The following is a 71,435-nucleotide window of genomic DNA, read 5'->3' as shown; positions in this document are numbered from 1 at the left end:
ATTTGGTTAAGTATTTTTTTTCATTTATGTGTTAAATAACTTAGATTTCTAATTTCTTAATTTCTTAAATAGTTCTCAATTCCCAAAGTTCAAAGGGAAGTTAAATATTTTAGTTTTACAATTTTACTTAGAAAAGAAATCAAAATTTTCAAAAAAAAAAAACAGTGCAGCCCGGTTCGTCCTAGGCCCACGGCCCATCCTGTGGCCCAGCTCTGCACGACCCAAGCCCACGACATGACCTATAGCCCGGCCCCACCCAGGCCTGCATAGGCTTGGGCCATGGGTCGTGCCGAGCCGACCCCAAAATTTCCACTGGGGAGGGCAACATAGCCCGTAACGGCCTGCCTTTTGCTCGAGCCGCCCATGGGCCGTGTCGTGCCAGCTCGGCACGACCCACTTTACACCTTTAGTGGTTCGTGAAGCAAAATGGCTAGTTATTAGCTCTACGGGTGCTTTCCTCTTTCCTAATGATACATTTGGTTTTTTTCCCTTGACTACTCTTTTAAATTCTCTTTATTATATTAGATGGATGCACTTCTTTAATATTAACATCATCACTTGATTTAGTTCCATCAAATCCAAATTAAGAGCTAGATTTTTTTTTTCTTTTCAATAATTCCACCTAACAACTGCTCCACTTTATACTTGACATGAAATAGTACTTTTAGACAATCTGTAACGTCACATTTCCTTTGGGCAAGATGTTGTTTCATCATAACAATACAAGCATGTCATTGACTTTGCTCCATTAAGAGGATCTATTTTAAGGGAGACATGATCCCATGTAGGATCAGTTTTGGCCCTAACATTTGAAGAGGTAGATTCTGTTGATGGATGTGGATTAGATTGATCATTACTTGTGCTTGTTTCCATCTCTATAATCACAAACACTCATCAAATATCTTCAAATATTCACAATACATAAAATAATGAACTTAGAATAGTTTAAAAGAATTATTAGGCTATAAATTCTTGATTCGTTCTCAAATTCTCATTGACTAAAAAGCAAATTGAAACTCTAGAATGATACATTTATTTCTCCCCAAAAGAAATAATATATCATAAAAAAATTAATTCATTCTTATTGATTAAAAAACAAATTGGAAATTGAAATCATGCATTTATTTTACTATTGATTAAGAAAGCAAATTAAAATTCTGTAATCATATAATTATTTTTCCCAAACAAAATATTGAAATATAGAAAATATTCATCAATATATAGATTGAATAATTAAATTAAAATAAGATAAACAACCTAAAATTAAGCTGAAATATATGGTTACACGATTAAAATCATATATATATATATATTATTAATAAAATAAATTGAAGTGAAGATGAAAGACTTTAGCTTGATTTCATATCTGAGAAATAGAGTGATTATTTGAAAATTTAAACTGAAATATATTTTGTACCTAAAAATAAATGAGAATGAATCAATGATTCATATAATTTTGTTTCTGTAGCCAACTAATCTAACCATATAATTATTTAAGATATTGAATTTTAACCAATAAGTTGAATAACAACTTAAGTTTTTTAAAAAACAAAATTAGAAAATCTAATAAACTAAAATTCTGAAACCACAACCACCTATTTCGTTTCTATTGCAGAGATTAAGAGAAGTAAAACAAATCTCAAATACAGGGTATAGATTAGAACATTCCCATTTAAGCTTCAAAGAGAACAAAGGATGAGATTCTGCAATGGTTCTCGACTTCAATGGTTGTTGGTGGGTTTCTCTTGCTTAATACTTGCTGGCTGGCGTAAGTGGTGGATTTTGATGCAGAAAAGCCCCAATATTGCAAACAAAAAAGGAAATGAGAACTTTGAATGAAGTACAAATACAAATATGTAGAGGGTAAAATCTTATATTTTGTATGTATTTATATTGTACATATTTATATTTATAATCTTTCCATACTAAGCCTAAATGTCTAGAGATTTGAGAAAAAATCGAAAAAAAAAACAAAAAAAAGCGAGTTTTTTACTTGATAATCGCCACAATCCTTCCATCGTGGTCATCGACTGTTGCTACAAACCTTGGTCGCACGGTGGTTAGTTGTTCGGAAACACAAGTTTTGATGTGCCGTTGTTCTCTTCTTCAGGCGACAAAGATACTATACCGTGGAATTTTATCCCAAACCAGTCGCTCCATCGTGGTTGTCGGCTGCCGCTGCTGCAAATCTTGGTCACTAGTGGTTGGTTATTTGGAAACGCATGTGTCAGTGTGCTGCTGTTCTCTTCTTTGGTCGAAAGAGATATTACATTGTGGACTTTTACCCATAAGCAGTCGCTCTATTGTGGTCGCTGGCTACTGCTGCAAACTTGGTCGCCTATGGCTGGTTGTTCGGACTTCGGAAATGTAGGTGCTCGGTGTGTGTTCGTTCGTATAATTATACGGTGAAGGAGATGGTTGTGTATGTGTCTTTTGTTTTCAAAACTAAATTTAAGAATATATTCTTAAATATGTTTTTATCTGGTTAATCAACATCATGTTCCATAAATCAAATAATTTCTAAAATTTGTTTTTATTTTAAAAATAATATTTTATTGGTTTCAAGAACATACATTAATTTTTGAAACAAAGCCAATTTATTTTTCCTTTTAAAAACAAAATAAAGTTCGAAAACATGTTTTTATATATTTTTTTTGTGATATAACTATTCCAAAAACAAATCAAAACAAAAACATTTATATTGTAAAACACCCCCTCAGGCTATGTTTGATTTGAAGGAAAATGTAAGGAAAGGTAGGGAAACCTCTACAAACTTTGTATTGGTTTCTTCGTCATTCCCTTCTTTTTCCTACCTTTTCCTTCAAACCAAACATAGCCTAAATGTTTAGGGCCCAAACCCATTTCAAACCAAACAAATTTTGTTAAGTCATATGTCATTTGAGAGTGTGATTCATATGACCCGAAAATGCAACCGTTTTGGCCACCGATTTTGGATCGACAATTCAACCGTTCGGTTCGAACAGATGGCCCATTCTAACAACAAAAATTTAAAAAAATAAAAAATAGCCAAAAACCATTGAATGGGTTGACGATTTGGTCGCCTATGTCAATGGGTGATGATTGATTCAACAGTTTTTGGCCAAGAACTGGGATTGGGATAAAATGGAACCAGTTGCTTAGACGGTTCCCAATTAAAAAAAGTAAAATACGATCAATGGGTTGATAGTTCGACCGCCCAGCACAATGGGTCATTGATTGATTCAACGATTTTTGGCTAGGGATTGGGATTGGGGTAAAACGGAACCGGTTGCTTAGATGACTCCCGGGCCGAATTGTCTGTCCATTTGGGTCAACGGCGATTCGAAAACCATGGTTTTTTGTGTTTTTGGATTTTTACTATTCAAAGGTTTCTTCTACTATTGGCTTTATTCAAGCGTGTGTGGTATGTTCTTTTTTTTTCATTTTTTGCTTTTGTTTTTTTTGTTTTGTTTTGTTTTGTTTTGTTTTGTTTTTTTTTGTTTTGTGTTTGATCTTCTTCTTCAAGATCCTCTAAAACAGTTTAGGGTTTACCATCATTTTATTCTTCCCTTTTGTTTTTTTTGGGTTTTCTTGTGCAATGTTTTTTTTTTAATTTTCTTACAAGATGATAAACTTTGTCTCTTTCTTTGATTGCATGTATGTTTAGCTTTGTTTCAAAGCAGAACTTTGAACTTGATTTTTTGATTTTTTCCTTGGGTTTTCCAGTTTGGTTGATTTATCACCATTTTTTTGTGTGTTTAAGGTCACTTTGAATTTATCTTTCAAGGTTTTGGAATCTCTTGCAATGTCCACCCTTCCTATGACTATGACTACAAATTTATTTTGTCTAATTATTGACATCTAGAAAAAATGACCCGGAAACGGAACCGTTCTGGTCACTAGTTTCTGGGTTGACGGTTTGATTGTTCGACTCGAACGAATGGTCTGTTTTGACAACAAAAATTAAAAAATAAAAAAAGTTAAAAAATAAAGTATGGCCAAAAAGTGTTGAGTGGGTTGACCACCCGGGTCAATGGGTCGTTAACTGATTCAATGATTTTTGACCAGAGACTGGGTTTGGGGTAAAATAGAACCGGTTGCCTGGATGGTTCTCAGGCTGAACGGTCCTACTGTCCGAGTCAATTGTGAGTTCTCAATGTAAAACAAAGGATAACTATGGAGTAGAACTCAGAATTATCACTGTATGATTGTATTAATTCTTTTATATGAAATACTTTGCTGAAATAATATATAAAAAATGAATACATGATGATTTCTTTTAAGTTTTTATATAAGTTTCAAGACTTGAGTACTTATAATTATAACTTTTTTATTAAAAAATCATTATTTTTTTTAATGTGACAAATAGCAATGCCGGCCCCCTCCCTAGTAATTGAAATTAATGCAAATACCAAAAAATAAAAAAGGAATTAATATGCGGAAGTCTGAGATTCACCGGGGTCGCTTGAAAATGACTGAAATGACAGAACCGAGTGATTTATTTTATTTTATTTTCTTTTTTTTTCTACTAGAATCGAATGATTTATTAATTTGTAGTTTAGTGCTTAAAGCAAAGAAATACAAAGTATGCAAATGGTGGAGCTTGTAATAATCTCCCGAATTACTTAGGTTGCGTTCGGGTATGTATCAGAAATTGTGCTTTTAAAAGCCTCAAACCCCAATTTTAATGCCCATTTGAGTTTTTTTAAGGTGGTCTTTTGGTTTTGCAAGGTGAGCCTAAAATCTCAAAAGACAAAATTTTCTATCTTTCAAACACATGGTGTTGAAACTTCTATTGGTAGGTTCTTCAAAGCAGCTCAACCAAGACTTCGACACTCCCATATGGGCCCTTAAGCTTTGTACTTTGGACATTAAAAATATTTTGATTATAGATTTTTTAAAAATAATTCTTAGCAAACATCTCAAAATACTTTTGGGTCAGTTTTGTTTTTCACAGTCCAAAGCTCCAAAGCAAAACCTTATCTAAATGAATCCTTAATTACTAAAAACCAAAGTGACAAGTCATTTGGTTCTAGGGTGAGACCCATCTAATTGTAGGCCTTGAAAAACTGAACATAAACAATCAGAAAAATGGGCAGCTGAGTGTTTTATAAGTCTTGTAGTTAGGTGTGTCAATGGATTGGTTTTGGGCTTTTAGATGAATTAGATGGATCAATAAGAAATATTGAATTGAACCAGTCCAGACTTAATGGTACAAAGTATTTATTTGAGTGAATTGGACCTGGTTCATCCATAATAGATTTATATTGGATTGAACCGATATCCAGTTCATTGATAAAAGATAAGATTACAGGTGTCAATGGACCAGATTTGTATTGGAATCAATCTAAATTAAAACTAATTTGAATAAATTGGACAGCCCAAACATTGAACTGGATCGGTCCAAAGAGATCCAAAATGCGAACTGAATTGGATTGGACCTGATCCATCTGTAATAAACTCGTATTGGACTCGATCGGATTGGACCAAATCCAATCCAAAACCAAGAGAGTTGCGACTTTCTTACAGATGTTACAGATGTCAATGGATAAATTTTCAGTCCATGCATGCAAGTTGAAACAGAAAGGTACAAACCATATTCCATATTTACAGGCCCAACCGGTCCACTCAGTGAGGCCCAATATGACCATCTACAGTACGAATTTGTGCCACTGTGGTGACAAAAAGATATAGCAAAATTACGGTACCATGATTATTAACTAGGGGTCTCATTCTTGTTTATTAGCTCAACATCATTTTCGCAGCATTATTTTTCAAAGGGGCAGTTGGGTTGGTTAGTTAGGAATAAGTGCTTATTGAATGAGAGCCCTAACAGCTATTGCTACCAAAATAAGCACTTTTCGCCCTGGAATGAAAATAAGCACTTATTAGTTAGGGGCTCATTTATTAGATGTCTCATTCAATAAGCACTTTTATTTTGAAAATAAGTACTTATTTACTCCTTTTTCGTTAAATGCAAATAATTGCTATACCAAATATGGGCTTATTCCAACTATATGCCATTGGCTATATGGATTTTGCTTCACATTCTGTTATGTTTAATGTTATATCCATTATCATTAATTGTTAAATTATGAATGCTTAAATCATTTCTTATTAACTCAACTCATACTCATGTCATTTTCGGTCTATCTCCATCAGTAAAGTATGTTTTGAAAGCACAATACATCTAATGTTAATCTTCTGAAGATTATTTTATATCATTCCTTTTAAAAAGACAACAGACTTTCCCCTTTCATACAAACCAACTTGCTAATTGTATAGTGGCCTTAATTTGTGCATTCCAGCGTTCATTCTAATGGCCTGTGGCCTGATTCTATTCCGCGATTGACATAAGAAAAAGGCGAAGCTCCTTTTTATTTCTATGCAACACACATCTTCAGCTTCTTACCAAGTCCTTGACGGTTTTGTTTGCTTTTTACCTCTTAAATGATCTTGACTTTGTCTAAATGCATTTCCCTTTTCTATCTCCAAACAAGTCAACAACCCAAGACTTCAGCTCTTCAGATGATTTTATTAGATGATGTTCACCCAAGCTTATTCAGATTAAAGGTGTCGTTTGGCAAGTCTTTTTAGAAAGTTTTTTAGATAGTTTAGATAAGCTTTTGGGGGTTTTATTTTTAAACATTAGGTGGTTTGGTATGTATTCTAGTCTATTAGGATTTACATAACTGTTAAGCAAAAGATTTTAGATGCAGAAAGACAAAAAACTTCATTTGAAGCTTCTAGATTGTTGGCCATTTTGCTGGACTTTCATAAACTTCTTAGAGGATAAAAGTCTTTCTGTTTTCTTATCTTCCATTATCAAATGGAGAAATACCAAATTTTGGTCTTCCAAACCTTAAAAAGCCCGAAAGACCACGAGAAAAGACATGCTAAACACCTCCAGAATTAATTCGACTGTGTCTGCCCATTTAGAGACAGATTATATATACCAGGTTGCAAACATCATAAAAATTGATAAAAACTATTACATCTTCCACACAAATTCGATTAACCCAGTTCTGGGCTAGACAGTTTGCATTTAACAGTCTTTAGGGGATTCTTACTCTAGACCCGGGTTCAAACCTGACATCACCTTGTTACAATTGACCATCTAACAAGCTTTCTCAGGGGGCCTGCTGGGAATATATCTATCAAGAAAGAAAAGAAGAGTCTAACCCAACATGCTTTAATTTGAATAGCTTGTGAAAACAAGCCAAGTGATCCAGTCTAATCTGATTAAGGCCAGCAGCTAGTGGGTTTACTAGTTTCTCTGCGTGTTAAGTGTGGATTTAATATCAAAAGGAAAGACCCACCATTTTTGTTTTTATACATGTATACTCTTATTTAGATTGAAACCGAAAGTAATCAGATTGAGATTGATTAATTAAGTTGGAAAGCATATTAACAATGAACAATTAGACAAATAAACTATATGGTTGGTTGAAGCCAATAATACAGACTTCGTTGAAGAGTTGTGCTTCTTAGCATGGTTAAAGAGTGTGGATTTAATAACAATGAACCATTCTGGCCGTTTGACCCGAATGACCGGCTCATTCTGATAAAAAAATAAAAAATTTAAAAAAAATGAAAAACGGTCAAAACTGTTTGAATGATTCAAACGGTTAACTGGCCGGTTCAACGATTTACTGATTAAAATCAACGGTTTTGAAGAAAAATAAAACCGGTCAAATGATCAATTCCTGGTTTTTTTGATCCGACCTTCCGGTCTTACTCTGATTTTAAAAACCACGCTTCTTAGCGACATGGTGTTGAGAACGGAAGATAAGATGTTTGTTATCCTCCTTGCAAGAAATGATTCTCCAGCTGACGTACAGCCCCGCCTAGCTAGGGATGTCGTCAGTGGGTCGGATTAAGTGGTAAGTCCTCATTGACTTGATCCTGTCGGGTTAGAGTTAGGTCCATCTTAATCGAGTTTAGGTTGAGATAAATTTATACTAAATTTGATCCATTGACCATTGACATTGCAGCACTGAAACAATATTATTAAAGATGGCCATAATTGATAATTGAGTAGTTGAATTCAGTAGATTATGTACATATCAGTGTTTTCGAACCGTTATTTATCTGGATGGTTGAACCATTTGGTCTGGGAATCGTTTAGGCAAACGGTTTCATTTTGCCCCATTCTATTCCATCAGGTCCTAGCAAATATATATACAAACGACTATGAGCTATAGATGAAATTAGGCCTGTTCATGGCCGGGCAGGGCTGGGCTTTGATTCTTTATTAACAGAAAAATGTTAGGCCCGAGCTCAAGCCCGGCCCGACCAACGGGCTTACAATTTGGGCCTGAGCCCGGCCCTGATAAAAAGCCTGAAGCCCGACCTAATAAAAGAAATTCAAAATTTTCCCTATTCAAATAGACATTATTTATTTTAATTCAGATGTTTTTTCCCCTATTTAAATGAATAATGGGCCTACAAGTGAATCAACAATCTTCTCAAATCAAAAAATTTATTCAAATGGACATCACATAGGGTTTTTACTTAGGTTTAACTATAGGTCGGGTTGGGCCGGGCTCGGGTCGGGCTATTTTGGCAAAGCCCGAGCTCGGCTCGAATTTTATGCGGGCCGGGCTTTTTGGCCCGAGGTTAAGCCCATGGGCCAAAAAGCCTGTTCAAGCCCATCGAGGGGTCGGGCCAGGCCGGGCCGGCCCGTCAGGCCACCCGGCCCATGAACAGGTCTAGATGAAATGCATGGGGAATTGGACAATTGGGAAAGATCACATGAAGCTCTATCACAGGTCCCAATCCACTTTATTCTTCTCTTTCCTCCTCCTTTTATAATATTTTCTAGGACAAATTGTTGAAACTTCCTTGAAGTTTGGTAATTTCAACCGCCTACTCCAAACTTTTTAACACAGTTGCAAGTAGATTCTTTCTATTAGAAGCCTCTAATAAAAAGCAAGAAAATGTCCAAAACACTCATGTAATTACTATTGAAGTTATTAGTTTCAAAAGAAAGAAGAAGAAAAAAAAAACAATACAAACTTTATAAACATCAAAAGAAGGGGAATTTAAAGTTGCAGCTTTATCTTTGAGGAATTGATATTAAAAGTAAATTTGGAAAATAAATCTCTTTCAGAAAAGAGATTGGAAGGATTATAACAGAAAAGTTTGATAATTACCAAACTTCAGGGGAATTTTCAGCAACAACTAAAAACTTTAGGAGATGTTTCAGCAATTTACCCTTTTTTTTATTTTGCTTCAGCTAATCCAATCTCTGTTCCAACATCCTATTAACACAACATGAAGCCGCAGATCTCACCATGCGACTGGGATCCACCATGGATGAGATGCGTGGTGTCAAATCGGGTACCCAGTAACTTGCACCCTACGCCCCCTACCCATATTCCCAACCTGATGACAGTGGGATTTGAACCCAAGTCTCCCATACAACCAGCCAAAGGTAATATCAACTTAACCGGTTGTGATAACTGCCAATTGGTCCTAATCCTTAAGGATAGTCAATAAATGGCATGGTCAATAGCTATTGAGGTATGGTGGAGTGACCAAATATGCTACCTATAAGATGTTATGGATCACTTTATGGCACATCCATAATATGTTTCATACTTATATGTTGTCATTGATGGAGGTTTATTCTTAATGTGTAGTTGTAAAGTCTTGTGCATAGTGCTTTCAACCCGCCTTTGATATGGTTGATTGGATTGTTTAAATTATTACACAGTCATGATTCTTGGTCCAGTTCTAGTAAAATTTATCATTTGATAAAAACTGTTGACTTAGTAGATAACCTTTGACTTAGGTGGTTGAACCATTGATTTGTTCAACCTAGTGATCCGGGTCACAAGTTGTACACTAAATGTATATACAAACTTTCTGAGGCTATAACTTTATTTTACATATAATATGTATAATACATGTAGAACACAATTATACATTATTTATTGATAATATACATGTTTATACATACCTATATGTATGTATGTATGACTTTGAAAGATTAAGTTTTAGTAAGAAAGATCCCCTCATTCTCTTATGCTTTTAAATAGTGTGAGCAATTTCTGAGGCAATTATTCTATTATCATCGACTTGTCTTCCTAATGTAAAAGCACATTCAAAAGGTGTGATCAAGGAGCTGAGTATATGCTTCATCAGATAAGTAGTTATCTTTGTTACAACCTTGCAGGGGCACATTGGGTGTTTGTTTACTTTTATCTCTTATCTCTTAAAGAGGGAATCTTACAATCTTTTGTTTTCTAATGATACCCCTAAAATACAAACAAAAATTCTCATATATGGGGTTAAAATGGACATTTGACAATTTTTAGAATTTAGAATTCAGAACAACATTCTCTGTCAGACATGAGAGCAAAACGATTAGGCCCTTAGAATTTGTACCATTTACCTTTTTGATAAGATCAGGGTCTTGTAAGACTTGCTATACAATGGTCACCAATTCAGAGCCAATAGTCTCCAACTTGATTGAAAAACGAGTGCATGAGTACCGTATGGTCTTAGGGCCTTTAAAGGACCAATAGAGAATAGGGTATCAGTTGTGGGAATTCTACATAACATACTACTCAGATCTACAATAGCTTGGTTAAGGATAACAGAAGCATCAAAATGAGGATTTGAGGAAGTGAATAATTCAACAAAGAAATCCCTTACAATTTTGGAAATAACTATGACATTGAAGTTCACACTCCATTCTAATCTTTGAGCCAATGCATACCATTCATTCGATGCTTGTTGGAGGCAGTGATATAAAAAAATCCTGTAATTTTGTCACCCTTGATACTAATTTGTGGAGAAATTAGCTTCTTTAATTTTCATTCTCCTTTATTTTACTCCTGAAATTACCTTGCTCCTCCAATGGCTCATATATAGTTCTTGCAACTAACTGGTGTATTTATCTCTAAAAGCACCTGTAGTGGTAGTCCATAATTACTACACTTTCGATATGTAATTATCCCGTCTAGTCCAAATTGTTTCAAAACTAATGTGATTTTGATGTACCATTTTGCATTTGTAGGTACAAAGCAATCGGGCTGTGGTCACTTCTTCCTGCCACAAGTGCTTCACATGAGAATGGGGAAAGGAATCAATCCAAGATGAACAAAGGGCTCTACCTAAACGTTCCATTACTAGCCCATCTTGACGCTGATTTGACCAAGTGAAGGATGGGCCCATAAAGCCCAAATATTAGAGTCCACAATCCTCAGTCATTTCTTGGAATAATTGAATTTGTGTCAACTCTTCTCCCTCCCTGCTTCTCATCAAATAGAGTTGTTAATAGTATTCAATATGCCCCTGTGTATTGGTAAAGGCGTACGGTACTTAAAACCATGCGCCTTTGTGTGTGTGTTTTTTTTTTCAAAATCTGGTTTTTAGGCTTATTTTCAACTATATTTTTTATTAAAAAGAAAATAATTCTGAAATACCTGTAAATAGGTGTATCGGGGTCCTAATGATATGATACAATATGCCCGATACGGGGTTATCAAAAATTTGAACCTTGGTGCCCATGATTGAGCTGGTGAACTGTCGAGCGACTCCCCCCTCCTTGACAGTTCCATGCGATAAGACGGTAATGGCTGTTGTGCGGGTGCTACAAAGTTGCCATGCCACCTCAGCCTCTTCATTGGTCTTAGAATAATCCTGGATTGAAAAGTCTTGCCTAGGGGTGTAAACGGATCGAATTCGAATCGAATTAGGTAATATCCGAATTCGAGTCCGATTAGAAAATTCGATATCCGACGGATATTAAAAATTCATATCTGAATTCGAATCTGCTTAAATATTCGATTCAATTTGAATTCGATTAGTTAATTATTTTGTATAAATAATAAATATACAAAATAAACATTTTATTGATATAAAGTATATAAATATATAAATTATTTATATAACTTAATTATTATATATAAATTATATAAAATATTTTATATAAGAATTAAACAATTGATCGAATTCGGATATTTATCGAATCGAATAAGGTCATGTCTGAATTCCAATCCGATTAACTATTCAGTATAAATAGGATATCCGAATTCGACCGATTAGATATTCGAATTATTCGAATTCGATTCGATTATATCGAATATCGAATTCGAAATCGGATTTTTGAATACCATTGACACCCCTAGTCTTGCCATAGTTGAGCATGCTTTTTAAGAGACCGAATCCAGTAAACACAACATAGGAAACACATTCAATGAGCACTTTATAAATATTTTGACAACTGTTAAAAATTCTCTTTAATATTTTTCAAGGATAAATTAGGAGTACTTCAAGGGAAACGTGTAAAAACAATTTGAAAGTTCTCATTTAACATGCTTATAATGACGTGCCTATACGATCGGGACTGATTTTCAAGCCTCATTCCATCACCAACTCGAACAAGATTAGCCGCGTTAGTTGAAGTATTTGGAAAATTCTCAGTTAATTCCTTTTATCAATACTTAGGATCATCATCATTAGAATATAAAGAAGAGACTCACCAATATTTTATTTCATATATATTAAATCTTTTGTCAAACACCACTATTATATTCAAACTTAACAACCATATTACACCTTTCAATGCGGTTACCAAAAGTATAACTACTTAATTAATTAACTGGTTACCAAATTATATGTAAATTTAGGCCCCGATTGGATAAGTATCATGTTGTGTTGAGGTTTGGGCTGTGGGAAGTAAAATTGAGCTAAAAAGTGTTTTGAAAGTTGTTTCCACAAATCCTGAAGCTGGGGGGCTTACTGCTTTAAAATTATGTTGTATATTCCATGCTGCCATTTATGGGTGATGGGTGAACTTCACCTGCTCTTGAAAAAATAAGCAAAAGACTGAAGAGAAGGATACATGGTTGTTGATCACCCAATTAATAATTCCTCCTAATTAAACCCATTTGATAAGGACATGAATTCTGAAAGCCGTTAGGCATTGAGGCCGACGATTTGATATATTTCGCCCAAGGCTACCGATAGGAGATAGGATAGATGAGGAGAATAAAGAAAAGGAAGAAAATAAAAGGAATTGCCCTTCAAAGCAAATTCTGAGTATTATTTATGAATTGATTCATCATGTGTTATATTATATGATGTACGTTTGCTCTCAAGGACTTTTCATTAGGCCTTGTCCCTAGCAGATTGGAATCAATATCGTTGGCCAAATAGGTTGCCTATCAATGTCATATGTGGCTGTTTGTGGAAAAATCAAATGTCTTTATGTGGATTATATAAAACCCAATGGTCTATATTACATTATTACCGGCCTAAACAAACCATAGAAGCTAGGAATTAATTCAAGAACTACCATATATATATATATATTTAATAATACTAAACTATGATTCTCTCTTAACCTAACATCTTATCTGCATGGCCCAACAAGTACTTAAAACCCCCTCAGAGCCGAACTTTTGCCTATAAAAGGAGCTCAATTCTGCATTCTATAAGTATTGGAAGTTGAAGCATCAGGAAATTAGGGTAGTAAGTTAGAAAATGTGCAGGGTCTCCATGGATAAGCTTGTGTCGTTGGGTTTTGTTTGTATTTCTTTCGCTTTGGTCATTGGGGGAGTGAATAGTGATACGATATCTTCTTGTAGCCTAACCCCATATCCTGAAATATGTGAGTCTTTCATGGGCTCTAAACCTCTTGCCACTTTAGATGAAACCCAATTCAGTTTTCGTGATGCTGCCCTTGGTTCCACCCTGGACCAAGCCCAACGAGCCTATGGGCTCATTTCTGCCATGGACGTGAGCTCATTTGATGAGAAGGCCAGGATAGCATGGGATGATTGTGTGGAGCTTTACGCTGACACAGTCACCCAGCTTAACCGCGCATTGGGGTCTAAGAATCCATTGAGTTGGTCCGATGCTCAGACATGGCTGAGTGCCGCCATCACCAACCAGCAGACATGCCAAAACGGCTTCATTGAGTTAGGCAAATCTTCTTACTTATCTTCCTTTCCCTTCATGTTGAGCAACTTCTCCAAGATGGTCAGCAATTCGCTTGCCATAAACAAGGAAGCAGCTTCGTCAGCAGCGTCTCTGTTGGGTAAGCAAGGTGGTAATCGCCGGTTGCTTTCTGATGGCTTTCCGACATGGGTCTCTGCTGCAGACCGAAAGCTTCTTCAGTCACCCAGTGCAGCTTCACAAGCTGACGTTGTGGTGGCCGCAGATGGGTCTGGTAACTACAAGACCATCTCTCAGGCAGTGGCTGCTTCACCCAAGAGAAGTGGGAAGAGGTTTGTTATATATGTGAAAAGGGGTGTTTACAGAGAAAACGTTGAGATTACAGCTTCAAACATCATGTTGATCGGAGACGGGATCGATGCTACAACCGTTACGGGCAGCAAGAACGTTCAAGATGGTTCCACCACTTTCCGAACAGCTACAGTTGGTGAGTTCTACTCTTCATGCATGAATTATCAATTCAAATCCGGTGAAGCAAAGATATTTATTAGTTGTTTATTAATTGATTAACTTGCAACTAAAGAAAAAATATTTCTTAAAACATCACAGAACTTTTGAACTTCTTATGCCTTGATTTCTCTATTTGAGGCATTTTTTATTGTTCTTGCTTGTACTATCTATATGAAGTTTATACTCTTACTGGTCTATCTTTTATACAAAGGTTGCACTCTTCTTTTCCATTTTCCTTGGGCCAACTCAATGAGACATCTCTCACTCTCTCTCTCACGCACACACATACATATTTTTGATTATGCGAATGTGACTTACATTGCTTCATTTTTATCTCCTCCAGCGGTCACTGGCGATGGATTCATTGCTCGGGACATGACATTCGAAAACACAGCAGGACCCCAGAAGCACCAAGCAGTTTCCCTCCGCTCAGGTTCTGATCTCTCAGTGTTCTACCGTTGCAGCTTCAAGGGTTACCAGGACACCTTATACGTCTACTCTCAACGCCAATTCTACCGCGACTGTGACATCTACGGCACGGTTGATTTCATCTTCGGAGATGCTGTCGCTGTTCTCCAGAATTGCAACATTTACGTTAGAAAGCCCATGAGCGGTCAGCAGAATACGGTGACTGCTCAGGGACGGACAGACCCCAACGAGAATACAGGCATCTCCATCCACAACTCACGGGTCACGGCCGCTTCGGACTTAAGACCTGTGCAGGGTTCATTCAAGACCTACCTTGGCCGGCCATGGCAAAAGTACTCAAGGACAGTCTTCATGAAGACATCTCTTGATAGCTTGGTCGACCCGGCCGGATGGCTTGAATGGAGTGGCAACTTTGCGTTGAGTACTTTGTATTATGGGGAGTATATGAACATAGGTGGCGGTGCAAGCACCAGCCGGCGTGTAAAGTGGCCGGGGTTTCATGTCATGAGTGCTTCTGATGCCGGGAAGTTTACAGTGGAGAATTTCTTGGGAGGAGGCTCTTGGATCGCGGCCACCGGAGTCCCTTTCACTTCCGGGCTGTGACTTGTTGTCGATTTTTCTCTATCCGTAGACACAATCACACAAATGGGCTATTTCTACCAAGTTTCTATGAGATCTTTAGAGTACAGAAATAATTGAAATATGGGTTGTATCATTGTATTGAATTGAAAATGTATCAATTATTATGCTCTTGCCAATAAATATTAATGCATGGAGTTTTCAATTCACACATCTTATAGGGCGTGGCTGATCATAATTTATGGATTTTAATTAATTAAACTCTCTTGCAAACGTTCTTCAAAGACGTGTTGCTTTCTCTCTCTGGATGATCATTTTCGGGAAGTTAATTTTCCTCTTTTTTGCTGAGGGGAATCAACCTAAGAAGCTAGATAAGTCAGCAAATGAAGTTCATGAGGTTCAGAAGGTGGGTCCAATTACTTGCGATTTTTCTGAGTTCAGTTTTCTTAGATGCAATGAGACCGGTTACTAGGGGTGGCAATTTATCAACCCAACCCGGCCGCTAACCCATCGAACCCCAACCATTAATTGATGGATTAGGTTGTATCCATTTAATCTGGGTCATTAGCGGGTTGGGTAACCAAAAAAGAAAAATTTAATGGTTTGGGTGGATTGGATTACGAGTGACCAACAGGAAACCATTAACTGAAAACAACAAATTATTGATAATCAAATTTAATGCTTGGAAATTAAAAAGAATAAAACTTCTATTTGATTTGAATTATCTCTTTCCATCTCAAAAAAATTTATAATCTCACTTTTTGAAAATTTAATTGGATAGAATTTACCTCTTGATCTTGAACTATTATGGGAGCAAATTTATATTTTAATATAAAAGCTTTATTTGATACATTAAACCAAACTAACTTAAAGATTCCATTATCTAATCACTTGCTTTCCAATTATGAGTATATAAAATCAGCTTTGTTTGAAAGCAGCTTTGCAACGTCATTAATAATTTATTTACTCAAAACAATAATTCATTCAGTTCAGCAATTTTCAGCTGTTCTGTATATTTATATCTATAGTTATATTACTTATAAAAGTGCAAATGGGTCTTACTTTTTTGGGAATTTTGGTTGAACAGAATTTACCCCTTGAGCTATCATGGGAATAAATTTACATTTTAATATATATCTATATATATATATATATATAAACTTTAATTGATATACAGTAAACCAAACCAACAACAGTTATAAATAGAAAATTTAAGACTCCATTCATAGAAAATTAGAAAAAAAAATGACTCCATTCATAGAAATTTACATTTTAATATATATATATATTTGCGAAAAAGATAAATATGAGGTGGGATGTGGAACCTGGGCTTGGTTGAGGGAGGAGTGGGGAATGAAGAGGAAACGTCTTTGGTGAGGGTGCTCATGAAGAAAGCAATAGCTGCGCCTTGAATTGTTCTGGTAGCGGTGACAATGGCGGCCTCCACCGGCTATGACTACTTAGAAAGCCAAGACCAATCCATTTTCAAGTCTTTAAGCATATCTGCACCTGCTCTATTGGGTTTTGAAGAGACATTCCCTTTGAAAAATCGACCACCCCCATCTCCCCTCCATGGTGCTTCTCCATATTATAATTATGTTATATAATAGTGGTTGTCGTAATTGAATTAATTTTCTGCTGTTGCTGCTGCTCTTCTTCTTCTTCTTCTTCTTAAGTGAGTGAGAGGAGGAGAAAGGGATGATGACAATGGCAAGGATTTGCTACTATCATTTTTTTTGGATTATCATTTTGGTTTGGATTCACACAGAAGTCATTTGCATGCATGCGCTAAAAAGGAAAGAGGAAAATTTGAAAACCTTGAGACTAACTGTGCTGTGTGCACAATTTTTGATGATGATGGTAATGATTGTAGATAATATGATGAACATATGATATTAGAGAAGTGTCATAGATTTTTTCCATCTATGCATTAGGTCAATAATCCAAGTGTTTTGGTAAAATAGGTCAACCAATGATGTTATAATTAAATAATAAAGATTAAAAAATAGAAGCCCCTACACAAGGCTCCCATCAATGAGGGGTCTAGGAGTGATAGATCTATATAGACTTACCCCCCTATGTAAATACACAGAGAGGTTGTTACCCAGATTTTAATACTCATCACCTAGGTTATAATGGAACAACCCAGCCATTGTGCTAACGCCTACAGGAATTATTTTTGTTAACATAATAAAAATAAAAAATAGGGAGAATGACAGTTCAGCCCAGGGTCAGAATTTGTAAGTTCAAAGTACATTTGGAGTAGATGCCAGCTTGGAATTGATGCCAATTCATGGGTGTTGTAGGGGTGCATATATAGAGTGTGGGTTTTTGACCTTTTGAATGTTTATAACTCTGTAGTGGAAATCAGAAATCTACATTGGACTTGTCCGTACTTCTCTGTAAAAAATATATAAAAAATACAAAAAATATTAGAAAAAGCTTGACACTTCTCTAATATTATACACTTGTGACATTATACAAAGATAAATGTCATACACAAGAATTATTTTTGTTAAATATAGAAAGGAAACATGAAGTTTAAAACCACCAAAAAATGAAAGCAATCTTTCTTTTGAATCATGTGGGTCCTCACATTGTCATATTTAAATAATAAAAATTTAAAATTTGATAAAAATCAATAGATAGTACAAAAATTTTGTAAAAAATTATGCATAAATCGCTGATATTTTATATTTATCATATCACACAAAAATAAGTATGATAAATAAGAAATATTTTTGTTGATGATGGAATGCAAAATTTAAATCCACCAACACACACCATGCCTCCATTACTTATCTTTGTTCATGGACATTCTTATTTATTAAACATTCTCATGTGCAATGACATTGCACGTTCGCATTTACTAGTTAAAGCAAATAGCTCAATGCATGCCACCCCATTTTCTTTTTCTCCCTCTATTTTCCTTTCTTTTCTTTCTCTTCACCTCTCTCTTACACCTAGGGGTGATCATTCTTGTCCCGGTCTGGAAACCCAGCTCGCAAATTTCCAAGCCTGGGCCTGCATCAAGCCTGGGCTTGGACCTAATACTTCAAGCCCGACCTATAATATACTTATTTTATATTATATAAAAATAAATATATATGTTATATAATATATATTTTTGTTTTTGCAACCCGGATACAAAAAATAGTAATAACAACATCAAATGTCCACCATCCAAGCTTCAATGTTCTTATCTTCCAAAACCTCGATCTGCTATCCCCAAGCTCCTAACTCGGGACTTGGTGGAGGAATCGAAGTTGAACATGAGATCTGGATATACAAGCATAACAACCACCCAGCAGTTCAAACTAGCAAGGCAGACCACCTTTGTTTATCTTCAATTTTTTTTGTGTGTGTTTGTATATTTTTGTTATATTTTCCAGAAATTTCTGTTATTTTTCTATAATTTTAGGTTTTTCTATGTTTTTTAATATTTTTTTTTGTAATTTCTGTTTTTTTTTTGCATTTTCTATAATTTATGCATTATTTCTACAATTTTCATTATTTTTTGCAATTTTACATTTTTCTATAATTTTTGCTATATTTTCTGTAAATGTTCTTGCATTTTATTTATTTTTCCATATTTTTTAAATTTATTTTGTGTTTTAATGACTTAAAAAATTAATGGGTTAAACGGATTAGATTGGGTCAAGGCAGGTTTGGGTTCAAACTAACCCATTTATATTTTTTCCAAATGGATTACTAACGGATCAGTGGGTTGAAGTTCAACCCAAACCCACCTAATTGCCACCCCTCCATCTCCTACATCCCAAGATTCTCATATTTGTGTGTCTGATGGAGTTGGAGCGGGGCAGGTGACAAGTCTCATGATTCCATTGATCAGCGAGTGGAGTTGTAGTTGAGGATGGGAAAGTTTCTTGGAGTAACTCTACCTCTCGGGGTTTAGAAAAATGAGAAATTGGTTATAAGGTAGAGTAATGGACCAAGTTGAACATCCAAATTCCCTAGAATCCTAAGGGGAGCAGGAGGCAACTCTAGAGTACGGGTGCTATTGAGTTGAGCTGAGCCCAACTTCTATGTGTCTAGGATCGGTTCAACTTAAACATTGTTATGCTCGCGTTCAGTTTGAAAGCTAAAAAATAAATATATTTTTCTTGTGGTTGGGACTATATTGTCTATTTTTTTTTTTGTGTTTTGGATATGAGCTCCTTTTGTAGAGCTTTCTTTGTATTTTCTTTTTTCTTTCTTTTAATACAATTTTATACTTTACCTCTTTCAAAAAAAAACATGTGACACATAAAGTGTATGACCTAGGCACTGATGAGTTTCTAAAATTAAAAATTCACTGCTATAATGGTTCAATTTTTTAAGCTACATGTGGCCAATTTCATTAAAAAATCAGAATACAAGATATTACAATCAGCACCAGCCAAACTAGTCCAAGAAATTGACAAAAAATGGAGAAATAAATCTAGATTATTGACCAATCTGCTGAAGGAGAGAATTGCTTGTCAAACTCAAACCCATTCGGTTGCTATCAACAGTAAACCGTTAAATAAAAGATTCAAATCTGCATCTCGTCCAATACAAAAGACCTGACAAAATTAGGAGGAGATGACTAGGTCATTGATTTTTTATGCTTGAAGCATAGCTGGCTAGCTCGTGATGAGCTAACCTATTACAGGAGTGAGATGTGAAAAGGAAGCTTGGAGATGAAAAGAGAGAACTCAGGTGCTTGCATTCAAGAATAATAACATGTAGCCTCCAATTAAGGTGGTTCTGCGTTTGAAGAAAGGAGATCAATAACTGATTTTGCATCACATAATTCAATTTGAATTGATCTGAGACCAAGCAATTGAGCGCATTAGAGCCCTTCAAGAAATGCATAAGCTTCTGCCTGTTCAGGAGAGGAGCAACTGAGGCTTAGAGTCCTCCCAAGGATGAAAGATCCACTGTGGTCTCTGATGGCTAAACCAATCGCAGAGTGAGTATATTCCAGGTAGATGATGAGGAGGTAAGGGGATAGTGGACAACCCTGTTGAAGCCCCCGACTTGGTTTGAAAGATTCACTAGGGGCACCATTAATAAGAATTTTCATTGAAGGTGAAGCTAAGCAAGGGTAAATAAGATTGTAGACATCTTCAGAGTAGCCCAAACATTTCATACAAATTTTTTAGAGAGATCGATTTTCATCATGCAATAACTTAAATTATGCCTTGGGAATTTTAACTTTTTCATTGAATGTACCACTTCTCCAGCAAGAATAATGTTATTAAAAATTTTGTCTTCTAGGAGAGAAAGCATTTTGGTAAGGTGAGACAAATTTGTGCATGAACTCCTTCACTCTGCTCACAAGAATTTTTGCAACTAGTTTATAAGTAGTATTTGCAAGTCCGATAGGTCTAAAATCACAAGGTGATGACACATCTTCTTTCTTGGGAACTAGAACAATGTGAGTGCCATTAATATCAGAAATGAGAGATAAATTAACAAACAAAGATTGAATAAAATTGCAGAATTTTGCTGATCTTTTGGTCTAGAAAAGCTAGTTAAAGGGAAATGATTAATTGGATGGTCTTGATTAAGCCATGTAGACTGAAATGATTATATTGTGATTTCCCAATCAGCATCGGAAATAAAAATACTTCAATTTACTATAAGATATTGAATGAGCCACTTCATTTTTTTTGTTTGGTCTCTATTGCTTCAACACAAAAGGTTATGAAAATTTCTGTTACCACACATACGGTTAAGGTTATTAAAATTGCATTGCAAAATATTCAGCTATATTTCTCATCTTAAACTTGTAGGAACCATTGCTTGGTATAATGATATAGGTTGTATTTGGTATTATTGTTGTCTCTAGTAGAAACATTTAGAATTTATCTAAACAAATTTTTTGAGAAATTGTCTTGTCACATCAGATTAGATAACCACTTCCACTAAAAAATATATGCATTCGATTGGGTATTGACATAAAAATGGTATTAAATGTTGTGTTGATAACTTAAAAGCATTTGTGTTACCAATTGAGTGGTGGCTCGGTTGATATGTAAACTGGGTAGTCCCAGAAGAGGTGCGGTTTCGAGCCCCGCTATGGGCTTCCACCACCTTTCAGAGAAGAGTTATTAGTTTGTTGTACCATGCAAAGAAAAAATGATCTATGGCCCATATGGAGGCACACGACATGTGATTCAATACTAAAAAAAAAGAAATATTTGTGCTAAAAAAATATATATATTTTCATAAATATTGTTTTGACCAATTTAAAACATTGTAAATGGAAGTGGCAATGGTACAAAACACAACATACCATAGTACAAGAGTTGTAAAAATGAGTGCCAAAGGACATGTATATATCTATACTAGTCTATCCCCTTTCGAAAGGACCCATGTGGTTGAGACTAACATTGAGTAAAGATCTTTATTGTAGCTCCTTTTACAGAGAGGTAAGGTTTCTTGCCCGTTCTCTATCTCCTTTACATTGAAACAAATACAGCCTTAACAATTATTTGAAATACATCCATTGAACTTTTTATATTATGAGTATTCATAGGGGCGAGCATGGGTTGGTTGGGTTTGTTGGTTCCAAGGCAGAACCTAGAACCTATCTTATAGGGGTTGGTTATAGGTTTTTGGAATCAAAACCTCCCCCGTCAAGATTAGTTTCAAGGTTGGTTTTGGCCTTTGGCAGTTTCAAGGTTAATTCCAGAGTCTATCCATGAAACTTACTGTTCTTTCTTTACCTAAAAATGAATGTTTTTTTTAAACATAAATATTTCATAACATTAAGAATCAAATTAGATAGCTATAAATGTTGTAGAGTTTTTGAAATTATAACCTTCACCACCACCACCACCACCACCACCACCAATAACAACAACAACAACAACAACAATAATAATAATAATAATAATAATAATAATAATAATAATAATAATAATAATAATAATAATAATAATAATAATAATAATAATAATAATAATAATAATAATAATAATAATAATTAATAAAATATAGTTCAAAACTTATCAATATAATTTAAATTTTTTAAATATTACTTTTTTATATTACTTATTATACATATTCAAATATTAAAATGAAGAAAAATAAACAACTCACCTCAGTGGCTTGAGTTCAATCAAGGCCAGACCCACCAAGGTCAACTAAGACTGGTTCCACCAAGGCTAATCTAGGTTGGTTCCATCAAAGTCAACCAAAACCAGTTTCACCAAAGCCAACTAAAGTCAGTTTAGGTAGGGAAAACCTCTAAACCCTGGAACTGGACTGGGTGGGGGTTGGTTTGAAGAAGTTGAATCCAAACCTACTGATAACAGAATGGGTAGGGTCAATTCGAGGTTGGTTCCATTTGGTTTTGGATAGAACCAAACTATTTACTCACCCCTCCTATTATTTTAGTCTCAAGTGTCCCTTTTTGCCCAGGTCTCTTTTTGCTTGGCTGGTGGCATACATTGTACAGATTGTAATTCTCACTTTTTTCTTTTTTTTTTATTTACTATAAAAAATTTTTCTTATAAGGCTTTTTGAAAGCAAAAGTGTAAAAAAAATTCAATGAAAAAGTAAAGCAAGATGAATACATTATACATAGAAGGGGAACTGTTATATAGGTAAGGGTGTCAATAGACCGGTTTTGGATTGGACCCCATCCAGTCCAAAATCAATTTGGACAAATTGGATGGACCAACAAGACATATTTGATTGGACCAATCCGGTCCAAAATATTTATTAGATTAGATTGGACCTGGTCCGCCTTTAACAAATTTATATTGAATTGGGTTGGATTAAGCCAATATCTGATCCATTGATATAATATAAGAATATATGTGTCAATGGACCGGGTTTGGGTTGAAACTAGTCTAAATCAAAATAAATTTAAACAGATTGGACGGTCCAGACATTAAATTGGACCGGTCCAAATTAATCCAAAACATTCGTTGGATTGGATTGTACCTGATCCATTTATAATGGACTCACATTGGACTGGATCGGATTGGACCAAATCTAGTCCAATTGACACCCCTATATAATATATATAATATAGGGGTTTCTTTTTCTTTTTCTTGTTAGGTCCAATTCTGGGATGAGATAGATGGTTTTGACCATCAACAAATCAGTATTAACTGAATTTGGTTTTGGAGTTGTGTCTTATTTTGTGCCATTGAAGTAGCTTTTAGTAGTGCACCTAGCGTATACTTTCTGCGTTTTTTTTTTCCTTTTTTAATAAAATAAATAATACCTTTCTTTAAAAAATATGGGAAATAATTAAACCAACATCTGAAATTTATTGCATGAATGCAGTTTAAAACAAAAGGGTACGTAGTTTTAATTGATGATTTCCACATTAGGGGGCTGTTCGATAAATGCTAAATTGTGAACCGAATGTTTTGTTGGTTTCTTTTTGAGTGGATAGAATAGGGCATATAATAAAATATTTAGGGATATTGAAGATGGCATCTCAAACATTGCATTATTAACTAAGGAACTCAGATCCTATTCAATTATATATTTCATTAAGGCTGTGTTTGGTTGATAAATTTGCATTGGTGCAAAGTCATGGAAATGCAAATGCTATGAGTGTAAATTTTGACCTATTTTTGTGTCAAATTTTAACTTATTTTGTTTGGTTGCATTACAAATGAAGTATGTTAAAACATGAAGCAGAACAAAATAAAATCCAAAACAAAATTAAACGAGGATTTGCATTTTTTACATTTACACTCCCATGCATTTATACTAGTGCAAATAAAATTGCACTGCAACCAAACACAGCCTAAATGACAAACGCCTAAAAAGTTCAGTTCTTCCAATTGAGTCATTATCAAATGGCCCCTTACATCTGGTAGGGCTGTCAATACACCTCAAAAACTTCCGATTACTCGGATTTTGATGTTTAAACCTGCATTTGTTAGTAATTGGATCAGATGCAGATTTGACCGAACCCCCTCCAATTTGGTAATATAATAATATATTATATATAATAAATATATATTAAAAAAATATTATTTTGTTATTTTCTTTATTTTAATGATAATAGAGTGGAGTCAGATAAAATCCAAATTACTAGATTCAAATAAAAATTGGGTTTAAAATTTCAATAATTGGCCTGGATTGAGATTAAAATTTCATGCATATTAGAAATGATTTGTAAGTCTAAGGAATCATTTAACCTAAAAGCTTAAATTGTTAGATGAAGTACTTGAAATGAACTTTATTTTCTAACACACCCTTTCACATAAAAGTCCATTGGGCTAGAAATAAGCACAGGCGCATCCATACTTTCTGTTGAAATTTAATTAATTATAATAGAACTACTGGGATTGAACACCAAACCACTTATTCAAATAGGCTCTATACCATCTTAAGGAACTGTTCAACATAAAACCTTAAGCTGTTAGGTGATTCCTGAGTAGGTTTTTATTCCTTAACTGAATGATTATTTTTCTTGTATTTTGTAGTCCTATAGTCAATCCTATTAACACATTAATCACATAACTAAACATGTTGACGATAGTCGATATATACGCAGTTGTTCGATTGCCTGAAGATATATATATATATATATATATATATATATATATATATATTCCTAAAAAACCAAACTTCAACATTCAAAACCCAGTTCCAAAGGGCTAAGAGAGCTTCATATGATATGGTTGACGAATTCCAAGCCATGACTCAGATTACGTGCTCGCTCACACAAGATATATAGAAAACAAGAAAATAACATTTACGAATAGACTAATGGATGTATGAATCTTTGTTTTATTAATTTTATTTATACACTTGTACTCTCAGAGCCTTCTCATTGGGTTCTAATAGCTTGGAAACCACTTTCCTAGCAAGAGAGATTAGCAATCAATGTCATGGGTTTTTACCTGGGGGGCTGGGCTTTAACTAGTCAACTGGCTTATACTAGCGATTTCAACAAACCCCAGATGGAATTAATTAACAATTCCATATACCAGCAGACTTTATTAATTCCTTACGTAAACATGACCATGATGCATGATCTAACATATATATTTAAATTAAAAAAAAAGAAAAAAAAACTTAGAGTTGTTCAAATATCTATTGCTCATAGTTTCTCATCGGGTCAGAGTAGTTGCCTATATAATGATCAGGCCCTTCTCCCATTCTTGGTTCATTGAGAAGTAAATAAAGCATCAGATTTTCTGAATGTTTTTATTTCTTTTCTTACTTGGATGGTGGATCAAATTAAGACAACCTCATGGGAATTGAATTGGGTTTTGTCTAAAGTTACAGAAGGGATGATCTAATGGAAGCTTTACATATTTCAGGATATGGGGTTTGGCTGCAAGATAATAAATACTGTGTCATATCTGACCAGTCACCACATGCACTGACAAACCCCATAGCCTGAAATATGTTAGTTTTCATTACTTTAATCCTCTTGTCACTTTAGATGAAACCCAATTCAATTTTGGTGATGCTGCTCTTACTTTCACCATGGAAGCTCAATAAAACCTTTGGGCATCATCAGCTTGCCTATTGAGATGGCAAAGATGCACGGCATGGAGTGATTGCTTGGATCACTGCCAAGTTACTGTTCGTTGATATGAGTAAGTCCTCTTATCTCCATCTAATATATATTTTGTTAGTTACTAAAAATTAAACAACTCTATATTATTTTTTACCTAAAAAAGAGGAAAAAAAAACCCTTAATTACCATGCATTATTGGAGACAACATTATCTCTCTAGTACTATTTGTTAGCGGAGGATGAGGATGATGACTTAGTATCCATATATAAGAAACTTAAACGCTTTTTCTCTCTCAAAATTACCATATGTCGATCTATTCTCATTAAGAATCATATTTCTATTGGGGGGATTATCTATTGAACACATGGGCATCATGTTATGCGTGTAGTTTTGTTAATTTTTCTATTTTTAAATTTTGTTAAGATAATTATATTTTACAGAAGAAAAGTGTTGATATATCAACAACTCTATCTTCTACATAAGGGGCTTGAGTAATTTTCTGGCAATTTTTTTTGTTTTTGATTGAGTATTCATTTTGGGGAGTTTCGATCTATCTTGTAGAACACTTTCTATGGTCTTAGAGATGACCAAACCATCCATATATACTTCTCTGGCTCAAATTGAAAAGGATTTGCATCTGGTGGCTTGAGCATGCCCAAGACTGAAAAATTGGTTGATTCAGAAATGATTCCTTTTTTACTGGCACTCACCTTTCAGAAGGCACTCTATGTTCATGGTGGCTGTTTTCCTGGTTCCCTTTATTTTTCTTTTGCCTGTTAATACCTTTAACAAGTTTTGATCCCATTTTTCCTTTTATCTTCCTTTTTCTACTTCTTTTTCTTCTGATGAGGAATGAAAGATACGTAACTATTATATATTCTTATTATCTTCTTCTTACCTCCTCCTCGTCTGAGAGAGAGAGAGAGAGAGAATTCCCTGGATACGAGAATACGAGATACTATAAATGATCAGCATGTTTTCATAATATTCTCCTATAGAGAGAGAGAGAAGTTTTTCTATTTTTATTATAGAGAAGAGAAGCTTTTAATATAATTAGGAAGTTGATCTTAGTTAGAACTGTTTTAGTACGTGGTTGTAAATTAATATATAGTTATTCGGTTCCATGATTCAAGAACTGGTAGGACTATATGGCTTCTCTACATGCATGCATGGAAAAATTTTGGCACAAGTAATGGGAGCCAATCACTTCGGAGAATGTAACTAAATTGAACCAATCTTAATATTTTCTTTTACAAATAAATATGGAATAAACTACATAAATAAACAATAAATTCAACTTGGTCAAAATCTCATTCAAGAAAAAAAAGAAAAACCTCTAATTTTGATACAAATTAAAAACATTTTTAGCTGATTTCTTCCTGCAAGATATTTTTCCTGTATTAACGACCTCCTCCCTATAGAGAATTTCATGTTATGGCTTAATTTACTGGCATCTAAGTTGAACCTGCAGGGGGATACCCACAGCTAGAGCCCAACACACTAAGATAAAACGGTGGCAATGTCTCGTTATTGATCATGATATATAGGAAAGGATGGATGATGATTCATCGTGGCCAGATGGAGCTTTAAATTTGAAACCTACAGAAGCTTCATCAGTATTTTTGGAGGGACTAATATTTGCCAGAGATTTTGGATTCGTGTCGTGACTCGTATAATTGTGGAGGGAGGTGCTGTGGTTAGAATCCTGTTGGGTGATTAATATTCATTTACATTTCTTACTCGTTATGTGTAAGATGTTAGTCCATCTCATTGCAAAGAATGTCTGTATTCTTTCCAGACTAGCCACTTAGGAGGTTCAAATTATCGATATTCTTGATATGAATTGAATTTTTTTGAGTGTATCAAGAGTTTCAGTTGATCAAAACTTTTTTATTTTTTTATTTTTTTGCATGGATTTACATTTGACAGGGGTGTATGTTGTAATAAAAGTATATTAGTGACTCTACTGATACAATAAACTCTGTGTTGGATAGGGGTGTCAATTGGTCCAATCTGATCCAGTTCAATGTGAGTCCATTATAAATGGATCAGGTCCAATTCAATTCAATGAATATTTTGGACCGGTTCAATTTAATGCTTGGAGTGTCTAATCTGTTCAAATTTGTTTTAATTTAGATTGGTTTCAACCTAAACCTGGTCCATTAACACTTATATTCTTATCTTATATCAATAAATCGGATATTAGGTTAATCCAACCCAATCCAATATAAATTTATTACGGATGGACCATGTCAAATCGAATCTAATAAATATTTTGGACCGAATTGGTCTAAATCCAAGAGATAAATGGATTGTACTCCCTCTCAGAAATCTAGAATTACAGCCACCTCCTAGTCTACTAATAGCCCCCATTATAAATCGCATCTTGCCCATAAATTTAGCATCAATCCACCATCAAGATTCATTCCACCCCTAAGGTGGAATTAAGATTCATAAGAGTGAACTGAACAGTTAAAACCCCCCAATCCAAAATGCCTTGTTGGTCTGTTCAAATTGATTTTGAATTGGATGAGGTCCAATCCAAAACTGGTCGATTGACACCCTTAATATTGGACATGCTCAATACTTCAAACCGTGGTCAATTATATTGGCCTGTATATACTAAATTAATTTATGAGTTTCTACTAAAAAATAAAATCAATACAAATAGGTGTAATTATCCTTGTAAGTATAAGTCTAGATGCACAAAGATTCTGCTCAGCTTTTCACACCGTGGGCCAAACATCCACGTAAGAAGACACTCATACATCATTATCTGATGTGGCCAAGCTATGTACTGTTGTGGAAGCAGACAAATGAATAATTCTAATATGCAGCTCCGCTTTGTGAAACACGCTATCTTAAGCTTATCCACATGTCCTTTAATTTGACCTCCACTTGCCTTTGCTCTGCAACATATATATATATAAGCACTAAAGTCTTAATTAATATATTTCTCTTCTCTGCCTTGAAACCACCCAAGAGACTTTTGGGCATTCGACCCCTCTCAGTCGACGCTTCATGCATTAATGGCTACCCCTATCAATTTCTGAGTTTTGACAATCTCAGAGGGTACGAAGAAAGAGAAATAGATAAGCTTGGGCCAAATAAAACGTATTAGAAATGAATTATCTTTATACTATTCCAGAATGTTGGTATCGATTCAAATATGGAGTAGGTGAAGGGTTGATTCAAATTTCCATTTTGAAGTGACAGATGGGCGTGTTGAAAGGAATTTTGTACAGAGAGGTTCGTGACCGGTTATCCTCGAAAAGAAGAAAATAATTCCACTTGGAATGGAATTGGACGTAGACGTCGACGTACGTACAACCCCCTCTTGGCAAAGCTCATATGTACTGTAAACTACTAGAACTATTACCGTGGATAGGGGTGTCCATCAAAAACGAAAAACCGAAAATCGAACCAGAAAACTGAATCGCAAAATATGATTAATCGAATCCGTTCGGTTTTGGTTTGGAATTTTTGAAAAACCAAAAGATTGGAATCGATGATTAACCGAATTGATCGATACATATATTTTTATATATATTTTTAATATATGTTACATATTTTTTATGTATTATATATAAATATATATTCATTATATATATATATATAAATATATACTTATATTATATTTATAATGATCTGTTTATAAATATATTATATATTTTTCAAATATTTATAATATATTATATGTTATTTATTATTTATTACATAATATTATACATATATTTGTATAATATATATTATAAATATAAAAAACCAAGAAACTGAAGAACCGAATCAATCAAAAACCGAAACCGATGGACCGGTGGTACCGGTTTAATTTTGGTTTGAAGAATTGGAAAAATCGGTACCACCAGTTCGATTTACAAAAAAGTATCATGATTTGGTTAACCGAACCATGAACACCCCTAACCGTAGATGCTTGCTGGGCTCGACTACACAATATCCCTTTAATTGAAATATTTCTTGTTCAAAAATCTTGTAACCTAACTTAGGTTATCCGGTTCAAACCTGAAGGAGGCGTACGCAATGGAGGGTCTAGAGCGATGCTGACCAGTGACCAATTTAAGGCCAATAAATTTCTAAATAGAGAAGAGATTATTACTTAGGGTCCATTTGGTTAGTAGTCAGAATCAGAATCGAAATCTTTCGAAATTGAAATTGAAATGGTCTATTCTCATAGTCAGTTTGATTTAGACATAAATGAAAATAAGATTTGGAATCAGTAGAAATGAGATTTCGTTTCTAAGGGAGGGGTAGGGAATGGTCATTGTCATTTTCTCAAATGGAAAAATGTCATTCCAGCAAGAATGAAAATGTAATTCTAAATCTGCCAATCAAACAATTGGAACTGGAATAGTTCATTTCGGTTCCGATTCCAGACCCCTATTCCTGTATACCAAACGGGGTCTTACTGTAATTAATGATAATAAAATCTCGAGCAGACAAGCATGATAAAGTGGGTTTAATTTTTATTTTTATACGGGAGTGGGGCCCATGTCTTGAACCCATAACCTCCTAACCTGGCAGAGGAATTTGATCTCACGTCTCTCCACTACATTAAAGGCAATAAAATAACCTAAGGCATCATTCTGTTGCCAAGAATTTGTGAGTTAGAAAATGAATGAATTCAATAAATTGAGAAGTGTTTGGTAGGCATATGAATAGGTTGGTGGGTGGGTGGGTGCAACAATCAAATTATCTAAATTTCATTTTTTTTTTCTCAAAGTTATTATACCTTGTTTATAAAATTATGGACGAATTCAAGAAAAGACGACAGATGCTTTATTTGTATTCAAAATAAAATTTTATTTATATCAAAATCATTATTCTGAAATAATTAATATTGGCAGATCACTTATATATACATTCTTCTAAAAAGAGGACGGAACACTATCTAATGAATAAAATTTAAATGATTCAACCTACTTAAAAGATATACACATCTTTGGAGAATAGAACGGAATAATAAAACAGGATTCATGTAGTTGACCACATATAATTGAGACAAGGCTTGAATGATGGTGATGATGATAACGATGAAGTGTTGTTAGGGTTCATCTCATTTCATCTAATTAAAATTGATTACTTCTGTAATGATCTAATTTCTTAAGAAGTTAGAGATCGAATGATAGAGATTAGAGAAAACAAAAGAAATTATGTAATTTTCCATGTCATCCAAGCAATCCGGTAGCAAATTGACAGAGGGGGAATACTCTTATCCGATAGCAAATTGATAGAAATCAATGTGATCGGTCCGAAGGGGAGAGTGGGCCAAGAATATTGGCATCTTGGGCCTTAACAATGGGCCATCATGCACTTTGATGGGCCAATATATATATATTTTTTTGAATAAGAGTCTACTTCATCTATGGCCACTAAAACATAGGGCATGCAATGGGTTGGAATTTGAGCACCTTAATGATTAATTCAATAAATCCTAGTCTGCATCTAACAAATTTTAGACCTTAGTAGATTTGGATCCGGATTGGATCTAGTGAGTATGATTCAATATCCGATCCAACTTAATTTAACACAAACTGTATCTGACCCTATTCATAACTAAGGTTAGGAATGTTATTAGGAAGGGCCTAAATTGCAGAGGTTTTTAGCCTACATTTGTATTTGCACCAAAAATATCAGTATTTGCACTCTTCCTAAATGGAGAGAAAGTTTGGTCCCCTTTTCCTGAGTTTTAAACATCTAGAACCTGTTTTTGGCTATACCAATTGCATTTTTAGTATATAATATAGATATTAGTAATTAAAAATTGCATCTTTTTTCTTCTTTTGTTTTGAAATACGTAATTTTTTTCTTCTGACATTAGAGGGATCGGGAGGCATGCATTGAACCTAGATAAGAAAAAAGAAATAAAACAAGACATGCAAAAAATGAAAAAAAAAATCCAGAAAATGGGAAGCAAGTACCAGAAGGCCATTTATCTATTCCCTCTCATAAGGGAGGGAGGGTAGTCATGGATCTGGGTTTGAGACCCAGAATCCACCTCACCTATAACATCGTAGAAATATACCAAAATATCGAGCCCAACCGGATTTCACAAGAAGCTAATTTCTATATTGTTTGTGTATTTTATCTGTTAAAGCTGACATTTTGGGCCAATTAATTCTTAAATAAAACCCATTTTAATTGGGCCTATTCTGCTCTACAGGCCCAGTAGGCCCACCAAGATATTGCCTTTTTTACTCAATAAATTATTGGATTTTATATATTATTTATGATGGGAACAAAGTGATAGAGAGGCGTTACTTCCCTTGAGATGCAACGCAAAGGGAAGTCTCTTGAATGTCATTCATACAGAGAGAGAGAGAGAGAGAGCAAGTCATACACGCATTAAGGATATGCACTTGACCGTAGCAATAAGTACACCAACAATTGAGTTCATTTAATTATTGGAACCGTCTAGAACACAAAGACCACATGGGTCGTTGTCCTTGAATAGATTTGATACAAAACTAATTATGTTTAATTTGAATAGACAAAATTACTTTACGCCACCTTTGCATCTAGCTTTTCAATCCAATTGACATTTCAAAAGTTGATACATGGCGTGAGGAATTGCAATTAGGATTACTGAATTAAAGAATCTTGACAGATGTTACTGTAGATCATATATTTTCAATTGTCTTTGTATGATTGTGTCATATGCTAGATGGGTGGTGGCTCGGTTGGCATGTAAACTAGATAGTCCCAGATTATCAACTTTCACACCATCTTTGAGAAGAGTTATGAATGTTGCTAGATAAAAGTCTTATACAATGTCATGTTAAATTGAATTACGGCCTCTGTAGAGGCAAAGGCGAATAATCAATAAAAGAAAAAGATAGGGATCTGTTTGGGAGGACTGAGCTGAAAATTCAGCTAAACTGGTTCAGTTACGTTGCATATATGAAATAGAAATTAATTTTAAATTAAAAATCATATATGAAATAGAGTTGCATAATCTATCTAAGGATAATGTAAATGGTTAAACTTAAATATTGCGATTAAGATAAAAATCAATATAAAAACGGTCATTTAGTTAATTAATTCCTTTTAGCATAACTTAGGGTCAACGATCATGAGCATATAACGAGGACCCACCAATTAATATTTACCGGTCGCGTATTAACTCTTAATGCAGATGACTAAACTTAATCATTGTTATTAGTATAGAAATATTATAAAAAAGGTCATTTAGTTAATTAATTCCTTTTAGCAGAACTTGGGTCATTATGAGCATATAATGAGGTCCCATCAATATCCAAGGAAATAACCAGCCATATCATCAAAGTTAACAAATTATAACTAATTGCCTACCAAATTATAAATAAAATTATGTCAAACACTGAATCATGCCATGACTTCTCCCTACTTGTTTTCAAACCATACCTGCTCCTTGAAAAACAAGCAAACAATATAGAGATAATCCACGGTTGTCGTTCACCTACTCAGTAATACCTCCTCAATGAACCCATTTCGTGGAAAAAAAAGCCAACATATACGAGAGAGAGAGAGAGAGAGGGGGGGGGGGGTCAGATATTACAAGCCCACGAGTCAGATTTCGCCCACGGCTACAGAAAGGACAGAGGAGGAGAATAGAACCATAGAAGAATAAAGAAAGAAGAACAAGACAAAGGAATATGCCCACATTTCAACCTTCAAAGCATTTATACGTAAAGCCTACGAATTGACTCATGAGTTATAAATGCGCAGTTTTCTTTATTTTATTCAAGTTGTATATACTCAAGGCCATTTGGTTGAAGCCTAATAGATTGGAACAAAAATTCTACCAAATGAGATTGGTTTTCGATATGGTGAGCCTTGACGTGGCTGTCTGCGTTAAAGTAGTCATGTTTTACGTGGATTACATACAAACCATTAGCGTAGATTAGCGGCTTGAACAAGCCGTAGTTGGAATTCAAAAACTACCAAAAACCAGGATTCTCTCTTATTACCTACACATAACCCCACAGACCCCAGGTTTTTCCTATAAAAGGAGCTCAATCTTGCATTCTTCAAGCATTGGAAGTTGAAGCATCAGACGAAACTAGGGTAGTGAGTTAGAAAATGTGCAGAGTCTCCATGGATAAGCTTGTGTTAGGTTTTGTGTGTATTTCTCTTGCTTTGGTCATTGGGGTGGTGAACTCTGAGACAATATCATCTTGTAGCCAAACCCCATATCCTGAAATATGCGAGTCTTTCATCAGTTCTAATAAACCTCTTGCCACCTTAGAAGAAACCCAATTCAGTTTTCGAGAGTCTGCCCTTAGCTTCACCATGGACCAAGCCCTACGAGCCCATGGGCTCATTTCTGCTATGGACTTGAGCTCATTTGATGACAAGGCCAAGGTGGCGTGGGCTGACTGTGTGGAGCTTTATGCTGACACAGTCACCCAGCTTAACCGCACTATGGGGTCTAAGAATCCATTGAGCTGGTCCGATGCTCAGACATGGCTGAGTGCCGCCATCACCAACGAGCAGACTTGCCAAAACGGATTCACTGAGCTAAACTTGCCATCTTACTTGTCTTCCTTTCCCTTCATGTTGAGTAACTTCTCCAAGATGGTAAGCAACTCGCTTGCCATAAACAAGGCAGCGGCTTCATCAGTTGCATCTCTGATGGGTAAGCAAGGTGGCAATCGCCGGTTGCTTTCTGATGGCTTCCCGACATGGGTCTCAGCTGCTGACAGGAAGCTTCTTCAGTCATCGAGTGCAGCTTCACAAGCTGATGTTGTGGTTGCTGCAGATGGCTCTGGTAATTACAGGACCATCTCTCAGGCAGTGGCTGCTTCATCCAAGAGAAGTGGGAAGAGATTTGTTATATATGTGAAACGGGGTGTTTACAAAGAGAACGTTGAGATCAAAGCTTCAAACATCATGTTGATCGGAGACGGGATCGACGCTACAATCGTTACAGGCAGCAAGAACGTTCAAGATGGTTCCACTACTTTCCGATCAGCAACAGTTGGTAAGTTCTACAATTGTCAATTCAAATCCTGTTATGCAAAGATATCTCTTAGTTCACTAGTTATTTATTATAAAAGATTAAATAAAGGAAATTCATTAGTTCTTTATTAGTTTATTAATTCACTTGTAGTTAAATAAATAAATGCTTAAAATATACAAATACAATAAGAATCCAAGTTTAAATAAAGTACTTAAAAACATCTCAGACCTTTTGAACCTCTTATGCCTTAAAGCTTTTAATTTGTGTTTTGAACCTTTCTAAGCCGCCTAAAGCCTTAAAGCTTTTAACCCCTATTCTCTGGTCATGTCTAAAGAATTCTGAGGTCTTTTTGTTGTTCTTGCTTGTACTATCTATATAAAGTTTATGCTTTTAATCGTCTTTTATACTCTTCATTTGCTATCTAGTCAAAAGAAGGGCTAGATGGTCTTTTCCACTTTGCATGGCCGAAGTCAATGAGACAACCCATAGCGCACCACTCTCTCTCTCTCTCTCTCTCTCTCTCATGTGTTATTATGTGACTTACGTGGACTTTATTTTTATCTCCTCCAGCGGTCACCGGCGGTGGGTTCATTGCCCGGGATATGACGTTCCAAAACACGGCCGGACCCCAGAAGCACCAAGCAGTTGCCCTCCGCTCAGGTTCTGATCTCTCAGTGTTCTATCGTTGCAGCTTCAAGGGTTATCAGGACACCCTATACGTCTACTCTCAACGCCAATTCTACCGCGATTGCGACATCTACGGCACTGTCGATTTCATCTTCGGAGATGCTGTGGCTGTCCTCCAGAATTGCAACATCTACGTCAGAAAGCCCATGAGCGGTCAGAAGAACACGGTGACTGCTCAGGGACGGAAAGACCCCAACGAGAACACAGGCATCTCCATCCACAACTCACGGGTGACGGCCGCTTCTGACTTAAGACCTGTGCAGGGTTCATTCAAGACCTACCTTGGTCGGCCATGGCAAAAGTACTCAAGGACAGTGTTCATGAAGACATCTCTTGATAGCTTGATCGACCCGGCCGGATGGCTTGAATGGAGCGGCAACTTTGCTTTGAGTACTTTGTATTATGGGGAGTATATGAACACAGGTGCGGGTGCAAGCACCAGCCGGCGTGTAAAGTGGCCGGGGTTCCATGTCATGAGTGCTTCTGATGCCGGAAAATTTACAGTCGGGAATTTCTTGGGAGGAGGCTCTTGGATTGCGGCCGCCGGAGTCCCCTTCACTTCCGGGCTGTGATTTGTTCTAAAGCATCTTTCTGTCAGCAGACAATATATAGGCTATTTGTATGAGATCTATATTCATTAGTTTGGTAGAGAAATTGTAATATAGTTTGTCCTGATTGAATTCCTTATTCAGTTATTTGTATGGAATTGAAACTAATAATGTATCAATTATTATTCTACTATCAATAAATTAATAGAAGTGTGGATATTATATCGTCAGTTTGTGGACATTCAATGATTAATTCAATGGTGGAACACACCCAGGCAACCATATTGAATTTCTAAAGTCTTATGATATATAGCATGGACACACTGATTCAATCTAATTAAGCACTTCTTCCAACAAACGTCTCTGATAATCTTTCCAAATATAATTAAGCTATATATAGAGGGTCCAGATCATCATATCACATACCTATCTTGTGGGACCATGACATAAATGTATCACAAACTCTTACACGTGAGATAGATGATATTTGGAAGTCGGCATATTGACGTGGTTTGGAACGATGGGGACCAAGAGCCTAGCCGGCTAGCCGTTTAAGATTTATTACAAGTAGTGGTGTAGTGATGGGTTATTACTTATTAGATGCCAAAGCAAGTTGCAGTTAAAGAAATTAATTAATGATGCTAAAGTTGACGGACTCAAGATTTGTCTTGGAAAAAGATAAAATATATAAACAAGACGAATCATCAGTAATTCAGTCTTTCCTTATATTTAAAACTGTGTTTGGTTTGAAAGAAAATGAATGGTCCTTTTTCTGCTCTTTACATAGTGCTTCTCACACCAGTCTTACGGTCACATCTCACCATATACTGGGAACATCACCAATGAATAACAATATACAAGTATCGATGCGTGCAACTGGTACAGTACATGTTGTGAGGTTGGTATGAGAAGCAGATCCGTACTCTAGAATTACAAAGAATCATGCTGATCTTTTGGTAGTCTAAGTAAATATGGTTAAAGGTAAGTGATTAATTTGATAATCTTGATTGGGGTCATGTTGACCGAAAAACTTGAAATCATTTCTTTCATTTTCCTTTAGATTTGGGATCCAAACATAAGTGTAATGAGTTGTTCTATTAAGGATAATGATATGGATGAACTTGTTATATTACCAAGATGGATGGATATAGACTACATAAAGTCGTAGATAGAATCTAAGATTTTGAATTATTTGAATATGTTTGATTTGTCTTAATCTATAAATATAATGTAATTACTATATTCAAGGAATGCAATTTTTTTAATGTTCTCTGAAATTTTACATATTCCCAGCTATTAAAAATTGGAGTGAGGTCATAAAAGGAGCGCTTTTAGATAATTTTTTGTTTGGTCTCTATTGCTTCAAGAAAATGGCTGTAAATTTTGCATTGCGAATTAAAAGATAGGTAATATCTAAGGTAAAAGACTTAAACCGCCCTCCATTTATCCAATAAATACTAAGACCTCCCCTATATATTTAAAATGGACTAAGACCTCCCCTCTCTCACTTGTATTAATGTTGACTTGTTGGGTTTTTAATCGAATTATAAAGAAAAAAATTAAACCATCCTCAACATTAGAAACAACTAATTTGACCGATAGAGCTTGGGTCATCTTTCCTATGGAATGCTAATATCAAATTTCCTGCAATTACCTTTAAGCCATTTAAAGAAAACAGAGAAAAAAATATCAGGTTCAATTTATAATTGATTTATAATTTCTTCCTTATTTTTAATATTTTCTTGGGTTTCAAATAAAAAAAATATCTGTTGTTTGAAATTTAAAGAGGGTGGAGAGATCAAAGAGAACGATCAAAGCTTTTGCCAATAAGAAATGGATTCCAATTAAATTGCAAAACCCATATATTTGATTGTGAACAACTTCATGTCGCCAAAGATTTTTATAAAGAACTAATTCATTTGATGATCAGCCTAAGATCCAGAAGCTTAAAAATACAAGTGAAAACGAAGGTCCAGTGATTGCCTCCAGATCGATCTCCAAGTATATATTTGTCCATGTTAGTGAAGAGGAGAACAAAGAAAGTAGCAAGAGAAAGAAATAATCATAGCAGTACGAAGATTTTGAAAAGAAAAAAGTTCCGAATAATTCCTTCACCACCGATGGTGCCCTTTTGCCGCTAATGCTTGATCTACCACTACAAACTAGTCCCGCCATTTTTATCTAGTATAAATGATTCATTGCATTCTCTTTAACGGAGGATGTATTTGGGATGGAATTTCAATGGAGATCCAAAGTTTGTTTGATTATTTGGATGGAAATCAAGGCTATGTTTGGAAATGATGCAAATAAGTGTGGATGCAAATATGTAGAGTGTAAAATGGTTCATATAAATTGTAAAATTAGATTAATTTTGCACTAACAAATTTACCTTCTTACTAAACAGACTTTTAGCTATAATGGATGCAAACATAAATTCAATAAAACATATGTTTTTTTTTTTTTATCAAAAGTCCACTTGAATGCAAATTTACTTCTTTTTTATTAATATACTTTTACATCTTATTATCAATATATATATATGCATTGATCTATTATTTGTCAATGCATAAATGTAATACTGCCAAATACAGGTAAAAGTGAACTAGAGTGCAAATTTACTCTAAACCGGAATTTACACTCCATTTACATCGTTTCCAAATGCAGCATGCAGCACAAGAATTTGTTTTGGATTGGTAGAAAACTCAAACATTGAAATTGCTTACTGGGTAGTATCAGCACATAAGCGTCAAATTGTATTTTATATAATCTCTGTTCAAAATGTTGAATAATCATCAATCAGCCCAAGCATTTACAATTATCATGGCCTTTGATCTTGATTTGATATTGATCTCTGTTAGGGGTACTATGGCTCATCACAAAAGAACAAAAGGGTTGAACTCAAATGGTGAACATACAGGACGCCACGACTAATTTTTGACTATTTCTTCAATGAAGTCAAATAGAAGGAAAAGGTTAAATGGGTAAATTTGGATTTTTAAAGAAATTTACGTATCAACAGATTTGGACGGAATGCCGGGGAAGTATTTGTCCGATGATATTATGATATAAGGGAGGTCTTAGTGCATTTAAAAAAAAAGGGGGAAAGTTTCAGTATTTATAAGAACGTCGTTTACCCTCAAGATTTTTAAAATCGACCCGAAGAATGAATCGGTCAGGGGTCTGGTTTATGGGTCAAATGGTCCGATTATTTGAATCGAATAGTGAATTCATTTAAACAAAAAAATAAAAAAAACGGCCAAAATTGTTCGAAGTAAAATTTCATGCTTTCTTTCACGAGGGAAACAGGTCAAGGCACTACTGGAATATATATACTCTTGCGTAGAGGCGGTCATTAGAAAATGCCTCTATAACATATTAAAGACGACTGACTGACTTTGTTCGGTTATTATAGATGCCGCTGAATTGAAATTTTTAGTTTTTCACTCCTCCGTATATTGGCAGAAATAAGAGTAGGCGCTCTCAGGTTTGGCGCCCAAAATTCATTTGCGCGACCGTTCCCAAAACTCTTCGAAAAAAGTTGTTTAGTCTTCTCTAATTAAACCCTTGTTCGAAAGAACCCTTTCCTACACAATCCTCACCCCTCTACCCGTCCCTCTCCTCCTTCCTTTTTCATTTCTTCCTCTTCCCTCTCTCTACTCTTTTCGGCTTTCCCACATCATGCTACTCTGTCACTTTATCCTTAGAGAAGAAAATCAAAATACTGAAACCCTCTCTCTCTATCTCATTTCGTTTTCCCTCTCTCTTTTTTTTTCTTTTTATGTTTCATTTTTTACCGAACCCTAATCAATACCTAGTAGGAGATGGACCAAGAGAAGCAGAAGCAACAATGGGTATCGACCTAATTGTAGAGGAAAAAGCAAGAAGACCAAGTGAACTGCCCCAAAATCCAATGACATTTGCCATGCTCGTCAAGCTATATAGATTTCTGATATGGAGGACAGTAAGCAAATTCAATGTGGTGATTCTAAAGAGGCTGTTAATTATGAGCAGGGTCAACACAGCTCCGTTGTGCCTTTCTCGATTGATTAGCTAAAGGGAAAGGAGGATAAAATCATGGTTCTTGTTGGAACAGTTACCGATGATACTCGGGTTTATGAGGTGATGACTTTAAGGTTTAAAAAGATAACGAGAGCAAGAATTTCGAAGGCAGCAGGTGAATGCTTGACATTTGAGCAACTGGATCACAGGGATGCACTTGGGCAGAACATGGTTCTTCTCAGAGGTCCTAAGAATGTTCGTAAATTAGTGAAACATTTCAACAAACCATATGTACGGTCCAAGGGGAAGAAATTTGAGAGGGCTGGAGGGAGAAGAAACAGTAGAGGATTTAGGGTTTGTGTCATTTGTCAGTGCTATGGAGGTTTTTGTCGTGTACTATTCTGGCTCAAAAATTTTTGTTGGCATCGATCTTTTATTTTTTGGTAAGCAATTTTTGTTGGACATCTAACCATCTAGACATCTATGCTTTATTTTCCCTTTCTATCAGATGATTTGAGCCTTTATTATTCTAAATTGAATGGTAGTAATCATTACATGCATATGTTTGGTTATGCATTGTTTCTTTCAAGGAATCTTACATAGATATAAGAGAGTTCAATTTAAGTTACTTATGATGCTGAAATAAGTAATCTAACGTGCTAGGGGGACGAAATGCTTGCAGGAAGAAGAAATTAATTGAGTTGTTAGTCATACCTAGAAACCTCTCAATTTAATCTCAGGCATCAGGTATGCTTTCTAATTTTTCATTGACTACTCAGGGATTTAATGAATTATGTTAACATTCTCAATGAAAACAAGAGGATTTTATTGCTTTTTCAGCTGAAACAAAATATTGCTAAGATACAAGACAGAACAATTGATTAATTTATTCTATTTAGCTATTGTCTAGACATGTTTGTTTACTCTGTTTTTTTATTGATTTCTTTTTCAATTTTATGTTACTTTGGATCGTAAAATGTTATAACTTGTAAGTGGTATTAATTATTTATTTTCTTAACCATATCTGGTTACTCGTATCTCTCTGTTAAAAATGCTTAAATTCAAAAATTTAGTAAACTTCCACCTTTCTTTGCCTCTACCCTCTCTATTATCTAGGACAACTTATAATCAACCTAAAAGGTTTTCTTGTTCAGTAGATCCAACATCTGACATCTCAACTACCACAGGTATTTTCTGAGCATTGATATAAATCATAATTTCCTTGTCTATTGCTATTAAGCTGAAAGGGGGCTCACAAGAAAAAAGTGACATGGACAGTCCCGTGGGCCGGGAAAAAAGCAATGTAGCAAGTAATGTTTTTTTTTTCTATAACTACTGCATTGTAACTGGGATCCATTACTGTTTTGGTTTTGCTTTGTGTTTATGGTTTGGGATTAAATGACAACTATTAGGACTTAGGTGATGCAATCTAACAAGTTTAGCATTAAAGGAGACACCTCCTTATGGTGATGCTTATAAATAGTTTTTTTCGATAGAAGTCAATGGTCTAGATCATTATAATAAAACCATGGAAAATGAATAGTGGAATATTAGGAACCATAACTATAGATTCAAGCGAAGCATCCTATCTTAAGCATATGTTCACTTACATTGGTTGGATTTTCGAGAGCATCTAACATGTGCAACTTTTGTTTTGGTCCATCACTTGATGGCTTCGATCTTCAATGGGATGGTTATTGGTTTCTAATTGATTGTGTATCCTTAAGGTTTAGTTTAGGAAGAGTACAAATTCAAATATGTACCGTGCGAAGAGGATTTGGGAGGGAGGGGGTCGATAGTGTAAAGGTTTTAAAGTCATCAAGGGGTTTAGCTTGGTTTGGGCTATTACATATTTAGTAATTTTTTCCCATCTTATTTACCAGTTCTCCAATTTGATAAGTGATGTTAAATTTTTAATTTTTGATTAAAAATTTTACCGACTTCCTTTGATTTTAATGCACTACAAGTTCAATAGAGAGATTTACCCACTTCTCTTTCAAGGAAAAGGGATTGAAGAGGTTTATGAGGAAAGTAGAGATTTAATGGGGAGAGTAGATGTTACTATTTACATTGGAGAGAAAGAGAAGTGGGTACATTATGGGCTCCTCTTGGTGAAAAAATTAAGGAAACACCATTAAGTTGACATGCTATTAACTACTAGCATTAGCTTATTAAATTATTTGACAAATTTCCTATCATAGACGTTCCTTGTGAAAATTTCTAACTCATTTTCATCTTGGCCATCAATATAAACAGTTTTTCCTTAGAATTCTTAGCCTCGACAATTGGAACTCAAAGCATCACCACAGGTTTACAAAGTCCCAATTCTACCAAAGTCTTCACCTCTATTAGGAGTTGAATCACCATAATAACTACTTTCAGCATCTTTCAATTCAGTATCTCGTCCTCTAGTTTCAAGCAGTAGCAAAGGTTCTGGCGGGTCTGCATGTTCAGTGTTGGATAATCACTTTGGCTTAGCTTCTTACAATTCAGTGTTGGATACTACCAAGGTGGGCTTTTCTTTTAGAATCAAGGACCAGCTCGTATGCAACATGAGGAGCTAGGTGTTCTTGAAGTTGAACAAGGCCTCTTAATTCAATTGGTATGCCATCTTAAGTTTGCCTATAACAGGGCCCACCCAACTCAAATTCATCAAATGAAGGCTGGACTAGTGATAAAGGTACATGGATTTTCTTCAGGCTTGAAGGCTAAGAATAACAAGAAAAGCTTTGCATGTTTGCCATACTACAATACTATTTGTGATGGGAACAAAGTCATAGAGAAGCGCTGCTTCCCTTGAGATGCAACGCAAAGGAAAGTAATTAGAATTACTTGAATCCTTGAATAGGCCAAACTACTTTACAAAAAGTAAATACGTGGCGTGAGGAAATGTAATTAGGATTAATGAACCAAACAATCTTGACTGATGTTTGTGTGGGTCACATATTTTTAGTTGTCCATCCATTGTAACGTTGTGCCATAAACTAGATATCAGTATATATGCATGACAGGGGTCCGTTTGGGAAGACTGAGATGAAGATTCAGCTGCTTTGCAATGCTTGGGATAAGTTATTGAAAGAGACCGAAGTGAACAGTCCTTCAAATGATTGATTGAAAGCTAATCTGAGTTCTTCTGATTTTTCACCCTACGAGATTGGTTTCAGTATTCACAAGACACCGTTTGTACAGCCTTTTTCCACTGTATATATATACAAGGTTCAAAATATCAATACACTTATATATCGGTAGAGGCTTAATTTTTTTTTTTTTGTTTAAATCCCATCTAGAGGGGCTGGTTTAATGTCCGTCCACCCCTAACTAATTTAAATTAAAAAACATATATAAAATTAAGTATTATACTATTATAATCTATTTAAAGATAATGTAGGTGATTAAACTTAAATGATGTAATTAAGATAGACATTATGGTCATTTAGTTAATTAATTCCTTTAAGACGAACTTGGATCATTATGAGAATGCATATAATGAGGACCCACCAATTAATATTTTATCTCATTTTAACTCTTATGTTAAGTATCAATATCGAAGGAAATAACCGGCCATATCATCAAAGCTACCAAATTACGACTCGTACCTTTAAAAGGGACCCATCAATCTCCTTGTTGGTTTCAAACCATACCTTCCCTTGAAAAACAAGCAAACAATATAGAGATCATTTCATGGTTGTTCACCTACACTGCTTAAATGAACCCATTTCGTAGAGAAAAACAAGCCAATAAATACGAGAGAGAGAGTCGTCAGGCATTAGAAGCTTATCAATAGGGAATTAAATAGATCGAATTCGAATTAAATCAAACAATATTCAAATTAAAATCTCTTTAAATAATTGAATATTTGATTATATTCGAATTCGACCTACTAATTATTTTAAGTAATTAATAAATATATAAAATAAATATTTTATTTATATAAAGTATAGAAATATATAATTTATTATATACTTTCATTATTATATATAGAAATTATATAAAATATTTAAATATTTTATATATTATATAGAAAAATTAAATAATCGATCGAAATTAGATATTATCAAATTGAATAAGGATGTATCTGAATTCGATTTGATTACTTAAACGATGTGAATAAGATATCTGAATTTGACCGATTATCATATTCGATTAATCTGAATTCAATTCGATTATGTTGAATCTCGAGTTGGAAATCGGATTTTCAAATACCGTTGACACCTCTACCCATGAGTTAGATTTGGCCTATGGCTATGGATAGGGTACAGGAGGAAGCCATTAGGCATTAGAAGCCCACAAGTCAAATTAGGCCCAAGTTCCAACAAATATTATTACATTTGGGGTGTGGGTAGGGCCCGGTAGTATTAAAAACTATTATTATGCTATGAGAATCTGGCCCGAGATCTTTTATCTTTCGGTTCATTGGGATGCACAATTGGGGTAGCCCATCCTCTATAACTCCTTCAGCTAAATATCAATAATTCTTATATAAAAATAGTTAAAAATCCAAAAATAATGAGTGCACAAGTTGTACTCAGTTTGGTTCACTCCAATTACAAATATCACATTGCTCTTAGGGGTGCAACTTGGGCAAGTTGTGTCAAGTTGAGGATCAGCTCAAGCCTAACCCAAAGCTTTAAACTTCATGGTTTTTGAACTTTCATTGACCTGTTCAAGCAACTAGTTTTGTTTCACCCCTAAACCACTTTTTAGCCAAAAGCCATTGACTTGATTAGTGGCCTACTAACTTGGATGGTCGAACCATCAACCCATTTGACCCAGACAATGGTTTTTGGTCTTTTTTAATTATTTCTATTATTATTTATTTTTTAAATTGCAATGGGCCATCTGTTTGGACTGGATGGTTAAACTGTTAATCGGAAATTGGTGGCCAAAGCAATTCGAATTTCAGATTATTTTTAAAACATTGAGAACACTAAAAGATAAAATGAGGTAAAGGGGCTCCCACATTGAGGTAAAGACACATAGACTTAAGCTCTATGTTTCCTCACTTGCTTGGTCCGACCCCTTATAACCCTTGGCTAACTTGACTGTCGGAGTCTTTGCCCCTGGGGTAACTCCTAGGGCCTCTGACATTTGCTTTGTCTCAGCAGGTTGGACCCATCGGTCTTGGATACTAGAAAGTATGTTGTTACCCTTGACTTCATATTTGGTAGCAACAATTAGCGTCGTCTATGGGAACCGTCTTCAAAACTTTCCCTTAAGAAAACAAATTTAACCTAATCAACCAGTGTTTTGGAAATGGCTAACAAGCAAGACACCATCCCTAACGTTCAGAATTTAGTCACAATTGACTAGTTTGAGCTAGTCTTGGACATGCTAGACAACCTAGCCCAGCGGTTGGATGAGATATAGGGCATCCGGCAGGAGGCCTCCCATCCATATGGCCTCCCTGTTGGAATCCACAAGCAACACGATGAGGGATGACCCCTCGAAATCAAACAGTAGCAACCGATGAGCTAGCAAGACCTGTTCTAAGACTCCCGTGGGGTCCCACGCTGAGTGTAGGAACCACGACTATCAACACTGTCACGCGATGACCAACCGAAGACCAATGTTGTGCCTCTCCCTCAACGATCGCCAAGCTCATAAGTCTCAGGACGTGCCAACGTTTGAGCTCTCTAGGAATAGGGCCTCCAGCTTGCAAATGACCTCAGAGCCAAGAACATTGAGGTCTTTGACGATTCACAATTGCCTGTGAACCAAGTGAATGGAGAGTATAAGGCTAGGGAGTCAAATATGGCCAAATACTTGGGCCTCTTATAGGGAAGGCATCGACCCCTTTCAAAAAAAAAATAATAATAATAATAAAGAAGAAGAAAATCTTTTAAGGGGCAAGCAAGCCCAAATAAAGGAAACTCTCTATTGGCCCCCTTCGATCTAAGCATTGGCCTTGGTGGTCCCCCTAGCAGTAGCGGCGGCGGTAGCCTGAGCAATAGCGGCGGCGGTAGCCTGAGCAATAGCGGTGACAGTAACTTGAGTAGTGGCGTTGGCGATCGGGCTCTCCTCCGTCTCCAGTATATCCACCGGTTGTTGAGCAATAGCCAATGTTCAAAGTATTGGAAACACAAGGTGTATCGGAAAGGTAATTTTAAGAGACGTATCGAGATACACTTAGGAAACGCATAGATGCGAACGAAAAATCAAGATACGCATGGATACACTAAAAATCCAAAAAAAATATGAACAACAATAAAAATGAGTTTTATGTGATTATAACTAATTTATTTATACATAAAAACCATTCTTTAATGATTTATATAAAGTATCGGGATATAATTAGTATCCGTTAAAAAATAATAGAAGAACTAAAATGTAAGTGTGTGTATATATACTAATATTTATTAGTTAATATTTTTTGAAGTCAATTATTAGTTAATGTTTATTATATAGATTTAGATAATATTTATTATGTATACAAGTTAATATATACCTTAATTTTTAATAAATAAATATAATTTGTATTCATCTTATTATTATTAATAATTAAATTTTAGCATTTGTTGGGAAATGCTAATAGGCAATTAAGGTTGGCATAATGGTTAATTAATTATTGTTGTAAGCAAATGATTTGGGTTCGAAACTTGTTACCTTCAGTTTGTGATTTTTAACAAGTTACTTGACTTAAATAACATTTAATTACATGTTAAATGCCATAATTATAGGTAACTCAAATGAGCACTTAATTAAATAATATTAGCATTCAATGACGTTTCAAACTTAAAGGCTTAATTAAAATTGATATTAATGAGAGAGAGAAAAAAGAAATGAATTAAATTTAAAAAGGAGAGGGAAATTAAGATCGGTTGATACATAATGTGTATCGGCCTGTTTTGGTTTGTATTGGTTGATACATACTCGAAATAGTTCGATATGAGGCCGATATAGATCTGTATCGGTTCAATATGAATGAAAAAACACGAAATCATCTAATTATACATGATTCATATATCGGAACTCTTCCGAAATGATACGTATCAGCCGATACGTTGCAAAATTTAAAACCTTGGTAACAATAGGGAACGGGTCCAGCTGATCGAAGTTGAAGCTCAATAAAATCTTCGAAAATTGGACCTTGCAATCATCAAAGCCCTCTAGGTAAGTTTGGGAGGCGAAGGAATCTAGGCCCACATCATGCTCCTTCGAGGCTTTGTACTTTTCGACTGCCTTTGTGGCCGATTCATCCAAATGCTACTTCATCGACACCATGGTGGACTTCAGCTCCTTCACGAGCTCCCTTTTATTTGCCACCTTGGCTTCGACCTTCTTGCGACGTTTGAACTCATCGTGGGCTCGGCCCTCAGCTGCCTCCTAACCAAACTACACCTCGGTTGACTTTTGACTTAGGCGCTCGATCTCCTCCTATGCCTGCCAAAGTTGTTGGATCATCACCTCCACCTTGTCACAGTTGACCAAGTAGGAGACCATTTGCACACAAAAAGGAAAACTTGTCAATCACATTCTGCCAAGAAGACTTCAGCGACATAACGGATTCGGAGAAGTGCATCCATTCCTCGGCAACCTTGTCCAAAAGCGTGTCTCGGACTGAATCCACGGTGTGTTGCGTCTAAGACTGGCAATGGGTGGTGAGCGGCTCGTCGTCTTGGGGGTCGGAACACCAAGTGTTGCACTTGCAAAAACACTTGTATGTGGTGAGCCACAAACAGGGAGTCCCCTCTCGAACGCTTCACAAGTTGTGGCACTTGCAGGAACACCAAGTGTTGCATAGACCAAATTGGCATCAGCGTCTCCACCACCTATAGTTTGCCTAGCCTTGTCACCAACTAAGGTCTCATCACCTTGGCTTCATCTCCTGCTGTGACAACCGGCCTCTGCTCCTTCCCCAAGCATTGTTCAGTCTCCGGTGGCTCTTCTTCATTGCTGTCTCTTTCCACCTTGGCTCTTTCCGCCACCAAAACCGCTCCAACTATGCCAACATCAACTTCCCATGTTTCAGAGGTTAATCACATTCGAATCAGGTGCTTCGGAACGTGATTTGTATTAGTTTTAAATTGATTTGTATTAAAAAGAAACCTTCTAATTCCCATTCAAAATATTAATAATTACCCAATATAACATAGGAAATTGGCCACTCTCAGCAGGGTGTAAGTTGCATTATTTGAATTGCACTTGTATGGATTTCACTCAATTGGATATGTTAAATAAGTATTTACACTTTAGGCTGAGTTTGGAAGGAGTATAAATGCAAATATGTAGAGTACAAAATCATATATTTTGTATCTATTTGTGTTGTACATATTTTCATTTGTACTACTTTCAAATTAAGCCTTAATTTCATTTAACAAATTTCGTGCAACACACAGCCCCGCTAGTTTCTCATATGTGGTTATTTATTTTTAAATTAAATTATTAATAATATAAAAAGTCAAAATAAAAAACCTCTTAAGACTTAATTGTCTCTCCTAAAATCTGTCATTTTGTAATATCTCCCCTCCCCATTATTCCCTCCTTTCCTCTTATATATCTAAACCCCTTTTTGGCTCTTTTTATAAAGTATATATATATCAATTGGGGATTAGATCAAGGTCAAGTTAAGGGCAAACCCAGGCCATAAGACCAACTGTAAATGCTAATCTGCCCAAACCCAAACTAACATAAAAGCAAAAATTTGTCAATCCAAACCTAACCAAATTTCTATTTAATCTCATACACACGCATTGCATTAATTTATTGCAATAAATGAAAGTATTCATAAATCATAATAATGCCCCCTCCCCCACCAGATTTTGGGGTGCACATTTATTAATAAAATATAAAGTAGAGTCTGTTGTAAGAAATTAAATATCAAAGCATCTGTCATCTCTTATAACGTTTGACCTTGCCATGACAAGAACTACAGAGTAGTTGGTCGTCTAGGAGAACGTTCAAAGAATAGTTGATTAATTGAAAATGACAGAGGAAGAGCGAAGATTACTTGGGAGGAATGTAATTTTATATAGGTAAGGAATTTAGTCTACCTTAGTTTTACCCAAAGATTAGCTTAGCTATAAGAGCCTTACACCATCGCGAAGAAACATCTGAATGCACTTTTTAGGAACTAATAATTAAGTACATGCATTATATATGAGATATTTTCTTAATTACTTGAATTTTACAAATAGAAATTGAAAATAATAATAATAATAATAATAATAATAATAATAATAATAATAATAATAATAATAATAATAATAATAATAATAATAATAATAATAATAATAATAATAATAATAATAATAATAATAATAATAATAATAATTATTATTATTATTATTATTATTATTATTATTATTATTATTATTATTGAATTTTATATTCTATTTGTCATGAATAAAAATAATCTTTATTTTAACAATTATTTTATTTAATATGATGGATATAAACATTAGAAATATTTTCAAATGTTTTTGACAAAATTCTATACTTTTTCATTTTTTGTGTTCCATCTTTTCTTAAATATTTATTATTCAATAATGACATCATGATTTTCCTTAAAAAGTTGGATCATTGATCCACCTTCTAAATAAGAAAATAGCTTTATTTTCGGATTAGTTTTAAATTATATATTTTATCTACATTATATAAATAATTTTTACTTATCATACTTAATCTGTGTTTGAAATAATTAATATATAAATTTTGATATGAAGGGATAAATTTTTATAGCTATTTGCGCTTTTCAAAGTAGTATAAATATCTAATTTAGGAAAGATAAAATTAATAATTGATTAAATATTTTTCAATATTTTGAACATTTTCTCCAGTGTAATCATGTTATATTGCATTTCTGATGCATATGATATGGCATCAATCATATGCGATAAACAACTAACTTGGTCTACATGGTCGTAGAACTACAATCTACTGCAACCCACCAGCATACATCCCATATTTGTTGTTAGGGGTGCAACTCGGATGGGTTGGGTCGGGTTGAGGGTGGATCAGGCCTAAGTCTAAGATGTAAACTTTGGGCCTGGGCCTGGTTCAATTTAAGGTCAAGCTTAACTTATCAACCTTGGTCCAATCCATGTTTAACCCTATATATATATATAATCAAATTTAACATTTTTGTCATGCATGAAGACCAATGCAAAAATATGGTTAAAAATATGTATTTACATAAATAAAATAAATATATGTATATATTTTTTTGAACATGCTTGGGTTGGGTTCGGCTCAAAATAACTGAAGCCTCAATCCAAGCCCAAAATATTTTGTGTTCTAGGCCAAATTCAAAGCCCAAAAATTCATGCCCAACCCATGCAAAGCCTCTTGTTGGATAGGGTCTTAAAAATTAATCCAAAGCTTCAACGGCGAAAACCCAGTTCCTAAAAAATGAGGAAGCTTTAGTCAGATTAAGTACTCGCCCACATCAGATAGGAAATAAGAAAAACAAAGGAATACGCTCCCATAATTGAATAACATCTCTGAATTGACCGAGGGAGCATGAATCTTTATTTATCTTATGTATGAACTTGTACCCTCAGAACTGTAATAGCTTGGAAAGAATTTTTTTTTGTCCGCGCCAAAAGAAACCCTGGGTTTAGCGGTTTCAACAAACCCTAGATGGAATTCAGAAGGGGACCACATTCCTGGGTTTATTCCTCACGTAAACTTGATAAATTATTCAAAATATTCATAAAAAAGAATTAAACTATAGGCGTTCAAATATCTTTTGTCATAGTTCTTCTTCGGGTCAAAACTTTTGCCTATATAACGAAGCCATTCTCACATTCTTGTTGCATTGAAAGTAAAAGCTTCAAGAAATTGGATGCAACATATTTGGGCCAGGCTCATTTATGTATCAGGTTTTCTGAGTGCTTTTTCTTTCTTTTTCTTAAGCTTTGTTTGATTTGAAGGAAAAGGTAGGAAAAGAAAGGGAAAAACAGAAAAACATAGCCTTAGTGCTGGGGACGCTTAAAGGGAACATTATGGGAATTGAATTCGGTTTTGTCTAAGGATACAAAAGGGCAGATTTAATGAAAGCTTAGCTTTACATATTTCAGGATATGGGGCTTAATTATTGCTCATACAAGCTTTTTTATATACTGTGTCATGCATGCATGTTTCACCAATCACCACATGCACTCACAGATAAACCCCATAGCCTGAAATATGTTGCCTAGCCTTTCATTAATTACTTAGTAATCCTCTTTTCACTTAATTTAGATGAAACCCAATTCAATTTTGGTGATGCCACCCTAAGTTTCATTAACCTCTATGGGCGTCATCTGCTTGTCTATTGAGAAGGCCAAGATGGAATGGGCAGATTGTTTGTTTTGCTGCGGCCAAGTTAGTGAGTTACCGTTTGTTGATGGGAGAACTGTACGTGCTCTTATCTTCATCTAATATTTTGTTAGTTACAAAAACTTAAACAACATGTACATATTATCTCTGTAGTATTGTTTACTATTGAGAGTGACTATACATTTAGTAGAAATTTAAGCCATGCATGTTTGGTTTAATTATCGTTATTTATCATTCTTATTCAGGATGAAATTCTAAAATAAAAAAAAGGATAAAAATGGGAAAAATGAAAAATATTACTATGAATCAGAATTTTTTTCCTGAAAAATGAATTCTTTTCAGACTGAGAAATGCCCTATGTTGCTCATTTTCTTTCTTTAATAAAGCTTTGTGCCAGCGGTTATAAACCATCGGCCTAGGTCTCCAAAACCACGGTCAGCATAAATGTTTTATTGGTGGATGGCTGACAGTTGATGTCTGTTGGTGTAAGTTTCCATGGCAGTTTTCCATTAAACATATATGGCAGCAGTTTTGTAGACTTTAGCCGACAGTTTATGACCATTGGTATGGAGTTTCTTTAAAGAATGAAAATGAGCAAGGTGAAGTTTGATTGTTTTTCATGTTGCAGGCTACCTCAATTTTTTGTGTTATGGGTTGTCTTTTCATTTTGAAAATAATAAGACTCATGGCAAAAATTTTGTAACCAAACACTCTAATGTTATTCATTCTTGTCTAGATTGAGCAAGAATTAAGGCTATGTTTGGTTTGAAGGAAAAGGTAAAGAAACCTTTACAAACCTTGTATAGGTTTCCCTATTTTTTCCTTCAAACCAAACACAGACTTAAGTGAACTAAGCATGGCCTTAAGTGGTCTTCATCTCCCAAATTATCTCTTATAATTAAGCTTATGTGTGTGTGTGAGAGAGAGAAGCTTCCATTGATTCACTATTAAGCCTATGTGAATCAAATAATCTCTTTTTGTATCTTTGTATGTCAAGTTAATAGCTGTGCATATCTCACTTGTACATCAAATTGGTAGGATTATTGCTGCTGTTGTTGTTCTTTTTCTTCTTCCTCTTCTTCTTCTTCTTCTTCTTCTTCTTCTTCTTCTTATTGTTTATATGATCTTGTTTTTTTAATATATTTTCCCCTTAAGAGCTTAATTTCATAAGCCTTATAATTTGTTTATTCATACTAGGCTTAATTTGTTTATTCATAATCTCTTTTTGTATCTTTGTATGTCAAGTTAATAGCTGTGCATATCTCACTTGTACATCAAATTGGTAGGATTATTGCTGCTGTTGTTGTTCTTTTTCTTCTTCCTCTTCTTCTTCTTCTTCTTCTTCTTCTTCTTCTTATTGTTTATATGATCTTGTTTTTTTAATATATTTTCCCCTTAAGAGCTTAATTTCATAAGCCTTATAATATGTTTATTCATACTAGGCTTAATTTTATAAGCCTAATTTGGGCAGTTATTTTTTTTTCTCCAGATTTTATTTATTACAATGTATTGATTCTATGCTCAGTCGTAAAAATAATATTCCTTCTAGTCAAGAAACTGTTCAACCTAAAAGCTTAAGCTGTTAGGTGAGATCCCTGAATAGTTTTTTATTATCTTAACATTTCTCAACAAGTTCAATATTGTTAATAAGGGGACTGAGTAATTTGTGAAATTTTCCATTTTGATTCTGTATTTTTGGTCTTATAGAACACTCTCTCTAGACTTCTAAGAAAACACAGCATGTAAGATGGTTGTGTGCTACTTCCTTTTCTTTCTTTTGGTAGTTAATACCTTGAACAGTTTTGCTCCCAATTTGACATTTTCAGTTTAGATATAAGAAATGAGTTTTCTTGTTCTTTCTTTTCTTCTTCTTCTAATCAGGAATGAAAGAGGTATGGTTGTTGTTGTTGTTCTCCCTCCCTGGCCTCTTCCTCCTCCTAGCTAGAGAGAGAGAGAGAGAGCATTTAAGATTTTTACAGGATATATTATTATAAATCAGAATGTGTTCATTTAGCCTTGCATCCAATCTGTGTTGGAGCTAGTTTCTCTTGAATTGTCTATTCCCAGGAAACTGTTTTTGTGTTTGTAAAGAGTTAGTTGGTTGCATACATGATTTTTTTAACAACTATTTTGGAACTATTGGCTTGGCTGCTTGCTGCATAGAAAAAAAATTGTAGGTCTCTGTTTCATAAATAATATAATGAGGCTATATAACCACATTTAAGATATAAGAAAATTGAAGCAATATTAAAATTTCCTTTAAAAACAATATGGATAAATAAATAAATATAATTAAATGAGTTAGGTCCAACTACCATTAATTCTAATAAATAGATAAATAAAAACTGATATAAATAATTTCAGGCTCTGGCCCTAATGGCGTCTACATTACACCAAGAGGGATCCCCATATAAGGAGCCAGAGCTAGCCCAAAACCCACATAAGAAATAGACTTTAGAACTACTGTTTGATATTGTAGCGAGAATATGATTGATGCAAATTTGTTAACAAATTAGAACCAGTAGTACTGCTAGATATTGTTAGTATGGTGACCAACAAACCAAATTATCCTTGCATATGTACTTCTGAAGGCACCATGGTTTATGCTCAGATTTGCACTCCGTGGGCCAAACATCTACATATAAGAAGACACCCCCTTGCATCATTATCTGATGAGACCATGGACCAACTTAGTAACTACTCTTCCTTGCAACAACCCATCTCGACCCTTATCTCTAGCTATCTAAGTCCTTCAATTTGACTCGCCACTTGCTTTTGCTCATCAACACACAACTGATTTTCTCTTCTCTACCAAGAATATTAAGCTTCCATTGAAAGGCCACCCTTAACGACTTCTGATTTTTGACTATTTGATCAACGCGTTTCTTTCAGGGACTCATATCTCGTAGATTAGTTCTAAACTACTGCAATTATGACACACAACCAAACATAACTAAATGAATTAATGAGCTAGGCAAGGCATGCAGAAGAGGAGAAGATAAGATTGGGAGAGGAATATTAAAGAATGGATTATTTTATTCTCGGGGAAGGATAAATCCATGGCATCGATTTTTCCTTCCTGCTTCTTGCTTCCCTTCGTATATGCATGAACAACCACTTAACTTGTTTAGTTAGAAACGGTGGGAGTGGGATTTGACATTTCTTGCCTAGTTATTAATATAGAAGTTCAAGGAAGAAAAAGTAGAAATTAAAGACTTGTTTGTTAGCATTGAAGTCTGACATTTGAATGTCTATGAAACTGTAATAATTACTTTTAGATGTGTATTAGAGTAGGTAAATTTTTTTTCGTTCTCTAAAGTTTGAATGTAGAGAATGTTGTTCTAAAATTAGAATGTTGAGTTTTGATAAAAGACAATTGACCATTTTAAACTTAGACATGATAAATTTTGTTTAATTATTTAACAAATTAATTAACAATTAAGTAAACGGATATAAAATAATTTAAAATTATAGAATTGATAAAAAAAGTAGAAATGATTAAATATTATTAAAGAATTGAGCAATTATTAATTAATTAATTAACTAATTATTCATTATTTGTTATAGTTAATTATAATTATATTTTTAGAAATTGAGTATCTTTTAATAAATTTAAAATAATTAATTACATATATTAATTAATAATTAACAATTATGTATTTCATAATTAATTAAATTTTAAATAATATAAATAATTTAATGAATAATAAAGTAAATATAACTAGATAATAAAATAATCGAATAGGTAATTAATAATATACAAATAATTAATAAAATAATAATAATTTTAAATATGATTTTTTGTTATTATTATTATATTAGGTTATCAAATTTGGCAATAGGTAAATGGAAGAAGTTTTTGAGGAAAATTTTTAGAAAAAAATGGAGTCATCGAAAAACAACGGATGAACGAGACATTATGGCTGAAATGCAAAATTGGAACCGAACACTTTTTTATTTATAAAACTAGGAAGAGCTACACACAAGTAGGGGAGCTTGTCCTCACAAATCATCTCATCCCAACAAATACTAGTTGAAAACCAAAACAAAATAAAAAAGAAATAGGAGAATCTAGATAAGACAGAGTTTTCTTGCCTCCCAGACTGACTGCAGTATAACGTATGAATGCGCAACTAGAAGTTGGTTTTGATTAGATATATGGAATAGGTAACGGTAATTTTGAAGTGATAGATGGATGCGCTGAAAGGAATTTAGTGCAGAGAGATTATTTGTTGTCATTTAAGAAATAGTTAGTCTTACCAATATGTCAGCGTGTGTCCATCAAGGGACAAAGGGTCATGTGCTCTGCCACTTAATGCACAAAATCATATTGATTGAAGTTTTTGTATGGGGTTTGAAGTACATGGGAATGCATAAATAATTGGGTGTCTATCCGTTAAGGGCAATTTTTTGCCCTTAATATCAATAAAAATAATATTTTTTATATAGTAATCGAAATAAGATATTTTTTTTTTGAAAAATATCAAATAAGGGCATTCGTCTTACTCCTCTGTATTTTGGTGGCTTATCAGTTAACATTTACGGTCGATAACTTTAAGTTGAGTGATGATCTTTCAGCCGGATCAGGACCTTCAATTCATCGGCCATGTGTGCCATCAAGAGTGGAGCAAAAGCAGACTCCTTCAATTCAATCGGTTTAAACTCGAACTGCTTCAACAGCGATTTCATCATTGTCTTGTCAACGTGGTATGCTGGTACTTCCTCCAATGCGGAAGTACCAATGTTGGAGGAAGTACCAGCATACACCGTCTTCCCGATGTTGGATTCGCTACAATTCCTGCAGCGACAAGCACAGGTGTACCATGATTGTCTGCATCTAAAGCACAAATTTGTAAACTATAGGCCATTGCCGTGAGGAGGTCCGTGAACTTGAAGTCACGACCGTCTTCCTCTACATCTTGTACACGTCTGTCAAAGAAGAGGACTTACACAATTTTCGTTGGTAGGTTGGTAAGCCATCGCCGAAGGACTTACACAGAGGCAGAGGAAGATGATCAACAATGACATTGCCCTTGTTTGATATTTTCCCAAAAAAGATACATCATTTTAGTTATTATATAAAAATAGTATTTTTTTATGATATTAAGGGTAACTTTTCATTGCCAATAAGTGTGTTACTTACTTACCATGGTCTAGATTTTCTTTTCATATAATTGGTATTCATATATACCCACCTCACACCAATACTATTAGGTGTTTGGCATCGATGGGGCACCGCTTTTTTTTGACATGGTACCATTTTTCTAGGTCAACGACATCATTGCCAAACACCACCGTAGGAAATATCTTCCCATGAATAAAAATATACAATTATGGAGATATGTGCAATCGCAATTATTTCACAATGGGTCAATTAACATTTTCTAATTATTTCACAATTTTTCATGAAAATCTATTATACCTTCTTTTTTAAAATCACCAACAAATTCAAGAAAAAGAATGAATAATTCAAAATGGGTGAATAAAATGTCCATGAATAAAATCATCGACAAATTGTCTAAAATTCATCATGACTATTCACCATTTCTTTTAAACTCACCATAACTTTTCAAAACGTCCAAGGAACCCCATGTCAATGAATTTTTATTTTCCAAAACTCATCATCCATTAGACCACCATTAATGTACATTGACAGAAGTTGTCCACATCAGCATCAATGTAATTTTAATGACCAAACTGCCCCTGAATGGTAAGTCAGCCTCATTAAACATATTTTTATGATTAAAATGCCCTTAAACACCCAACTGCCTTATATATAAGATTTCTACTCGTTGAGAGACATTTTTCTCTCGTTGTGCTACTTGAAAGTATTCCAATGAAACTGAAAAATGGGTTTTGGGTCGAATAATAATAAAAGTATTTCTAGAATAATGAAAACTGTTTGGAATATAACAAAGGGTAAAATGGTACTCTATTCTATTAATACCCGTTAGTCTATTTAACGACAAGTTACTAATATAGGATTTCCTAGACGTTTTGAAAAGTTATGATGAATTTAAGAAAAATACTGAAATGCCATGATGAATTTTAGACACCATCCCTAAATATTTTACTTTGTTTTCGGTTTTCTTGCCTTTTTCCTTTTCATGCTTTTTGTCTGTTTTCATTTTCTTTTACTTGCCTATGGTGCCTTGGTAATTGACTTTGTTAAGATCCTATGCGACTATTGCTCAAATGAAGAAAAATGGCTATTAATTAGTTGGTAATGGATTAGCCGAAATTATATTAGTTACAGCTGCGTTTGGATAACTACATGACTCATGAGATTATAGTATGGTCTGATTAATTTAAATAAAATCGTGCAAAACAAGAAAAAAGAAATAAAAACAAGTTTTGGTACGTTAGAACTATGAAAATGAAAGTTTGGTGCAAGATTAACATCGTTTTAATTGGTACCTCGTCCAGTCAAGTATGTTTATAATATTCAGAGAGAGCTTCTGCAGCTATCTTTTGGGTACGTTATAGTCAGAGGATATCACGTTGTTACAGTATAACAAACCACCAACTTCAACTAATTCTTATGAAATAACGTCTTTTCGGTACGGTCCGCAGCCTCCGTGGTAGGGGTCGCAATTTCTCACCAACCCGCTGAATCCACCCAATCTACTCGCTATCTAATTCACTCAATCTGTCCATTTATTTGGCGGGTTGGAAATAAATTGATCATTCAGTGATTAGTAAAGATATTAGTCATTTTTTTAATTTTCTTTATTTGAGTAAAATAATTTATAATGTATTAATTTTTTATTAATTATTGACTAAAATTAGTTTTGTCTCGAATTAATACACTTCATTCAAATCCACATAAATCCAAATCAACCTAACTCAAGTCTGGACTAGTTCAACTCGGTCTAAATATGAACAAACCCGATCATCTCGATTTTATTTGTTTGAGTCGGTCAGCCGAATCCGAACCTAACCCGATCCAGATTAGGCCTATTTGGGGCGACTCGAATCTGAAGCGGAGCCAGGCGGACTGGCTCAACCTAAACTTGGTACGATCCAACCAAAATCTGTCCATCTTCTTTTGACCCGTTTCGGATCGTCTGACCCGACCCATATTTGTACAACCCGACCAAATTTTGGATAGACCCGGTTTAGTTCCCTTGACCCACTTTGGACCAGTCGGTTTAGTTCCAAACCCATGCACAACCTGATATGGGCCAATACGAGTCATTTTGCCATTGACTGAACTGGTTTGATCTAGTTCGACCAGACTGATCCGAATCCAAATGGTTCAACCACCCTTAATGTGATTAGCTCAAAGACATATCAATTAGATAGTTCAAGTTGGTGTAGGTATACAGTGTTCGCTCAGACCCTTAGAGAACACCAAATACTGAAACTAACACCACAAGGTTGCATGCGAGCAACCCGTAGACAACCTTCCTGCTGCGATGAACTCGTAACGTACCACAAGCTCTGTGATGAACTCACAACGCATATCGCAAAATCGTGATAAACCCGTGGTTCACCGAGCCCACTCGGTGCCTGAACTAAAGGAAACCATGGCCAAACCCAGGATAGGGCCTCATGCCTGTTCAAACGTGCGATAAACTGACGATTCGCTAAATGTGCAATGAACCCACAGCTTACGAGTCCACTCGTGACCCAAATCGAGAGAAGCCCAAGCCGAGCCCATGGTGAGGCCCGCACATGCCCAGAGCCACGTGGAACCTACACCATCAAAATACGTGGCAAGATGCCACGTAGGGTTAACAAGACACCTCCCGCCAAGCGGTGACGGTATTAGACGCCACGCCAATTAAAATAAAATGCACGTGAATCATGAGGGATCTTGAGGAGAAGGAAAGCCGATTCTCGAGAAAATCCTTATGAGACACATGACGAAACCCCAATGGTGCACTTAATGATTGATAGCAAATCCAATATTCTCTTTCCTGATAAGAGACAAGCACATTTATCTCCTATCTTTTAGGATCTCGGGATCTCCCCATCCAAGCCTTACTCTACCTACAGTTACTGGTTTGAACCTAAGTGGTTCGGTCAAGCTCGAAACCTGAACATAATCAAATGGCTTCGCCACTTGTGTAAAAATAAAATGGCATGTAATGCGATTTGAACATTCACCATTTGTATAAACAACAATTATTATCACCAAGCTATGATCAACTTATTTGTCAAGTAAGAGTTAGTTTTTTGTTTTAAGTACATAAATGTAAGATTAATAGATTTAAGTGGATTGGATTGGGTCAAGGCATATTTGGGTTGAGCCCAGCCCATTTAATTATAGATAACTGAATCATTAATGGGTTGGCGGGTTAGATAAATTGGGTTGAAACTCAACCCAAACCAAACCCAGCCCAACCCGCCCAATTACCATTGCTACTCCGTAGTCCTATTTGTCTTAGTCACATTTTAATAACATAGAGATGATGAGCATGTGTCGTCCATTAATTTTTACATGATATGCACCTAAAGGTTGAGATTTTTCCCCAAAAAATGGAAAACAAAACAAACAAATTATATCATTTCGATTCTTTATTAAGGGCCCATTTGGTTTGCAGGAATAGGGATCTGGAATCGGAATCGGAATGGATTATTCCGATTCCAACTGTTTGATTGGATGGAATCGGAATCCCATTCCCATTCCTTCTGGAATGGCATTCCCCCATTTGAGGGAATGATCATTCCCTACCCCTCTTTTGAGAATGAAATCACATTCCTGTTAATTTTAATTTTCATTCCTATTTCTATCTGAACCAAACAGATTATGGGAATGAACCATTTCAATTCGGACTATAAACCAAACGGACCCTAAGATTGAAAATCCCAACTCTACCTAATTTTTATTTGTCATAAGGTTTTCTTTCAACTAATTTTTAACTATGATTTTAAAAACCAAAAAACAGAATCACTTTGACCAATTCCCAAGGTCAAACGGTCAAATGGCTTTTGGTTTAAAACCAAACCCGGAGTCATGACAGATTCCTACGTCAAACAGTCCAACCATCCAACCCAATCGAGGCTCGTTTTCAAAAACTATCGCTGTAACCTATTTTGCATTTTCATGGTCAAAACTAAAACCCATGTCATTAATTATTAAATGCCACTTAATAATAGAAAGAAAAGAGGTATGTCTGGTCATAAATTTGCATGAAGAATATTTTAATGAATTTTGATTGTTTTATTTATTTTTTTGGCAAAAAAACCATTGTCTAAGATTTTACTAAAGAGAATAGAGCTATATGTTTTATTGACATCAATGTCTTGAATCTGGACCACAGGATGCAAAATATCAGAGAAGGATTCTCCTATATTTATTACTTGTAGTTGAGCTTCATGTCATCAACCTAACACGTACTCATCGTCACCAGTTCAAGCTGACTTTTGGGCCAATTAATTCTCTAAGTGAGCTATGAGGCTCATTCGATAGTTCCTTTGGAATGGAGAAAACATATAATTAAGGGTCCATAACCGTTCAAACGAAACTAACCTGCTCCAGAAGATATTATACATTCTCTTAGAAACGTGGACATAGCTAGCTAGCTAGGATTAATCTGTTCATGAAATAAAATAGTTAGAATATAAAATAAAATAAGATATATGTCTCCAGTCTCCTAACTGAATTCGATATAGTTAATTAATTACTTTTTGGTAGAAAATTTAGTTAATTAGAGTTTCACCTTTTTTTCCATTATTAACCTTCCAAATCACAATACTCAAACCCGTAAATGGTTTTGTGATGCCTGGTTCTTCAAAGTTCTGACTTCATCATAGATACCGAGAATACATGCCTTAATGAAGGTGCAATACTAAATCAATTACTTATTCTGATCCATACAGAAAGGTCATTTCTTTGGGAAGTACAGAGATATTTCTCATCACTTGATGAAAATATAGGTGGCTGGCTGTTGTCAAGGTTTTAACTATAGCTGAGAGATGAGTGTAAAGTGAAAACATTAAGTAAAAGCCTAAAATGATCCAAAATAAAAAAAAAGGGGATAAATTGATGAAACTTCCCCTGAAGATTTTGATCATTGCTGAAATTAATCTCCCCTAAAGTTTGGTAATTGAAACCATCTTCTCTCAACTTTCTGGCTTAGTTGCAAGTAGACCCCCTTTGTTAAAATCCTCTAATAAGAGGCATGAAAATGTCCAAAATACTCATGTACCTTACTATTGAGGCTGATTTCTATAGAAAGAAAAAAAAAAAACAATACAAACTTTATGAACAACCAAAAGAAAAGATTGTTTAATTTTAAAGTTGTAGTTTTACCTTTGAGGGATTGATATGAAGAGAAAATTTGATAGATACATGAATTTTGGAAAAGAGACCGGAGAGGCTTGGGGTAGTGATTGGTATGAATACAAAAATTTGGAAAATAAACATTTTGGTCAAAAGTAATGTCATGGGTATTTTGGACATTTTGATGGTTCTAAGGGGATCTACTTACAATTACATTAGAAATTCAAAGGAGGTGATTGCAATTACCAAACTTCAGGGGAGGTTTCAGCAATTGACCTAAAAGGGAAGACTAATGAAACTGTTCACTTGAGTGGTAATAAATAATCTAATAATAATGACATTTAATTTGGAAGAAAAATAACTCTTGATGATATAGTACAAAGGTAGGAGAGGATTCCTATAGCTGACATAAAATCTAATCACAAATATTCTTAAATTATCAGTAAAAAATTTTAGGAAGGATTATTTTTAAAGGGATATCCATCTATTATAATTAGTTAGCAATAAACAAAAAAAAAATCCTTCCAATTTAAAAAGACTAATACTTATTAGTTAAATCTTAACTGAAATTTGTGGCCTGTCTAGGATTCAGTCACTGCAAGGCCTGTAAGAACAACCATCATAGTCTTGCATTGGGAATATCTCCCCATGAAATAAAGCATAAAAGTACAAAGATGTTCCCAATGTAAGGCTGAAAAGGCTGTTAGAACAGTATTTGAACAGGCCTTGCAGTGATTGAAGCCGATCTCTGTCTAGTGCTTGCCTATTCCTTTCCTTTTGTTAAGAAATTCTTATTTTACCTTTAAAAAAAATTATTAACTAAAGCCGAAGTTAAAAGAAAATATTACAAAATCTAGTAACCATCAAGTGCATCTGACAAAGAATTAAAAAGAAGAATATTAATAATTAAACCTAAACTGTATAGTAAACCACCAATTTCAAATATAAATAAAATCTCATAAAACAATCAATTATCTGATGGATTTTCTTTATTCAGGGGTCGAAAAAAAATAGAAAACTAATTTGTAATCTTCTGTAAATGAATTGGATTCGGATTAGACCTGGATCGGACTCGAATTCAATATATATCTACTTTATTGTGCTTAACTTGTAAATATACAAAATTTTATATAAATATAAAATATTAAAGTCTAAGTTCAGAGTCTTCAGACAGACTTTCCAAGTCCATTGACAGCCTTACTCATGATAAATCCTCCTACTAATAATCTTTTACTAGTGGAGCCATTGATGTGAAAATATCATTTTATCTGCCACCTAATATGAACTTAGATAATAAAATAATCTGTTGAGAAATCTAGTAACCATCAGAAGATCGATTATGAAAGCAACAATTTAGTTATTGAACCCATGTCATTTTTCACATCTTAGGATCATCATCTACACTCAGATCACTCCGGATTTTCTGTTCACTTTTCTTACCCACTCTCTATCCGCCGTGAATTGTAGCCACATATCTCTATAGTGGGTAGGAAATCTGGGCTCCAGACATATGGCCCCACTAATTTGTAATCTTCTTCCTAATACCAATCAAAGGGTTATAATAATTACCATATTATTATCTTTTCAATGGTTATTAAGTTAGAAGAGAAAAAAAGGATTATGGCCACAATATAATATAAAGTATAAACTTGTGAATTTGAGTCATGGGTCATGCAATTTTGTTTATCTGTGAATTTTCAGGGACAATTATTGTAACTTAATAAATTGGAAACTAATATCTCTGTGAATTGACAACAGGGCTATTTCAACAAACCGTTGAAATAGAGCCACTGGCGTATACATATCAGCTTCAACAAACCGTTATTGGAATTCAAAAATAAGCAACCATACACCGAGGTGTTTCATTTTCATGTAAACATCAGGCATGGCCCAATAAATTTCCTAAAACCATATACGCATTCAAACAATGAAAATAGTCAATTTCCTATTGATCCAGAATCTTGCCTATTTAAAGAGCACACAATCTTGCATTCTCGAATCATTGAAAGCTTTGAAGCATCAAGGCAATAGATTTAATAGTTAGCAAATCTGCAGAGTGTCTCAATGGATAAGCTTGTATCAGGTTTTGTGACTATTTTTCTTGTTTTGGTCATTGAGGGAGTGATTAGTGATACGATATCATCTTGTGGCCAAACCCCATATCCTGAAATATGTGAGTCTTATTTTATGAGTTATTCTAATAAACCCCTTGCCACCTTAGATGAAACCCAATTCAGTCTCCGTGACGCTGCCCTTGGTTCCACCTTGGACCAAGCCCAACGAGCCTATGGGCTCATTTCTGCCATGGACGTGAGCTCATTTGATGAGAAGGCCAAGATGGCATGGGCTGATTGTGTGGAGCTTTATTCTGACACAGTTACCCAGCTTAACCGAGCAATGGGGTCTAAGAATCCATTGAGCTGGTCCGATGCTCAGACATGGCTCAGTGCCGCAATCACCAACCAGCAGACTTGCCAAAACGGCTTCGTTGAGTTAGGCAAATCTTCTTACTTATCTTCCTTTCCCTTCATGTTGAGCAACTTCTCCAAGATGGTCAGCAACTCGCTTGCCATAAACAAGGAAGCAGATTCATCAGCAGCGTCTCTGTTGGGTAAGCAAGGTGGTAATCGCCGGTTGCTTTCTGATGGCTTTCCGACATGGGTCTCTGCTGCAGACCGAAAGCTTCTTCAGTCACCCAGTGCAGCTTCACAAGCTGACGTTGTGGTGGCCGCAGATGGGTCTGGTAACTACAAGACCATCTCTGAGGCAGTGGCCGCTTCATCCAAGAGAAGCGGGAAGAGATTTGTTATATATGTGAAAAAGGGTGTTTACAAAGAGAACGTTGAGATTAAAGCTTCAAACATCATGTTGATTGGAGACGGGATCGATGCTACAATAGTGACAGACAGCAAAAACGCCCAAGATGGTTCCACCACTTTCCGAACAGCTACAGTTGGTGAGTTCTGTTCATGGATTATCAAACTTAGTTCTTGCTAAAAGATGATAATCAATTAAATACTAGTGCCCTTATCAGTTCTAAATATATAAATGAATAAAATTTAAGACTGTTGATGTTGTTGATATGGGTCAATAAGTCCAAATCTAATAAAAACTTTCTAAGCTTATTTATGTTATCTTTAGAAATTTTGCGTATAACTAATTACACCTAATTAATTTCTAGTTTGAATATTCAACTTATGCCAGTTTTATTACCCAAGCTCTGGTCATTACTAAAGGAGGTTCCTGTTACCTTTTCCTGGGATGTTCTTGGTTGTCTATCCCATCAAAGAAAGACTAGATGTTGTTTTCTCTTTCCATGGCCTAGCTAAGTCAACTTGACAGCCCACAGCGCACCACCACCCAATAAGTTTCATTAATTCATCGTTGAGTTCCTTCTTATTGTCCTTTTCACTTTTTTATTATCTCCGAAACCATTATTATTGTAATGGCGGGGAAGTCTCTCTCTCTCTCCCAAAATCTCAGACTCTTTAACAGTAATAGAATTTAATGCATTAATCTATGAATGACTTACTCGAATTGTATCATCTCTTCAGGGGTCACCGGCGATGGGTTCATGGCTCGGGACATGACGTTCGAAAACACAGCTGGACCCCAGAAACACCAAGCAGTTGCCCTCCGATCAGGCTCTGATCTCTCGGTGTTCTACAGTTGTAGCTTCAAGGGTTACCAGGACACCTTATACGTCTACTCTCAGCGCCAATTCTACCGGGACTGCGACATCTACGGCACGGTGGATTTCATCTTTGGAGATGCCGTCGCTGTTCTCCAGAATTGCAACATTTATGTTAGAAAGCCCATGAGCGGTCAGAAGAATACGGTGACTGCTCAGGGACGGACAGACCCCAATGAGAACACAGGCATCTCAATCCACAATTCACGGGTGACCGCCGCTTCGGACCTGAGAGCTGTGCAGGGTTCATTCAAGACATACCTCGGGCGGCCATGGCAGAAGTACTCGAGGACTGTGTTCATGAAGACATCTCTTGACAGCCTCGTCGACCGGGCAGGGTGGCTCGAGTGGAGTGGCAAGTTTGCATTGAGCAGTCTGTACTATGGGGAGTACATGAACACCGGTCCCGGTGCAAGCACAAGCGGGAGAGTAAACTGGGAAGGATTTCACGTCATGAGTGCTGATGACGCCGGAAAGTTCACCGTCGGGAGCTTCTTGGGAGGAGGCTCTTGGATTGCAGCTGCCGGAGTCCCCTTCACTCCAGGGCTGTAACTTGGAACATTTCCTCTTCGGCTAAAATTAGTTAAAGCCTTAATTTTTCTGGATTGCACTTGGGTCATCTCTCATGATCAGATCGACATGAGATTTACTGGTAAGAAATTGTAGATTTGTAGTATATCTTCGGATCAATTTCTTCTGTATAAAGAATAGATTATGGCTATAGGCATGCCTTATTTGTATTTGATATAAAATGTATCAATTGCATGCTTTCTGAAATCAATAAAATTGGCAGCAGTTTTTCATATATGTTTTTCTTTCTTTTAGTCTCTTTGGATTGAATCATCAATCTACCAATATGAGGACACGTGACAAAAAAAGAATGGGACCCATGAAAATTGAAATGGATGTCTAAAAGGAACACTCTACCAAGTCGTGATCATCAGATCATAATGTGTCCTTTGTAGGACTCACAGTATGGAAGCCACTTAATGTGTGCCACGTGACAAGATAATAGGTTTTAGATCGCCACCGTACGTTCATATTTATTGCAAAGGTTTGAAAATTGGGAGTAGTTAGTAGTGTATCATGGGGGGAGGGAGGTGCCCATTATTAAAACAAAATAGTCACTAAGGTTGAACCTCCTCCCCTGACCCGGACGGCCGGACCATTCGGCCCGGGAATCACCAGGCCACCGATTTCATTTTACCCCAAAATTCAGTCCCTAACCAAAAACCATTGAATTGGTTAATGACCTGTTAATTTGGGTGTTCAAATTATCGAACTGTTTGTCCTTTTCAATGGTTTTTAATTGTTTTTAAATTTTAATTATTATTATTTTTATTTTTTAATTTGTTTTGTTAGAATGGGCCATTTATTCGAATCGGATAGTCAAACTATCAACCTAGAATTCAGTGGCCAGAATGATTCCGATTCTAAATTATTTTTTAAAACATTGCCTTGAGGTAATAAACTGCATGAGGGTAGTTACTAGTTAGTAGTGTACCATCTCTTTCCCGCATCATAAATTTTCCCTATTTTGACCTAACAAATTTTTATGGATGACTATGTTCAGATGCTGATGAGATGTCTTGCATTCTAAGGGACTCGTTACAAATAACACAGGGTTCAATTGGGGTGGAGGGATGGGGGAATGTAGGGCGGGGTAAGAGTCGGCTGGTCATTTTGTTCATAGCTCAAGTGTTGGAGATGAAGTTTATGTTTTTCAGTTTTTTCCAATGTTTTCAAAACCGGATCAGACCGGATGGTCAGATCAGAAAATCGGGAACTGGTTATCTGATCGGTTCTGTTTTATCTTAAAACCGCTATTTAGCCAAAAATCATTGATTTGGTCAATGAACCATTGATCCGGGCAATCGAACTGTTGTACTGTTTGATTTAGGAACGGTTTTTGACAGTTTTTTGGATTTTTTTAATTTTTAATTTTTATTTTTATTTTTGTCAGAACGGACCATCAATTCAGACTAGATGGTTGAACCATTTGACCTGAGAACCGGACCCAGAATGGTTCCCTGTCCGGTCCGATTTTAAAAACCTTACTTTATCCATCTAGGCGGAGCTCTTTGGTGCTTTTCGTGTGGGGAAAGCCAGAAAAGGCTCTAAAAGTATAGTAGAGGGTGGGGTGGGGTAGAGGTGACAGAGGGAAAGCATTCTTGACAGAGGTACAACCCCAAGGACAACCACACGGACTGTTTTTTTTTTTTGGTCCTCTTCCCTTCTTGGGTTGGATTTTAGTGGGCTGGGCCTGTTCTTTTTGTTAGTCCTGTTTTTGTCTGGTTTGTTAGTTGTTTCTTGGGGCTGTTCTTGGGCTCGAAATTGTTTTCTTTTTTTTTTAGTTTTTTTTATCTCTCTTTTCTTTTTTTTTTGATTTTATAAAATTTTATTCTATTACCAAAATGAAAAGTGTTGGCAGAGGTAGAGAGGGTTGTGGGAGGCATTTGTGCTAGGGACAAGGTTCAAAGTATTGATACGATACGTATATCGGCAGTATTATATCGGTACTTAGAAATGGTCGAAATTCTATTTTTTAGTTTTTTTCTTCAAATATTAGTGTTTTGAAAAGCTAAAAGCATGTTTTTTATTATTAAAAAAAAGTTAGGATTCCAAAACCTCTAAAAACAGACATTTCAGAACATATCTTTTTCAAAAAATACGATATAATATTGTCCTATACTTTAAACCATAGCTAAGGGATGCCTACTTGGCTCTGGTTTGCTACCCTGCCCCTCTTCTCTTGAGGTGTATTGGATTGGGTGGTCAAGTCTTTTTGTGGGTTTTGTTGGTTGTATAGTGCTTGACTTCCTTATCTTACGGGTTGGCCCGCTTCTTTGTATTTTTTTTTCTTTTTTATAATTTTTTATTTATTATCAAAAAAATATTAATCAGTTCTATAAAATAGATCCAGAATAGAACCAATTGGGATAATCAAGACTGATCTAATTATACCGAACTATACTTGACATCTATATGATAATAACAATTCAGATTTTTCTTTAACCAAGCTGATCTCCCATTGCCTGAGTAGCAAGACAATTGTTTCGTTCTCGAAAGTGGGGTAAAATGATGAGGCCCATATGCGCGGCCCAGGCCCTTGCTGTCACAAGTTCCGGAATGAAGTAAAGAACTCTTAGTTAATCCTTCCGCTTACCTCGGTTCACTCTCTTTACTCGTCTCTATTTGTTGGGTAGACCCAGCCAATTATTTATGGCCCTAGGAGGGGTGTGGTTGTGAGAAATATAATCATACATCATTGGTAGGTATTTTCAATTTTACTCACATTAGAAATGCATCGATAAGCTTAATTAAAATATTTAAAAATAAGGCCCCGTTGTTTGGTTTGTAGGAATAGAGATCTGGAATTAGAATCAGAATGGGTTATTTTGGTTTCAACTGTTTGGTTGGGCAGAATTGGAATCCTATTTCCATTCCTACTAGAATGGAATTTCCCAATTTGAGGGAATGGTCATTCCTTGTCCCTCCTTTGGGAATAAAATCTCATTATTGTTGATTCCAATTCTCATTTCTATTTCTATCTGAATCAAATAAACTATGGGAATGGACCATTCTGATTCTGATTCCAAAAGATTTTAATTCCGACTACTACGAACTAAAGAGACCCTAAGTTTTCTGTGAGTTTAGATCTACTATTGACCATGTTATCCACACAGCTTCCGAGGTGATTTATATCTGCATATCTCAGACATGATTGCCATTTCAAAAGTATGACCCCATCAACAATAGCATACAAGTATGAAGCATGTTTGAGATGTATGGCTGTAGATCATGTCTTGTGGACAGCAAATCTAATCTTGTTTTATGTTCCAGAACTATAATTGTTTTGAGAATATAGTTAAATTTCGTAGGGATTTATGTGGTTGTAGATTAAAAATTGTCAAACCACATTATGTTTTATGTTTTCTTCAACGTTATAGCATTTCTTTTATGTTTTTCTAGAACAGTTAAATTTTGTAGTGTTGAGCTATGGTTTAACATTCCAACTAGTTTTACCATTCTTTTTGAATTTAATATTTAGGCTGTGTTTGGTTTGAAGGAAAAAATATGAAAAGGAAGGGAAATATAGGTAAACCTTTATAAATCTTGTATAGGTTTTCCTATGTTTCCCTACCTTTTCCTTCAAACCAAACATAGCCTTAGGGTTTCTGCAATTTTAGTACTGTTAGATGGGGTATAAAACTTATGTTTTTTATCGTTTTGTATAACCAATGAAATAACAATTCACCGTCTAGGGGTTGAGTTTCCTTTTATGGGTTATATACATTGGCTTCTTCGACACATCCCCAAACATGTAAATGATGTGGGCTGGGTTATTCTGCATATCCACAAGGGTGTCAATTTGGATGGACCAAATAAGACATTGGATTGGACTAATCTGGTTCAAAATTTTTATTAGATTGGATTGGACCTGGTCTGTTTGTAATAAATTTATAATACATTGGGTTGGGTTAAGCCAATATCTGGTTCATTGATATAAGATAAGAATATAGGTGTCAATGAACCGGGTTTGGGTTGAAACCAATCTAAATCAAAAACGAATTTGAACAAATTGGATGGTCTAGACATTGAATTGGATTGGTCCAAAATGGTAAAAAATATTCATTGGATCGGATTGGACCTGGTCCATTTATAATGGACTCACTTTGGATTGGACCGGATTGGACCAAATCCAGTCCAATTGACACCCCCTACCTATCCACAATGTCAAGAAGAGTATTAGACGTTGCTTTAAAAGGCATTCTATTACATATATATGATGCATTCTCGAACATTGTTGTTTATCTACACCACTACTAGTTAGGACCCATGGATGCATGGGCTTTATTCTCTAAATAAGTTTGTATTATTTTTTAGGCAAATTTCTTAAAATACCATTATGGTTGAAGAAATTGACTTACTCTACTCTTGTCTTAAATTATGCAATTACTGATATTTTTAAAAATTCCTAAAATACCGTTTAAGGTTAAGAACCCATTGATCGTCAACAAACATGGAGACGGAGATGTGACGGAAAGAGAGAATATATTGGAAATTGAAATGTCATCAATACTGATTCCTCTAGTTGGATCTCGGTTAAGGGAGTACGGACGGATCTGCCATGCATATCAGCTGTTGAGGAAAGGAGGGTCGAAGGAGGAGAACATAGTGGTGTTTTTGTACGATGACATTGCCTAAAGCGAGTTCAATCCCAGGCCAAGTGTCATCATCAACCATCCCCACGGTCCTGATGCTGTAGTTCGTGGAATCTTGGCGATAAGAATGCTGTACAATCCGACGCCAGGAAAGGACATCGTCTGTCTCCTAGGGACAGAACCCAATTAGGACCGAACACGTCACCCGCTCCCAAATAAATTCGAGATTGCGGAGTCCAGACCTAACGACAGTTTAAATTTTGCTAACCCACCACCCTTACCCCTATGGCCCTCTCTACCTCTTTCGTTTCTCCAGCTCCCACCCCTCTCTCATTGCACTTTCTTCTTCCCTTTCTCTTTTCTACAACCTGCCCCCATCTCCATTTCTTCCCTCTCACTGGTGATCATTATCGTTGTAACCGGAGACCCTCTTTGTGTCTCTCCTGTCATAACAACCGCGGGCAACTCTACTCTACCGGCATTCTCACAGTGCCGACAGCAACATATAGGTTCCCTGCCAGTGAGATCTGTTTTATCTGGGTCAATCAATCTTTCCCTTAATATAGTATATATGTTCAGAGGTTGGACCCAGAAGAACGTGCCATTGGTGATCTTGTTAGATGATTCATTTTTTCTTATGTTCCTAATAATTCAGAAGAATGCAGTAAATCAAACTCTGATGGTTTGGATCAAGTGTACATAAATCAAACTTCACCTTAGAGATTTATGTTGCTTGCCCGATATTCTATATACACTAATCTTCAATGGAATGGTGGTCTTGGATCTCATTAATTTTTGACATGAAGTAAATTTCCAAGTACATCATAGAGAAGTCCTCATAAAGGCTTAATCCCCATACATTCGCAGTTGATTAATCAACCTTGAGAGTGATTTAGGGCTGTAATTTTGTGGATATGGATTGGAGTGAGACCAAAAATATAATTGATGCATCAGTAATTGGGTTGGGCTCTTAATTGGGATTTAGGAATATAATAAGAG

The 71,435-nt window shown here is 35.3% G+C and overlaps 3 protein-coding genes and 1 pseudogene across 4 annotated transcripts; all 4 read left to right on the top strand.

The window, feature by feature from the left end:
* Positions 1-13,440: 13,440 nt before the first annotated feature.
* LOC104607347 (pectinesterase-like) lies at positions 13,441-15,605 on the top strand. The gene is made up of 2 exons (XM_010272967.2): positions 13,441-14,377; positions 14,744-15,605. The coding sequence occupies exons 1-2, from the start codon at positions 13,477-13,479 to the stop codon at positions 15,430-15,432; spliced, it is 1,590 nt and encodes a 529-aa protein (XP_010271269.1). The 5' UTR covers positions 13,441-13,476; the 3' UTR covers positions 15,433-15,605.
* An 18,311-nt stretch (positions 15,606-33,916) lies between these two features.
* LOC104607345 (pectinesterase-like) lies at positions 33,917-36,313 on the top strand. Its single transcript, XM_010272966.3, has 2 exons — positions 33,917-34,877; positions 35,427-36,313. Exons 1-2 carry the CDS (start codon positions 33,977-33,979, stop codon positions 36,113-36,115), a joined length of 1,590 nt encoding a protein of 529 aa, XP_010271268.1. The 5' UTR covers positions 33,917-33,976; the 3' UTR covers positions 36,116-36,313.
* Positions 36,314-39,472: 3,159 nt separating this feature from the next.
* LOC104607429 (large ribosomal subunit protein eL18y-like) lies at positions 39,473-43,317 on the top strand (annotated as a pseudogene). Its single transcript, XR_016085885.1, has 2 exons — positions 39,473-40,533; positions 40,754-43,317. The product of XR_016085885.1 is annotated as a large ribosomal subunit protein eL18y-like (transcript).
* Positions 43,318-63,577: 20,260 nt separating this feature from the next.
* LOC104607344 (pectinesterase-like) lies at positions 63,578-66,076 on the top strand. Its single transcript, XM_010272965.2, has 2 exons — positions 63,578-64,536; positions 65,135-66,076. The coding sequence occupies exons 1-2, from the start codon at positions 63,645-63,647 to the stop codon at positions 65,821-65,823; spliced, it is 1,581 nt and encodes a 526-aa protein (XP_010271267.1). The 5' UTR covers positions 63,578-63,644; the 3' UTR covers positions 65,824-66,076.
* Positions 66,077-71,435: the final 5,359 nt, after the last annotated feature.

This window comes from Nelumbo nucifera, chromosome 4 (genome assembly GCF_055504915.1).
Source record: "Nelumbo nucifera cultivar China Antique chromosome 4, China Antique-T2T, whole genome shotgun sequence".
Classification (NCBI taxonomy): domain Eukaryota; kingdom Viridiplantae; phylum Streptophyta; class Magnoliopsida; order Proteales; family Nelumbonaceae; genus Nelumbo; species Nelumbo nucifera.
The sequence above is the reverse complement of the archived record's forward strand: the minus strand, read 5'-3'. Positions and strand labels throughout refer to the sequence as shown.

Bases quoted from the DNA above. Each gene is read 5' to 3' on its own strand.
- LOC104607347 (XM_010272967.2), top strand. From the start codon at position 13,477: ATGTGCAGGGTCTCCATGGATAAGCTTGTGTCGTTGGGTTTTGTTTGT. The intron at 14,378-14,743 runs GTGAGTTCTACT...TATCTCCTCCAG, and splicing joins TTTCCGAACAGCTACAGTTG to CGGTCACTGGCGATGGATTC.
- LOC104607345 (XM_010272966.3), top strand. From the start codon at position 33,977: ATGTGCAGAGTCTCCATGGATAAGCTTGTGTTAGGTTTTGTGTGTATT. The intron at 34,878-35,426 runs GTAAGTTCTACA...TATCTCCTCCAG, and splicing joins TTTCCGATCAGCAACAGTTG to CGGTCACCGGCGGTGGGTTC.
- LOC104607344 (XM_010272965.2), top strand. From the start codon at position 63,645: ATGGATAAGCTTGTATCAGGTTTTGTGACTATTTTTCTTGTTTTGGTC. The intron at 64,537-65,134 runs GTGAGTTCTGTT...TCATCTCTTCAG, and splicing joins TTTCCGAACAGCTACAGTTG to GGGTCACCGGCGATGGGTTC.